The sequence below is a fragment of the Phaseolus vulgaris genome, chromosome 8, assembly GCF_000499845.2.
Source record: "Phaseolus vulgaris cultivar G19833 chromosome 8, P. vulgaris v2.0, whole genome shotgun sequence".
NCBI lineage: Eukaryota > Viridiplantae > Streptophyta > Magnoliopsida > Fabales > Fabaceae > Phaseolus > Phaseolus vulgaris.
In genome coordinates, this window is record NC_023752.2 from 33,167,327 (window position 1) to 33,233,138 (window position 65,812).

The 65,812-nt window shown below is 43.7% G+C and overlaps 2 protein-coding genes across 2 annotated transcripts; both read left to right on the plus strand.

The window, feature by feature from the left end:
• The first annotated feature begins 37,089 nt into the window (after positions 1-37,089).
• On the plus strand, positions 37,090-39,171 carry LOC137824973 (uncharacterized). The gene has a single exon (XM_068630647.1). The coding sequence runs from the start codon at positions 37,090-37,092 to the stop codon at positions 39,169-39,171; it is 2,082 nt and encodes a 693-aa protein (XP_068486748.1).
• Position 39,172: 1 nt separating this feature from the next.
• On the plus strand, positions 39,173-40,860 carry LOC137824974 (uncharacterized). Its single transcript, XM_068630648.1, has 2 exons — positions 39,173-39,634; positions 39,784-40,860. Exons 1-2 carry the CDS (start codon positions 39,173-39,175, stop codon positions 40,858-40,860), a joined length of 1,539 nt encoding a protein of 512 aa, XP_068486749.1.
• The last annotated feature ends 24,952 nt before the right edge of the window (positions 40,861-65,812 follow it).

Here is a 65,812-nt window from a genome sequence, read left to right on the forward strand (position 1 = left end):
CGAGATGCCTATCCACGGGGAAATTCACACCATTGCAAGAGGCTTCTCAGGTGGTGGATGCACCGCGTCGCAAAGGAAGAAGTACGCGCGGTCGGTGATGACAGTGGATATGTTTGAAGATCACTCGCCGGAGGTGGACATTACGTTCACCAAGCAGGATCTCCGGGACGTTGTGCCCCATGACAACGATCCCATAGTCATTTCGTTGATTACGGCGGGAAGGAAGGTTCACAGAGTTCTGGTGGACCAGGGAAGCTCGACAGACGTGATGTTCTGGCCGACTTTCACGCAGCTGGAGCTGCCCCTTGACCAGCTAAGGCCCTATGGAGGGTGCCTATATGGGTTCGCTGGTGACCAAGTGGAGGTCAGGGGGTACCTTGAGTTGAGAACCACGTTTACAGATGAGGCTGGTTCGAGGACGGAGAAAATCAAGTACCTCATTGTAAACGCTCCTTCGGCATACAACATCCTGTTGGGAAGGCCCACGCTTAACAGGATAGGCGCTATACCGTCGACTCGGCACATGAAGGTGAAGTTGCCGTCTATGGAGGGGGTGGTGATCACGATCAAGTCTGATCAGAAAGAAGCAAAAAAGTGCTATGAGAATAGCCTGAAAAACAAGAGATCAGTGAGTTATGTAACAACCACCCCACCTCCCGGTATGAAGCCCAGATCGACGGTAGCGGAAGAAACCGCCGGAAGGGACGTGGAGATGGTGGACGCTGAGCTGGGGGAGGGAAACGCTGGTCTGGAGGAGGAAGAGGCGCGGAATCGCCCTGAGGAAGCGAGAGAGCAGGGAATCGCCAGGGCGGTGATCGCCAGAGAATCCAGGCCAAAACCTGTCGAGCAGTGGCTCGAGAAAGAGATTGGGGGAAAAATCTTCAAGCTGGGAAGATCTCTGGAGGTCGAGCTCCAGGACCAGATCGCCAAGGTGATTGAGCGGCATCTGGACGCGTTTGCATGGTCCGCTTCGGACATGCCCGGGATTGATCCCGACTTCTTGTGCCATCATCTGGCGATGGACAACTTGGTGAGACCAGTGCGACAAAGAAGAAGAAAGTTCAACGAGGAGAGGAGGCAAGCGATTAGAGATGAAACACAGAAGCTCCTCGCTGCGGGCCACATCAGGGAGGTTCAGTACCCTGAATGGCTAGCAAATGTCGTGCTGGTGAAGAAGAGTAATGGGAAATGGCGCATGTGCGTCGATTTCACTGACCTGAACAAAGCTTGCCCAAAGGATTCGTATCCTTTACCAAGCATAGACGCCCTGGTGGATAGTGCTGCAGGGTGTAAGCTGTTGAGCTTCTTGGATGCCTTCTCGGGGTATAATCAGATTAAGATGCATCCCATGGATGAAGAGAAGACAGCCTTCATGACGGAGAGGTCGTGCTACTGCTACAAGGTGATGCCGTTTGGGCTGAAGAACGCGGGGGCGACGTACCAGAGGTTGATGGATCGAGTACTTGCACCAATGCTGGGAAGGAACGTGCAAGCGTATGTCGATGACATGGTCGTGACCTCGTCGGAAAAAAGCAAGCACGTTGCAGACTTGGAAGAATTGTTCACGAAAATCGCCAAGTTCAGGTTAAAGCTTAATCCAGAGAAATGCATTTTCGGCGTGGAGGCTGGAAAGTTTTTGGGTTTTCTCTTGACTGAAAGAGGCATAGAGGCCAACCCCGACAAGTGTGCCGCCATCTTGGCGATGAGGAGCCCAGCTACGGTGAAAGAGGTCCAGCAGCTAACAGGACGGATGACAGCCCTGTCTCGCTTCGTGTCAGCTAGCGGAGAGAAGGGCCATCCCTATTTTCAGTGCTTGAGGCGCAATAACAAGTTTGCCTGGACGAAGGAGTGCGAGGAAGCCTTCGTCAAGCTGAAGGAGTATCTGGCGAGCCCGCCGGTTTTGTGCAAACCGCTGGTGGGAACCCCTCTCAGGTTGTATTTTGCTGTAACTGAGAGGGCGATGAGTGCGGTGCTCGCCCAGGATCAAGATCAGGCTCAGAAGCCTATTTATTTTGTTAGTAAGGTGTTGCAGGGCCCCGAAACGAGATATCAGGCCCTGGAGAAGGCTGCGCTGGCTGTGGTGTTTTCGGCGAGGAGGTTGCGCCACTATTTCCATAGCTTCACCATACTGGTGATGACTGACCTGCCCATCCAGAAAGTTTTGAAGAAGCCCGACGTTGCTGGAAGGATGGTGAAATGGGTAGTGGAGCTGTCAGAATTTGACATCAAGTATGAGCCCCGAGGCCCGATCAAGGGGCAAATCTTTGCAGATTTCGTGGTCGAGCTCTCGTCTAAGGCGACACGAGTTGAAGGGAACGGTTTCCGTTGGGTACTCTCGGTGGATGGATCGTCGAACCAGCAGGGTAGCGGTGCTGGGGTCATTTTAGAAGGGCCCAATGGCGTGCTGATCGAGCAATCTTTGAGATTTGCCTTCAAAGCCAGTAACAATCAAGCATAGTATGAGGCGCTGATCGCCGGAATTTTGCTGGCCAAGGAGATGGGAGCTAGGGTGCTGATGGCTAAGAGTGACTCGCTGCTAGTCACAGGGCAAGTAACAGGCGAGTTCCAGGCTAAAGACCCACAAATGGCGGCCTATCTGGAATATGTGCAGGAGTTGAAGAGTTCCTTTGCCTCCTTTGAAGTAGTGCATGTGCCCATAGAGCAGAATGCCCGAGCTGACTTGCTAGCCAAGCTCGCCAGTTCAGGCAAGGGGGGTAGGCAGAGGACGGTGATTCAAGAAACTCTGAAGACGCCGAGAGCATTTGTGGCAGATCACCTGGTCCTTCAGATAAGCAAGTCGACGGAGAAAGCAGCGAGAAGCCATAAGTCCTTGACGCAAGAAACTCTGAGATCGCCGAGAATTAGAGCATGTCGGGGAGAGAAGGTAAACGTGATGCAGGTCTGCGCTACCCATGAGCCAGACACGTGGATAACCCAGTACAAGCGATGCCTGGCAGATGGCCTTCTCCCACTGGATACGACTGAGGCTAGGAAGGTAAAGAAGAATTCTAGCAAGTACACCCTGATTGATGGCTATCTGTACAGGTTTGGGTTCACTCACCCGCTCCTGGAATGTATACATGGCGAGAAGTGCACGAGAATCATGGCGGAGCTCCACGAAGGTATATGCGGAAGCCACGTCGGGGGTCGAGCTCTGGCCGCGAGGACTCTCCGTGCAGGCTACTACTGGCCAACGATGAGAGAAGACTGCAAGAAGTATGCGCAGTGTTGCAAACAGTGCCAACAGCACGCCGATTGGCACAAGGCGCCTCCCGAGGAGTTGAAGTCGATCTACAGCCCTTGGCCGTTTCATACTTGGGGAATCGACATCCTGGGACCTTTTCCGCTGGCGATCAGGCAGATGAAGTACTTGGTGGTGGCAATTGAGTATTTCACCAAGTGGATCGAAGCAGAACCAGTGGCCCAGATCACCGCACACAAGATCGAAGGTTTCGTGTGGAAGAACATCGTGTGCCGGTTTGGAGTGCCTAAGCGCTTGGTGTCGGACAATGGGACTCAGTTTGCAAGCCACCTGTTGAAGAAGCTTTGCGAAGGGGTGGGAATTCAACAAGTGTTTGCATCCGTCGAGCACCCTCAGACGAATGACCAGGTGGAGTCAGCCAATCGGGTGTTGCTGAGAGGATTAAAGAGGAGGCTCGAGAAAGCCAAGGGAAGTTGGGCTGAGGAGGTACCCCGTATAGTCTGGGCATACCACACCACCGAGCAGTCAGGAACCCACGAGACCCCGTTCAGTTTGGTCTATGGGTGTGATGCGATGATTCCAGTAGAGATCCAGGAGAGCTCGCCGAGATTCCAGAACTTTGTAGAGGAAGACTCGAATGAAGAGAGAAGACTGAACCTGGATCTACTGGACGAAGTCAGGGAAGAGGCAAGATTGAAGGCTGAGGCGGTGAAGAGAAGGATTGAACGAAGGTACAACTCGAAGGTGATGCCAAGGCAATTTAGAGAAGGCGACCTGGTGATGAGAAAAGCCCACCAGTACGAGATGGAGAATAAGCTGTCGCCTAAGTGGACGGGATCGTTCAGAATAACCGAGGCGCTCGGGAACGGCGCCTACCGCTTAGAGACGCTGGAAGGAGGGGCGATTCCTCGCACCTGGAACGCCACACACCTGAAGTTGTACTATAGTTAAGAGCTTTGTAAGTAAAGACAAACACAAAAGTTATATTACAATGTCTCTGATAAAACAGTTTGAAGGGGGCACTCTTTTTTCCCTAAGGAGGGTTTTTAATGAGGCCACCCAATAAAAGAAGAGTTTTCGAAGTATAAGGCGTTTTCAGATTGCATGCTTGCTGTTTTCAAAAAAGTTTTGAAGAAAGACCTTGTCACTTGTACGTGACTCAAGGCGAGTTAAAGATATATTGCATACGTTCTAAAAAGTTTTTAAGTCCTCATCGTTTTTCGGCGATTAGAGGCATCAGTTAAAGTTTTTAAGTCCTCATCGTTTTTCGGCGACTGGAGGCATCAGTTAAAGTTTTTAAGTCCTCATCGTTTTTCGGCGACTGGAGGCATCAGTTAAAGTTTTTAAGTCCTCATCGTCTTTCGGCGATCGGAGGCACCAGTTGAAAGACCTCAACGCCCTCGCGCGTCCTGAGGCAAGTTAAAGACCTCCTCGTCGCTGAGCGAGAGCAGGCAAGGAAGAGCGAAAAGTCCTCAGTGTTTCTGGGGGCGAGAAGATGTAACCCCTGGGGCAATGTAGAGGCAAGTAAAAGACCTCATCGCCGTCGAGCGAGTGTAGGCGAGAAAGAGTGAAAAGTCCTCAGTGTTTCTGGGGGCGAGAAGATGTAACCCCTGGGGCAATGTAGAGGCACGAGTTAAAGACCTTCTCGCCTATGAGCGAGTTCAGGCGAGTTAAAGACCTTCTCGCCTATGAGCGAGTTCAGGCGAGTTAAAGACCTTCTCGCCTATGAGCGAGTTCAGGCAAGATAAAATCCTTCTCGTCTCGAACGAGTTCAGGTATGGTGTAGAGGGTGGAAGAAGCTCTGAGGGTGGCTAAGGTAGGTTCGAAGAGAACGCCTAGCCACGCGGTCTCTTGCTCTGAAGCACAAGGAGGTAGAGAAGGATCCGAAAGGCGCCTCTACCCCCAGATGAAAGAGCAATGGCCAAGGTGTGAAGGCAGGAAGAAACTGGTGTCGCCAAGAGTATCTGGCGACCAGGAAACGTTCAAGCAATGGCGAGAAGTCAAAGACCCGTTTGATGAAGCAGATCGGGTGTAACGACGTCATAAAGCCAGGGGTTGAGTTAAAGTCCATTGCTTGGAGTATCATTTTACGCTAAGGTTCATTGCCTTAAGTTTGCGAGTTGATAAATGTGATTATTATTCGAAGTTGAGATGGTTCGAAACGGCTAAGTACAAGTTCGTGCCTACGAGATTACTAAGTTATTTCGTTGAAGTAAATCACGCAAGGAAAGTTAAAGGTAGACGAAGAGGTTACAAGAAGAAATGCGAAAGTAACTTCATTAAGTAAATTATCGGTTCAAAAATACATGTCTAAGAAAATGTGAGTTCATTACAGAATTATATACAAGGGAAAGGCGCGAAGGTAGCAGATGGAGAGAATCGATTAGTCTTCAGCGGGGACCACTTTTCCATCCACTACCTCGTTATCAAGAGACACCATGCTGAGGTCCAGGTCGGGGAACAAGCAGGCAAATTGTTCCCGCGCAGCTTCGAATCCAGCAGCCAGAATTTGAGAAGAATTCAGCTTGAGTTCTTCAATCTGTTTCTGAAGTTCCTCAATCCGTTTCTTGAGATCTTCAGTTTGCTCTTTCAGCTCCTTATTCTGCTGCTCCAGCTCTTCAACTTGTTTCTTGAGTTGTTCATTGGTTTCTTGAGCCTGGAGAAGGTCTTCAGCAACCTTCTTGGATTCTGCTTGCGCTTGTCCCAATTCGGCGGCAAGCTCCCCTTTTTTCTTGTTGGCTTCAGCGAGCTCAGCCATGGCGTCATCCCTCGCCTTTTCCACCTTTCAAAGGAGGGTCTCTCGGTCGGCTGACCTTTGCTCCAATTTCTTCACCTTGGCGGCGTCAGTTTTTATGAGAGCCTCCAGGTCAGCCACCCTGACGCGATAAGGCACAATCTTGCTCTCCAGTTCAATCTTTTCTTGAGCCAGTTGCTGCACCTTATGGCGGAGATCAGTGGCCTCCTTGCGCGCCAATCTGAGCTCAGTGCTCATTGCGTCTTCCACTCGGGAGTGTTCAATCTCCGCAAGCGTCAAGTTGAAGGACAACTTCTCCACCTCAACCTTCATGGTGCTGTTCTCTGTTTTGAGGTTGAAGAGGTCGTCCTGGAGCTTCCTGGTGGAGCTCTGCACCGCCCTGGTTATGATGGCGGGGATGTCTTCTGCTATTGTCTTCAACTTAGCAGATAGAGGCTCCCACATCCTCGTGACCTCGAGAGGGAGGTTTGCCGCTTGGAGAGGTGCTGGTGGGGCCTGTTGTTGGTTTCCGTCGCCACCCTCTTTAGTTGGTTCTTCAGTGGGTGCATCTGCTCGGGGTGGCGACGTCGGGGACTCGGTGATCAGAATCGGAGAGGTGTGGGCAACCTCATCCCCGATTGGAGCGGCATCTGCAGCTGAGGCGTTAGAGGGAGGACCCCCTCCAGCTGATACATGTGGCGTGGAGGCGCTTGGGGGGTCCTCCAAGAAATTGTCCTCGGCGGCCTCGACCGCAGGTGGCGCAGTTGCCAATGGAATGACTTGGACTGGGGAAGCGGGAGCTGGTGGAGATGACATTGTTGGAGGTGGAGCAGGTGTGGATGGCGGTGTTGAGATTGGAAGAGGGGGTGGGGCAGGTGGTGAAGAAGGTGCCACCCTCTTCCTCTTTGTAACGAGGCCATCTTCGGTGACCTCGTCGTCTTCTTCCTCATCCTCGTGGACTATCTGGGGAGCTTTCCTCTTAGGCCTCTTGAGGACAAGTTTCTTTCGCTGGGCGGCAGGTTGGACGTCAGAGGGAGCTGGGCCCTTAGGTGGCGATCGGCCCTGAGTGGCGACGATCTCCACCATGGAATTCGGTACAGTTTGAGAGCCCGTCGCCAGCCCGTGGGTTCGGGCGAGCGCCCTCAATTCAGCGAGCATACCTTTGCCCAACATGTTATCTGCAACGAAAATGCATGAGTTAACTCAGAGAGAAAATAAGTGCATAAGGCAGTATGCAGCAAAGCAGATAATCGGTGCAGAAAAACAAAACCAAAGTCTTGCGCATAACGCACAAGACGCCCAGAAACAGTTAAACAGAAGCAGTATTAAAACAACAGTTTGAAGGTTCTAACCTATTCGAATTTCGAGTTGGTCCTCGTAGAATTCGAAGCAGATCAGGGTGGTGGTAAGGAAGGTGATGTTGGCATCCGCCACCCTTTTCCAGAAAAGGCAGAGATCTCTGTCCATTGCTCCCATGCTATCAGGACTTCTGGGTCTCCTGAAGCAGCTCTTGGACTCTTTTTTCCCCTTGTCCACCCAGTACAAGGGGAAGCCGTCGAGTAGGGAGTCGTCTTTGTCGTTAGGGCGCACTTGGACGAACTTCCCTTTCCAGTCCTTATAGGATTGCTGAAAGATGGAGAAGATTGACCTCCCAGCAATCGCATTCAAGCTAACCCACAGGCGGTCTCCTGGGTGCTTGGCTTCAAAGAGAAACAAAAACACGTCTACGGATGCAGGCAACCCTAGATGGTCGCACATCACTTCGAACGCTCGCACGAACGCCCAGCTGTTGGGATGGAGCTGGGCGACGGCGATGTTGAGCTCGGTAAGGAGCTCCCTTTCGAAGCGGGTGAAAGGGAACTTAAGCTTCACCTTCTTGAATAAGGTTGTGTAGACGAAGCAGAAGGGCCCGTCAGCGCTCACCTTATCATCGGCACAAACGGGCAGATCGGGGGGGCAAGGTAGCACTATCATCTTTTCATCGTGCTCCTTATGAAATGATTGGTGAGGCTCATCCCCCCTAGTCAATCGCATGACTGCTCCAGCAGTGTTCACGGAAGACGTTTCCCTCAACAGGGTAGAGTTGGCCCAGGGGTAGAGTTTTTCGAAGTCTGGCAGGGGAACGGGGGCTCCTCCGGCGATAGGTGGAGTCGCCTAGGCCAGGTTGGGGCGGGAAGGTGCAGGCCTCTCAGCCTGGGAAGATGAAGCACCGCGTGCTCGCGGTGGGATGAGTGCTTGAGAAGAGGGGTGTCGCGATGAAGGAGGAGGATTCGGGGTGATCTTTGAGCGGGTCATTCTCGAAGCTGCAAAGGAAGAAGAAAAGGAAAAATGATCAGGGTTCGCAGAGGCTGACTCGATCGTGGAGAAGGGTGAAAAACGAACGAACGAAGGTTCGTTGCGACGATTGACAAAGCCCTAAGTTACGCAGAAGGAGAAATGGAAAAAGCAACCCACAACGTATGCACCAGACAGTTACAGGATGATGCGAAACGGTTAAAATGCAAGAAAAACCTGTGGAAGAAGGAAAGTAGGTACCTTTTGATGATCAGGAAGACGTCGAAGGATGATGGTGATTCAGAATGTTGGAGAGCGCTGAGAGTTTTTTGCAGGAGGAAGTTAGAGCGTTTGCGAATACGAAGAAAAGTGATGGAACAGTGTGGAGTGAAAATGGGTTTAAGAGTTTTTTCGAAATGGGTTTGGGAAGCGCAAACGGTAGCTGAAGGTAACCGTTGATGAAGCCACGTGTCGAACGATGGGTGAGGGGTTTGGTGGAGCGTCAGAGAAGCAGAAGGTACAACCGCTTGGAATTCTGCGTCAGTGCCATGTAGACCGGTGTTGACGTGACTCCTCTAGTCTTTTCGCTGGACAAGTCTTCGCTTAAGACTGGGGGGCTTGTGTACCGCCCTGGTAGTCGGAAGTGATGACGTGGCATCCAGCTACAGTATAGGCGTGTTGATAAGGCGCCAGGTTGGCAGAAGGGAAGGAAGTCGGGGGGCTCGTGAAGTCGCCAGTTATTAAGTTGGCGTGCTCCGATCTCCAGCATACCAGAACCGGCGATCACCGTGTTAAAGATGAAGTCGCCAGATGTAAGCTCAGGCGACCTAGTGATTGGAGATCGCCAGAGAAAGCACATCGCCAGAGATGAAGTTGGTGCAGATTATGAAGGCGGCCGGCGAGACCACAGGGAAGGTGTATGAAGGCACCTTAACTCGCCAGTTCCAGTAGAGATCGCGCTCCAAAGTTAGCTATGTACTGGGCAGTACCATGCATAGGTAACTTAGCAAAACGAGAGTAGAAGCAGCGCCCAAGTCAAGGAGGCTCCAGATGAAGGCACGTGTACGACTAGATGCGAGCCACGTGTCCAAGTCTGTAACTGCCAGGAGAGAGAAAGTAACCAGGTATATAAGAGTTCACAACGAACTTTCTGAGGTACGCACGTTCAGATTATACTCTTTACGCTTGCGAGTTCTAGAGCACACTGTGAGAGAGAATTTGCACGGTTCCTGTTCTCTTAGTATTTGGTGATTCGGTCACTGACTTGGGCGTTGGAGTGCGATCGGCCGCAGCGGCGCCGTTCTGTTCCTTTGCAGGTTCTTGATGTGGATCTCGAAGAGGAACGGAGGTTTGAAGCGGTGCGCACGTCGATCCTTTGACGAGGCAATTTCCAGCGTTCCGATCAACAGGCAGGATCAGAAACAGTTAACAAAATATAAACTACAATATTTTCCCAAAATCCTTGGAGCAGAAAAGCCTATAAAAGGACACACGCATTTTTAGTAATTCCTGATTGAGTTCTGAGGTTTTGTTCAATAAAAATTTCGATTTTTAGTTCTCTATAGTAGTTGTTTTAATAGTCTAATCTCCTGGAAAACTGTTTTTTGTTAGAGGTTGTACTTGAACGCATGATTGGGAGTCTTCCTTATCTTAAACTTTGGTTTCTTAGTTAGTTCACATTGTTCTAATTAATTTCTTGGTCGCATGATTCAAGAGAGAGGAGATAAGCATTCCCATGGAGTATACGCATGGAACAAAGTGGGTATTGATTAAACTAGTAGACGCATGCTTTACTGGTGAGTTTCAGTTGAATTAGATTGGCGCATGTTCAATCTGGAGGATTGAGAAAGGATTAATCATTAGAGAACCTGTGAAGAATTCAATGGTGGAATAACTTAGGGATCAACCGTTTTTTATTTTCTGTTTTAATCTCTTTCATGTTTTTTGCACAACTATCTCAAACCCCCTTTTTATCTTTATTGTTATTGCTAACTTTTATTGTTTGCACATAGATTCTAAACACCGATCAACTGATTTTATTATTGGATACATTGGGAGACGACTTGGGGTCATCTGACCACAATTATACTATCATCTCTCCAGTGTTAGACAAGTCTACGCTAGAATCATTTTAATTTGACAGCAAAACAACAACTATAAAATTTAGCGTCGTTGTCGGGGAATCCAATTTGATTTTGGTTATTAGGTTTTTCTTTTTATCTACATAATTTTTTTAATTTTATTTTCCTATTTTATTTTCTGAATATTCAACCTGTGTTCTCTTCCTATTAGTTTTTATTTATTTAGTATAGCAATGAAAAAATAAATAGAAAATTAAAAAAAAACTAATATTTATGATATCTCTTATCTTTATTTTATTTTGATTTGTTTTTATTTTCTTTCTTTATATTTTTTTTATCTTTATTTTGTTTTGTTTTGTTTTATTTTCTTTCTTTATATCTTTTATCTTTATTTCGTTTTGATTTTTTTATTCCTTTATATATTTTATCTTTGTTTTATTTTGTTTTGCCTTTATTTTATATCTTTTTTGTTTTTAGTTATTTTTTAAAATATTTTTTTGCCATTCTTTATTTATTTTTGTTTTTGTTTTATTTTTATTATTGATGTTTGTTCTCGCCGGTTAACTCAGCCGTCGTTGACTTCAAAGGCAGATGGTGACTCCTCCTATCTCCTAGTGGTTTTTGCTCTTTCTTTGGGTAGTTAAGAGTGGCTCCGTTGAAATAGAGGCCCTACCTGTTGATTGCACTCCGACGATCAAGTCAATACTGGGCTAATAAACAGTGAGTATGTAACGCAGTTTCAGTCTTAGAAAGAATGTACCTTTTCTAAGGTTCTTACAACCAATGTAGTCAAACTCGTAACTCGTAAGGAGATCGGAAAGGAGATAAAAAATCGTAACTCGAGGATCGTAACTCGACCCGTAAGAGTTACTAATAATATTATAATATATATTTATAGTGTTATAATATATATTTATAGAGTTATAAATATATATATTTATAGATAAATTAAAGAAAAGATTATAAATCTAATGTAAATTAAAATTATTGGGAACTTATAATATTTTAAATGTCTTAAGTAAGAGTCAAATAAATTTAGAATTTTAAATTAATAGTGATGCTCAGTTGCTTTTCCTACTACAAAATAAATTATTTAATTTAAATTAGGGTTGCAATAGAGTAGATATTAAAATTGGGCCAAAGCCCAAATATTTCATTTAGGTTTTAGGGTTTGTGTTCTGTCCGGTTGACCTGGGACGTCTTCGTGCGCAATCTCAACCGTCAGCTAGGGACTCCTTCCCACTGGTTACCTGTGGATTCCTGCAAAGAAGGACAAAAGGACGCCCTAGCGGACGTTTGCACTGGGCGATGCCTTAACTGGGCGATGCCTTAACTAGGCGTCGCCTTGACCTTGGCGACGCTTCCTCTTGGCGACGCTAGCACTTGGCGTTTCTTCACCTAGGCGACGCCTTATGTTGACTCTGACCCCCGACGTTGACTTTGACCTTGACTTTGTCAACGCCCGGATATGGGACGGTACAGTTTGTTTTGGGTAGCAGCAGCTGCAGCTCTTCACCTCCATGCGGTGGCAGAGACGTTCGCGAGCGGTGGCGATGGCGAACAGCGGAGAACGCGAGCACGATAGCGACACCAATGGAGTCCTACAGTTTGGGTCGCATTGGGCCACGCTAGGTTAAAAAATTTTAGGGCAAACAACATGTCGCGTTAGGCTACGAGGCAGCTCGACGACGACCTCCGATGCAGCGATCCACCGAGTGGCGCGGCGACGCGGTACGATCCGCGATGGCGCCGATCCGCCGTCCGAGTCACCTCGGTTTGGCCTCCAAACTCGCTGCATCGTACGATTTTGCGATTTTACTCGCGATTTTAACTACATTGCTTACAACCCTTTATATAGGTTGTATTAGGTCAACCTCCCTATCTCTCAAGGATCTTTCCTTAGCGAATGCTAAGACACACCTACAGTAAGCCTATGTCACAGTTAGCGAAGGGAGCATAAACACTAAAGAATATATAAAGGGTAACAACCAACAGGAGAAGGTACGCATTTCTAATGCAAGTAACACACAGAGAGGATACACACACAGAGCTCTCAGAGTTAAGAGTTTTAGTGTTTCTGTGCCCGGTGTTTGACTTGAGCGACGAAGTGCAAACGGCCGCGAGGGCGCCCATTATCTCTTTGTTTCAAGTGATTCCATCAGGGAAAAGGCACGTAGAGACAAAGGGATTCTTGGACGCGAGGTTATCAGAAGTGCACGAAGACGTTTAGGTCACCAGCGGGAACATTTGGCGCCCACCGTGGGGCACGATCTAAAACGATTGTCCCAACCGCAAGAACTGAGAAAGATTCATCAACAATCGATCAAGAATGAGGAATACAAGGCAAGGATTTGCTGCGCCAATCGGGGGCGAAGGTCTTCCCCTGCAACAAGTCATGGAGATGATGCAGGGCCTTCAAGAAGCGATGGCAGCGTCAAAGGCTGATCAAGAACGCATTCAGATTGATCTGGCTGCGTCGCAAGCAAGAAACGAAGAACTACACCAAACCAATGAAGAGTTGCGACGTGATTTGTGAAACCAGGCAGGGGATCGTGAAATAGAGGAACGAGAATGCGTTACTCCTCCTAGGGAGTTTCCCATGCCTTTCTCGGAAGTGATTATGGATGTTGTGATACCAGCTACGTACGTTCGTGGGCCCATCTTACAGCTTTCCACACGCAGATGATGCTGGTTGGTGGTTTTGATGCAGTAAGGTGTAAGTTGTTCATGAGCACGTTGGTAGGGACGACAATGGATTGGTTCATCAGCGTCCCTGATGGCCACGTGACGTCGTTCACACAGTTGTCGAAATTGTTCAGGGAGTAGTACATCGCGAATCGCGCTCCCCCACCCAAATCTTACGATCTCTTCGATGTAAGACATTACCAGGGTGAGTCGTTGAAGGAGTTTGTTAACCGTTTTGGGGCGCAGGTGGTGAGGCTTAACACTAAGGATGAAACGATAATGGTTCACACGTTCAGAAAGGGGATTTGTCCGGGGCTTTTCAGTGAATCACTCATCAGGAGTCGCCCCAGAACCTTCGTCGAGATAAGGCGTCAAGCGGTGGCTTACATCGCAGCAGAAGGGGAGATGAATGAGAAGCGCGCATGTGTTTTTCCCACGTGCCCACGAGCACCGGTGCGTGCGCAACCTGTGAGAGTGCATGAGGTTGCAACAGAGAAGAGAGCCCCCACTAGGAAGCAGCCCTACGAGCCTAGGAAGCCTCAGACTAGGGGGCGCGCGAGAGAGAATAAGCCTGTAAGGCATAATTTCGTGGTAGAGCTGAAGGATTTGATAGTTGTGCCCAACATAGTAGAGAGGTTGAGGATGCCACCCAAGACTGACAAGAAGTTGGGACCCCACAAGGAGGCTTGGTGTGAGTTTTACTAGGCGTTTGGTCATTCCATATGCAACTGCTTGGCGTTGGGACACCAATTGGATGAGCTGGTGAAGAGTGGGTTCCTAAACGACTACCTGGCGGAGCCGCAGAGGGCTGACACCTCAGCAACGTCAGGTGAGGACCAAGGGCACGAAATGCCCGTACATGGAGAGATCCACACCATCTCGGGGGGTTTCGCAGGTGGAGGGTACACTGCTTCTCAGCGCAAGAGGTATGCACGGTCGGTGATGTTAGTAGAGGCGCAAGTGGTGGATGACGTGCTCGACGTCGACCTTAAGTCTGGGTAGGGAAGTCTTACGCATTGCACGACCCTAAGTCTAGGCGTCAGTGTCGCTAAGACGCACCCACAGAACGCTTAAGTCACATATAAACAGGAAGGCAAGGACACCAAAGGTATATAAGGTTAACAACAAACATAGCTAAGGTACGTTTTTTACACAAGTTAACACATTTTACTAGAGACTAGGATTTTCAGTTACAATTCAGTTACGCATTTCTCTAAATATTGAGCTTACGGTGTTCTGCGACGGGAAGTGTTTCGGTGTTTCTTGCCCAATAGCTAACTTGACCGTCGGAGTGCAAACGGACGCGAAGGCGCCATTTTTCTCTCTGTTTCAGGTGTTCACGGCGGAGGAAGGAGAACATTGGAACAGGAGCAAAGGGGTTCTTGAAGCACAGTTCGTACAGACGCACAAAGGTGTTCGAGTCAATCGGCAGAAACATTTGGCGCCCACCGTGGGGCTTGATCTAAAACATCTGTCCCACCGCAAGAAGTTCAAGACCCAGTGAGAATTGTGAAGGTTCGTCAAGGTTTGTCAAGAATCCTCAAGATTCACTCAGATTCACTGAAGAAAGTTCAAGATTCGTCAAGAAAGTATAAAATTCACCGAAGAAAGTTCCAAGATTTGATAAAACAGTTCAAGATTCGCCAAGAAACGTCCAAGAATGAGGAATACTAGGCAGAGTTCTACGGCGCATGTGGAAGGTGAGAGCTTGACCTTGCACCAGGTCATGGAGATGATGCAGGGCCTCCAGGAGGCGATGGCAGCGTCGAAGGCGAAGCAGGAGCGTATCCAGCTAGACCTTGCGGCGTCGCAAGCGAGAAATGAGGAGTTGCACCGCACCAACGAAGAGTTGTGTCGCGGGTTACACAACCAGGCTGGGAGTCGCGAAACAGAGGAGCAAGAGTGCGCAATGCCTCCCAGGGAGTTTCCTATGCCTTTCTCACATGCAATTATGGATGCTGCGATCCATGCTACGTTCATGGGGCCGAAAGCCACGTTCACCGGGATGAAGGATCCAGAGGTGCACCTCACAGCATTCCATACTCAGATGATGCTAATTGGCGGTTCTGATGCCGTCAGATGTAAGCTGTTCATGAGCACGTTTGTGGAAACAACGATGGAGTGGTTCATCAGCCTTCCAAATGGCCACGTGACTTCGTTCGCGCAGCTGTCAACGCTATTCAGATAGCAGTACATAGCGAATCATGCTCCCCCGCCCAATTCCTACGATCTCTTCGACGTAAGGCAGTATCAGGGGGAAATGTTGAAAGAGTTTGTTAATCTTTTTAAGGCACAGATGGTGAGGGTCAACACCACGGATGATAGTCCATGCGTTTAGGAAGGGAATCTGCCCTGGACCTTTCAGTGAGTTGCTCATCAAATGTCGCCCCAAAACTTTCGTTGAGATTAGGCGTCGTGTGGTGGCACACATTGCAGCGGAAGGTGAGGTAAATGAGAAGCACGCGAGCGTTTTTCCCGCGCGTCCACGAGCACTGTCGTGCGCACAACCCATGAGGGTGAACAAGGTCGCGACGGGGAAGAGGGGTCAAGGAGGAAAGTGGCCCTACGAGCCAAGGAAGCCCCAGGCTAAGGGGCACTCATGGGAGAATAAGTCGGTGAAGCACAACTTCGTGGTGGAATTGAAAGACATGATCTTTGTGCCCAACATAGCTGACAGGTTGAAGATGCCGGTGAAGACTGATAAGGTGTTGGGATCGCACAAGGATGCATGGTGCGAGTTCCACCGAGCGTTTCCGATAAACAGCTGCTTGGCGTTGGGGCATCAACTGGATGAGCTTGTGAAGAGCGGTTTCCTGAATGATTACCTAGCGAGGCCATCAGGGATTGAGGCTTTGACAGCGTCAGCAGAGGTCCAAGCTCACGAGATGCCCATCCATGGAGAGATATCCACAACTTCTCAAGTGGATTCTCGAATGGAGGGTGCACTGCCTCTCAGCGCAAGAGGTATGTGTGTTCGGTAATGTTCGTAGCGGAGCAGGTGGTGGACGACTCACTCGACGTCGACCTCACGTTCACGAAGGCTGATCTTTGTGACGTCGTTCCCCATGATAACGACCCGGTGGTGATTTGGTTGTAACAACGGGGAGGAAAGTACACTGAGTGCTTGTAGACCAGGGTAGCTTGGCGGATGTGATGTTCTGGTCTACGTTTAATAAGTAGCAGTTGTCTCCTGACCAGCTTAGGCCATACACAGGGTGTTTGTATGGTTTTGCGGGAGATCAAGTGGAGGTGCGTGGTTATTCGGAGCTGAGGACGACCTTCACAGATGGCTCCGCCTCCCGCACAGAGAACATAAGATACCTAGTGGTAAACTCCCAATCAGCGTACAACATCTTGTTGGGAAGGTCGGCTCAGAATCGGTTTAGGGGGTGTCGTTTACACGCCATATTAAGATGAAGCTGCCCGATCTGAGTGGGAAGGTGATCGTGATCAAGTCCGATCAGCAAGAGGCCAAGAGGTGCTATGAGAATAGCCTCAAAACGAAGAGGGGTGTGTTCATGGTAGTGGAGCGCCCACCCATGGAGGAGGCACCCATGGAGGAGGACCGTGTAGGCGTAGCCCGCGCAGAGAACGCTCGGGAGAGGCGACCCGAGCCAGCTGAGAACGTTGTGGAAAGGCAGATTGGCGGTAAGACGTTCAAGCTTGGAAAGTCGTTGGACCAAGCAGAGCAAGATCTGGTAGCTGGAGTGATAGCGCAACACTTAGATGCCTTCGCATGTTCCTCCTCGGACATGCCAGGTATTGACCCCGATTTTCTATGCCACCGCCTCACCATGGACCCCAAAGTCTGACCTGTGCGTCAGAGAAGAAGAAAGTTTAACGAAGAGAGGCGGCTGGTCATACAGGAAGAGACGAGGAAGTTGTTGAACGCCGGCCACATCAGGGAGATTCAATATCCTGAGTGGTTGGCCAATGTGGTCTTGGTGAAGAAGGCCAATAGGAAGTGGAGGATGTGTGTAGACTTCACTGACCTCAACAAGGCGTGCCCAAAGGATTCGTACCCTTAGTCGAGCATCGACGCGTTGGTGGACAGCGCCTCGGGCTGCAAGATGCTCAGCTTTTTGGATACGTTTTTACAACCAGATCAAGATGCACCCCCGTGACGAGTGCAAAACGGCGTTCATGACCGAGACATCCTGCTACTGTTGCACAGTGATGTCGTTCGGCCTGAAGAACACAGGCGCCACCTATCAGAGGTTGATGGACAAGGTCCTTACACCCATGTTGGGAAGAAATGTGCAGGCCTAGGTGGATGACATGGTGGTGACCTTGCAAGAGAAGGTTCAATATGTGTCCGACCTGGAGGAGCTATTTGCTACAATAGCTAAGTATCGTTTGAAGCTGAACCCCGAAAAGTGCGTATTCGAGGTTGAGGCGGTCAAATTCTTGGGGTTCCTACTCACCGAGCGTGGGATAGAGGCGAATCCAGACAAGTGTGCGGCGATCCTCGTCGTGAAGAGCCCCGCCTCGGTGAAAGAAGTACAACAGTTGACAGGGCGGATGGCGGCCTTGTCCAGATTCGTATCCGCTGGAAGGGACAAGGGTCACCCCTACTTCAAGTGTTTAAGAAGAAACAGTCGGTTTGTGTCGATTGAGGAGTGTGAGGCGGCGTTCCTCAAGCTAAAAGAGTACCTGAACGCTCCCCCCGTGCTGTGCAAGCCACAGATGGGCGTGCCCCTCCGGTTGTATTTTACTATGACTGAGCGTGCGATCAACTCAGTCCACGTCCAGGAGCAGGACAAGAGAAAGGTGTTACAAGGGCCAGAGGTGAGGTATCAGGTCTTAGAGAAGGCAGCACTGGCCATGGTGTTCTCGGCCAGGAGGCTCCGTCATTACTTCCAGAGCTTCACAGTGGTAGTGATGACGAACCTCCCTATTCGGAAAGTGCTGCAGAAGCCAGACGTGGCAAGGAGGAGGGTACGCTGGGCGGTGGAGCTATTGGAGTTCGATGTCCAGTATGAGCCCCGAGGCCCCATAAAAGGCCAAGTTTATGCGGATTTCGTGGCGGAGCTCTCCCTAGGGAGTGCGCAGCAAGAAGAGGAGGTTAGTTTCAAGTGGGTACTCTCCGTTGATGGGTCCTGCAATCAGCAGGGAAGCGGAGCCGGTGTGACCTTGGAGGGGCCAAATGGGTTGTTGATAGAGCAGGCCCTGAGGTTCGCCTTCAAAGCCAGTAACAACCAGGCGGAGTATGAGGCCTTAATAGCTAGAATGCTCTTGGCCAAGGAGATGGACACACGGAGCTTTCTGGCAAAGAGCGATTCCCAGTTGGTTACAGGTCAAGTAACCGGGGAGTACCAAGCCAAAGATCCACAGATGGCTGCGTACTTGGGCTATGTTCAAGTTTTGAAGGGGGCGTTCGCGGTGTTTGAGTTGGTACACGTCCCAAGGGAGCAGAATGCTCGTGCTGACCTGCTCGCCAAGCTGGCCAGCTCGAGCAAGGGGGGAAGGCAGAGGAGGGTAATACATGAAACCCTCAAAACACCACAAATGTTTGTTGCAAATAACATGGTAAGCGTCCTTCAGATCAGTGCGTTCAAGGGAAGGGCGAGGAGTTATCGGTTGTTGACTCAGGACACGCTGAGGACGCCCAGCGTAAGTGTTTATCTGGTCTCACTAGGAGGGGAGGATCCTATGCAGGTATGCATGCTGGAGGAGGGGGACACGTGGATGATGCCCTATAGGCGCTACCTCGTCGACAGGATACTCCAATAGAGCCCGAGGAGGGCAAGAAGATAAAGAGAAACTCCGCAAGGTACACCCTTGTTGACGGAGCATTGTTCAGGCATGGGTTCACTCACCCGATCTTGACGTGTGTGAGCGGAGATCAGTGTACAAGGATAATGACTGAGCTCCACGAGGGGATTTGTGGGAGCCATGTTGGTGGTAGGTCCTTAGCGTCGAAGGTTGTACGTGCAGGGTATTACTGACCAACAATAAGAGAAGATTATGTGAGGTACGCCCAGCGGTGCAAGCAGTGTCAACAGCACGCCGATTGGCAAAAGGCACCACCAGAAGAGCTGAGGTCCATTTATAGCCCGTGGCCCTTCCATACATGGGGAATCAACATTTTGGGGCCCTTTCCGTTAGCAATAAGGAAGATGAAGTATTTGATAGTGGCCATTGAATACTTCACGAAGTGGATTGAAGCCGAGCCGGTAGCACAGATCACGGCCCACAAGGTACAACATTTTGTGTGGAGAAATATTGTGTGTCGCTTTGGCGTACCAAGGCGTCTTGTCTCCGACAACGGTACACAGTTCACAAGCCAACAATTGGGCAAGCTGTGTACAAAGGTCGGCATAAAGCAGGTGTTCGCGTCCGTCGAGCACACCCAGACGAACGGGCAGGTGGAGTCTGCTAACAGAGTCTTGCTTAGAGGATTGAAGAGAAGGCTTGAGAAAGCTAAGGGGACATGGGCGGAAGAGGTTCCCAGGATAGTGTGGGCTTACCACACCACGCCTCAATCCTCCACTAAGGAGACGCCCTTTAGCCTGATGTATGGATCAGATGCGATGATCCCGTTAGAGATCCACGAGAGCTCGCCGCGTTTTCAAAGTTTCGTGGCCGAGGAGTCTAACGAAGAGAGAAAGGTGAATCTGGATTTGTTGGACGAGGTCAGAGAGGAGGCGAGGATCAAAGCTGAAGTGGTGAAGAGAAAGGTGGAGCACCAATACAGTTCCAAGATAAAGCCTCGGCAGTTCCAAGTTGCTGACTTGATAATGCGGAAGGCTCATCCGTACGAACTAGAGAACAAGTTGTCCCCCAAGTGGACTGGTCCCTTTAGGGTAATCGAGGTCCTGGGAAACGGGGCGTACAGGCTTGAGACCCTGTAGGGAGGCGCCATCCCTCGCACTTGGAACACAGCAAATCTCAAGTTTTATTTTAGTTAAAAACTCTGCATTGTATACAGTTTAAGGGGACACTCTTTTTCCTTTTCAAGGGTTTTTTAATGAGGTCACCCAATAAAGTTGCATTTCGAGCATATGAACCCTCAAGTTTTCTTTACAATGCAGGGATGAGCACTCTCACTTTGGTGTTTAGACACCTCGGGCAGGGGTGGTAGCTTCCTTTAAGACGCCTCCCCGAGTGTGGGCACCAAGCGAGGATAGCACGGTTCAATGAGAGACGAACCCGTGGCCTTGATGTTTAGACACTTCGAAAGGAAGTGGCGGGGGGCGCCTCCTTCGAGCGTGGGCACCAAGTGCGCTGATCGTCTTGATGTTTAGACACACCGAGGACAAGCGGCGCTGCTCTTGGCACACCTCTCCTCGGGCGTGGGCACCAAGCCTATCGATTGACCTGGTGTTTAGACACCTCGAGAAGAGCGGCGGGGGGCGCCTCCTCGAGTGTGGGCTCCAAGCATGAACAGTAGGCTTCAACCAGATAAGTCCTCCTTCGCCTTTGAGTGATGATGAGGCCAGTAACGCTCTTTGAGACTGGACGCCTTGAGACACGAAGTACGAGTAATTGCCAAGTGAAGGAGCCCCCAGGCTCGAGTTAGAGAGAAAGGTAAGGACAATCGAAGGTCCGCGCACGCTTGTCTCATTACAGATTGTTTTGACAACAAAGTTTAAAGATGAAAAGGCGTGCTACCTATAGTTCGAGAAAACAAAGTTACCCAGAATAACGAATGAAGTTAGTATCAGAAGCGTTGTTAGTAAAGGAGGCAAGTAAAAACGCAAGCAGAAGTGAGTAAAGTAGTTAAGTTAAAAGTGCAAGATACATTCACAGTACGAAAGGCTCTTAAGAATACAACTTTCAAGTATAGAGGCTAAGTAGCATTATGTGGAAAGCTCCTTGGCACAACTTGTCCTTTGACGACGTGGTTCAAACCGGCGGCATAGGCAGCATCGTTGAGGAGTTCTGTCTCGACCTTCTTGAAGCCCTCAGCTTGGGCAACCATCTCCTTCTCAGTTTTTGCAAGGGCTTCAGTTTTCTCTGCAAGCTCCCCTTTGCTCTTCTCAAGGATTTTGGCCTGCTCAGCAAGTTCCAACTTGATCTTCTCAAGGGCTTCGGTCTTTTCAGCAAGTTCAGCTTCAACCTTACCCAGTTGTACCTCCCGGGTAACAGAGCACTCTTCGAGGCTGGCCATTTTGGTTTTGGTGGCCTCAGCAGCTTCTTTGAGTTCCTCCACCTCAATGCGTAGTGGCACCACCTTGGTCAGAAGGGTGCTATACTTCTGGCCTTCGTCGTGGAGCTTCTTGTTCGCCTCCAACTCAGTCTTTCGTAGAACACCCAGTTCCTAGGTCAGTGCGGTTCCTGGATAAAGAAGCGTCGAGCCTGGTTGGCCATTTGCTCTTTCACTTGAGCCAGCTCATGAGCCAAAGCTTGTTGCTCCTTGCCTTTCGCCTCAGCTTGGCGGGCAGCGCGGGCCAAGAACCCTCCAAAGCCGAGGGCCATGCTCTCTTGCACCGCTTCATCAGCAGAAACCCCCATGGCCTCTTGTTGATAGTATCTCAGTATCTGCTGAAGGACCTAGGGAAGCTCTGGGAAGGTGCAGGAGCAGGCTCAGGAACAGTTTCGGCTCCCTCTTCAAGAGCAAAAAAGTTTGAAGGAGAGGAGGCGCTTAGAGGGTCGTCCCTGAAAGAGGCAGGACGTTTGGCAGAGGATGAGTGGGAGGTTGCTACCATGGTAGTTTTCCTCCTCTTGAAAGCAGGGCCCTCCACAGAGTCCTCATCATCATCAGAGTTGATGAGCACCACCCCCTTGTTTTTCTCTAGGGGGCTGGAGGAGGAGAAGCCCTTATTGTGAACAAAGGAACAACCGCAATTGGAGCTGGAGAAGTGGGGTCAGGTACAGTATGTGGAGAAGCGAGAGCAGGTGTGGCATGTAGAGAAGCAGGGTTTGGAGTTGCTTGTGACGAAACAGGTGTTGGAGTGGCCTGAGTAGAGGGTGCAAGAGGAGCAGTAGGAGAGGCAGGCGAGGCAGGATGTGCAGAGGTACCCGCCTTGCCAGTTGTGGCATTGTCGCGAACAGATAAGACTTCAACTAGTCTTGCCTGTTTCTCAGTGTTCAGCACCATGCCTGCACCAAAGAGGAATAGTTTAGAATGAAGTAAACATGAGAAATCAGAGAATTAGTACAAGTATGAGTTAGCAGATAAAAGCATGACGATGTACGAAACAGATTGAGAGCAGGTTCTTGTACCAATATAACCATCTAGCTCATCTGGGTTATATTCCTTTTTTATGAGCTCTACGGTGTCAAAGACGACTCCCAAGCTGGCCAGCAGCTGGCATACGTTCTGATCGGCAAAGGAGAGCTCATCCAAGCTCTTAACTTTTTTTGACTTCACTTCGCTCACCAGTAGAGGGGAAAGCATCTACGGTTGTGCGATCATGGTCAGAGCAGCACACCTTGAAGAATTTGCCCTTGAATCCTTTGTAGGATTATTGGAACTAGGTGAAGATGACCCTCCCCTTCACCCCGCTTCCCAGGGCTTTTGGCCTCGAAGAAGTGCAAAAAGATGTCTACAGAGGGGGGGTGGCCAAAGTAGCCGCAAAGGACGGAGAAGGCCCTGATGAAGGCCCATCTGTTGGGATGCAGCTGGGCAGGGGCAACGTTGAGTTCAGTAAGTAACTCCCTATCGAAGCGAGTGAAAGGGAGGTGCTGCCTAATGCGCTTGAAGACCGTTTAATAAAAGAAGAAAAAGGGTTCGCCGTTGTTGGCTCGGTTGTCTACGAACACGGGTTTGCCAGCAACACAGGGGCGAACTGATATGTACGCGTCGTGGACCCTACCAAACGCCCTACCCACAAAGTTGGGCTCACTGTCCAAATGAGCCCTCCAATCGGCGATGGCTGTAATAGAAGAGGTCTTTGCGAGAAGCCTATCGGAGGCCCAAGGGTACGATGTTTTGTAATTGACGCTAGGAGGAGGGTTGGCTGTGATTTTCGTTCTCGCCATGGTCAAAGAAGTTGGGAAAGAAAAGCAAAGGTTCAACAAATGGAGGCTATGGCGCGAAGCTAAGGAAAACCCAAAAAACCCTACCGACGCGGAAAAACTCAAAAAACAGGGGAACGAGGAAAATGCTGAGAAAAGCGTAAATGCGAGAATCTAAACAGTCCCAGGAAGTCTATCAGTACATAAGATCAAGAGTAAAGATCAATCAATGCGTAAAAATCATACCTTTGATTGTTGATGAGCGAAAGTTTCAGTCTTTGTAAGAAGGAATCAAAGAAAGCTCGAGGAAGAAGATGAAGAGTGTAAGAACAAATGCAAGTGATGGAACAGTGCATGGAGCGCGAGTTTTGAAAGACTTAACATAAACTTGAGAAGCGTAAGCGCCGTTAAGTCCCAACCGCACGATTAAGCCACATGTGCGTTGATCACAACATGAACAGGAAGGCGTCACTTCAGTGCACTATGCCTGTCCTATCACCAGAGGCCACGTAGGACGGTAGGGCGAGGCCAAGTCTCTTCGCTGAACAAGTTAATAGCTTGAGACTGGGGGGCTTGTGTACCGTACGGTCCTCGGGCGTTGACCAGCCTCTGGCGTTGACCGGGTTCGGGCGTTGACCAAAGTCAACATAATGGGACCCCTGGAAAGCATAGCAGGTCAAAGAAGTGTCTCCTTATGCCACGGGTAGGGGTGACCGTGGAGGAGGCGGCACAGGAGCAGGGCGTGGAGGCCTCGACACCTCAAACAATAATGATAGATAAAGAAAGGTGGTTTTCAAGCCACACCCCCAGTTACCAGTAGGGAGAGACCCAACTCACGAGGGACCCGTGCATGAGGTGTGGGGACGCAGCAGTACGTACCACCGTTGGAAAGCCACTGGGACAGACACGACCCATGGGAGGGTCACGTCCCAGAGGGTGATCCACATGCATGGCACATGAGGAAGGCAGGGAACTCCCAGGGCGTTTAACTCAGAGAATGGGTGCATGAGTTGACACCCATGCAGTCACCCCCGCGCCAGTCGCACTACGGCAGGGAAGTCTTACACACTGCACGACCCTAAGTCTGGGCGTCAGTGTCGCTAAGACGCCCCCACAGAACGCTTAAGTCACAGATACACAGGAAGGCAAGGACACCAAAGGTATATAAGGTTAACAACAAACATAGCTAAGGTACGTCTTTTACACAAGTTAACACATTTTACCAGAGGCTAGGATTTTCAGTTACAATTTTCAGTTACGCATTTCTCTGAACATTCAGCTTACGGTGTTCTGCGACGGGAAGTGTTTCGATGTTTCTTGCCCAATAGCTGACTTGACCATCGGAGTTCAAACGGCCGCGAGGGCGCCATTTGTCTATTGTTTCAGGTGTTCACGGTGGAGGAAGGAGAACGTTGGAACAGGAGCAAAGGGGTTCTTGAAGCACAGTTCGTAGAGACGCACGAAGGTGTTCGAGTCAACCGAGGAACGCCGCAAGGTACACCCTGGTAGACGGGATATTGTTCAGGCATGGGTTTACGCACCCTATCTTGACATGTGTAAGCAGTGATGAGTGCACCAAGATAATGGCTGAGCTCCACGAAGGTATTTGTGGGAGCCACGTGGGAGGAAGATCCTTGGCATCCAAAGTAATACGTGAGGGTTTTTCTGGCCAACAGTAAGGGAGGATTGCGTGCGATACGCTCAGCATTGCAAGCAGTGTCAGATGCACGCTGATTGGCACAAGGCGCCGCCAGAGGAACTGAGATCCATATACAGCCCATGGCCTTTCCATACTTGGGGGATTGACATCCTAGGCCCATTCCCATTGGCGATAAGGCAGATGAAGTACTTGATCGTTGCCATCGAGTACTTCACCAAGTGGATAAAAGCCGAACCAGTGGCACAGATCACCGCGCACAAGGTACAACACTTTGTTTGGAAGAACATTGTGTGTCGTTTCGGGGTACCAAGGCGTCTCATTTCAGACAATGGCACCCAGTTCGCGAGCCAACAGTTGGGGAAGCTATGTGCAGAAGTAGGAATCAAGCAGGTGTTTGCATCGGTCGAACACCCCCAGACAAATGGGCAGGTCGAGTCAGCAAACAGAGTTTTGTTGAGGGGTTTGAAACGCAGATTAGAGAAGGCTAAAGGGGCGTGGGCAGATGAAGTACCAAGGATTGTATGGGCTTACCACACCACGCCTCAATCCTCCACCATGGAGACACCTTTCAGCTTAGTGTATGGATCGGACGCCATGATCCCAGTGGAGATCCACGAGAGCTCGCCCCGTTTCCTGGGTTTTGTGGCGGAAGAATCCAACGAAGAAAGAAGGGTGAACCTGGACCTGATAGATGAAGCTAGAGAAGAAGCGAAAATTAAGGCTGAGGCCGTGAAGAGAAGAGTGGAGCGTTAGTACAGCTCCAAGGTGAAGCTGCGACAGTTCTAGGTTGGTGATCTGGTCATGAGGAAGGCCCACCCCTACGAATTAGAAAACAAGTTGTCTCCCAAGTGAACTGGACCGTTCAGAATAACCAAGGCCAAAGGGAATGGTTCGTATAAGCTAGAGACTTTAGAAGGGGGACCATCCCACGTAGCTGGAATGCGGCGAATTTAAAGTTTTATTTCAGTTGATGTTATTCCAGTTGAAGTTTGTAAAAGGGACACTCTTTTTCCCTCCCGGGGGTTTTTTAATGAGGTCACCCAAATAAAGAAAAGAGAAGTTTAAGATATTTTTGCTCTAGTTTTTCTCTCATTCGAACGTAAGATCAAAGGTTAAGGAAACAAAGACGGAAACTTGAGGCGCCGCCAAGATAAGGCGTCGCCGGGATGAGTCGTCGCCAAGATAAGGCGTCGCCAAGAGGAGGCGTCGCCAAGATAGCGATGCCAAGATAAGGTGTTACTAGAACAGGGCGTCGCCAACACAAGGCGTCACCACCAGATACTCAAGCAGAAGTCAAGTTCAGAGCAAGATAACAGGTATGTCTAGTATAAGTTAAAATCCGGGAGCCTAGTCCTTGATCAGGGGTAAAGGGATTCCTTCGGGACGCCCCCTCCTCAAGTATGAACAACTAGCCCCGGTGCCAGATATTAGTATAAGTTAAAATCCGGGAGCCTAGTCCTTGATCAGGGGTAAAGGAATTCCTTCGGGACGCCCCCTCCTCAAGTATGAACAACTAGCCCCAGTGCCAAATATCAGTATAAGTTAAAGACCCAGGCGCTTAGTCCTTGATCAGGGGTTAAGGGATTCCTTCGAACGCCCCCTCCTCAGGAATGAACAGCTGGCCCCGGTGTCAGATGCTAGACATAAGAAACAATGAAGAACAACAAAGTAGAAAATGAACCGAAGCAAAACACAAATGACTGAAAAATGCCGAACTGAAAAACAAAGGAAGCAAGCTAAGACATGAACATAAAAAGAGAAGGAAGGAAGGAGAAGAGAAAGCTCATGAAGATTGATCACGCCACTTAGAGGATGGTGACTCCAAGATGAGTGTGCAAGCCACCACTTGAGGTAACCATAGAACTCTCAAGATAAGACTAAGTGAGGAAGGCACAAAGCTCTCCAATTGCTCTCTCAAAAATTGAGTATAGTTTCTCTAATCAAAATTCAAATCTGCCAAAATACAAAGGCAGCACCTTAATTTATAGCCTAGAGGTGCTGAAATGCAAAGCTAAATAAATTCAAATTTCCCCCCAAATACAAATGAAAGTGGCGCCAATCTAAGTCATGAGGAAGGTGTGACCTCCTCTCTCACTTTGGCACCTCCCTATTACTCCTACACCTATCTACTAACGCACACCCCCTAAGACTCCTAACTAAAGACCTAAAGATGCTTTAACAAAAGAGGTTTCTAATGTTTCCCTCTAAGCACCTTCAAACAAAGAAATTACAAAAAGAGAAAATAAACGTCCATTAGCTCCTAAAGCTTTGAACATGCTCCTTGTAAGCCTTTGAGGTGGGCTTTGACCTCCATGAGCGTCCTCTATTTGAGTCTCAACCTCTTCTTGCTCTTGATGATTGGCCTCCATATCCACTTGAGCTTGATCTCCATCATACTCCCCGAGTTGGAGAGAATTCGACCACGAATTCTGGAGACCAATGAAAGGTCTAAGAACATGATGCATGAGGCGCATGAAGGTACTTGATGCATTAGTTAAACCAAAGTGCATAACTAACCACTCATATAAACCAAAGTTGGTCTTAAAAGCCGTCTTCCATTCATCACCCGGTTTGATACAGATTTGATTGTAGCCTCTTTTAAGATCAATCTTTAAAAAGATTTTTGAACCATGCAATTCATCCAACAAATCATCTAGTCTAGGTATGGGATGCCTATACTTAATGGTAATGTTATTGATGGCCCTACAATCCGAACACATTCGCCATGTGCCATCCTTTTTAGGCACTAAGATGATAGGCATAGCACAAGGACTCATGCTATCTTGAACCCACCCTTTCTCAATCAAAGCCTTAACTTGTTGGCGAATTTCCTTGGTTTCACTTGGATTGGTCCTATATGCTGGACGGTTTGGTAAAGAAGAGCCCGGTATCAAATCAATTTGGTGCTCAATCCCTCTCAAAGGTGGAAGTCCTTTTGGAGGATCTTGAAACACATCTTGAAACTCTTCTACCAAATTTTCCAAACAATGAGGACTATCAACAAGTGGTTCTATCTTAAGAGTTCTAGGGATGGCTAAGAAAAGAGGATGATGAGCCACTATTTCCCTTTGAATCTCATGCCTAGACACAAGGAGTGTAGGCTTAGAACTCTTATCTTTTTTTATCTTTTTCACTCTCCCTCTTTTTTTTCATGATGATTTGGTTCTCATGGACTTCTCTAGGAGAGAGAGATTTTAAAGTAACCTTGTGACCATGGAAATCAAAAGAAAGTTTGTTGGTAAAGCCATCATGAAAAACTTTTCTATCAAATTGCCAATGCCTTCCCAAAAGAACATGAGTAGCTTCCATGGGCACAACATCACATAATACCTCATCTTTGTATTTTCTAATAGAGAAATGGATGAGGACTTGTTTATTTACAACAATTTCTCCTACTTCACTAAGCCATTGCAATTTGTAGGGCTTTGTATGAGAGATAGTAGGCAATCCAAGCTTATCTACTACTCTTGTACTAGCCACATTAGCACAACTACCCCCATCCACTATCAAAGAGCAAATGTTGTTTTGAATAAGACATCTTGTATGAAAAATATTTTCCCTTTGACTTTCATCAAAAGGTTGTGAAACTTGGCCAAGAAGTCTTCTCACAACTAACAAATCCCCTTCAAGTGGACACTCACTCTCATCCTCACTAGACGCCCTAGATGGTGAAGAATGCCTAGGTGAATTTGAATCATGCTCACTCATAACAATGCCATTATGCACAAACATATTCCTTTTAGAAGGACAATTAGCCGCAATGTGACCATAACCCATACACTTAAAGCATTTCTTACTAGACTATCTAGTTGGTGATTTAGGCCTAGAAGTAGATGGCTTAGGTTCCTTGGGTTTGAAAGAAGAATCTTTAGAAGGAAATTTTGAAAAAGACTTTTTGTTCCTCCAAGAATTGTTGTAGTAACCATCATTGGGAGCATTTTTTAAAGAATTTTTCTTAGCAAGTTGGGCTTCCACCTTCATTGCAAGATGAACTAAAGAACCCAATGATGAATACTCTTGTAACTCAACAACATCTTGAATATCCTTCCTTAGACCACTCACAAACCTAGCAATCATAGCTTCCTCACTTTCCTCTAATTCAATTTTAAGCACAAGCGTTTCTAACTCTTTGTAATATTCATCCACATTTAGCGTGCCTTGTTGAAATCATTGGAGTCTCAACATGAGGTCTTTCCTAAAATGTGGGGGCACAAACCTAGCGCGCATTTGATCCTTTAAAGAGTTCCAAGAGTCCACGGGAGGACCCTTGTGATAGATAATGTCCTTTACAACACCATGCCACCATTTCAAGGCATAATCACTAAACTCTAAGGTGGCTAACTTAAGCTTGTGTTCATCTTGGATCACAAATATTTGTTCACACTTAGCTTCCCAATCTAAATACACATTGGGATCACTAGAGCCATTAAAACAAGGAAGCTTGACCGAAGGTAGCCTAGCCTTTGCATCTTGGTAGTAGCCATTTCCATGGTGATGTCTCTCCCCTTGGTTGTGATGTCTATGTCCATGGTATTGGGGTGGAGTTCGCCTTCTCCTATGGTCCTCTTCACGGCCTACATCATTTGAAGAACCTCTTGAAGAAGGTCTATGTGAATGATGCCCATCATGGATAGAGTGAGATGGCCTAGCTTGTTGCACCTCCATCTTTTGCAATTTCTCTTCCAAACGCCTAATGGTGCGTTGAGCTTCATGCAATTCACCAAGGACCGAAGCTTTGGAAGGAGAGTGCTGCTTGTAAGATGCATCACTTGAATAGCCAGCCATTTGCAAATAAAAACAGCAAACACACAAAAACAGCAAACAAGTCAAAAACACAAAGTTAGCAAAACAAATGAATTTGGCAACCAAATTGCCGAAGTGAATTTGGCCAGAAAAAGAAGTCACTCTCAAAGAAATAATGTCCCTACACCAAGCTGATCTTGAGGTCTTGGAATCCTCAAATGAAAGATGTCAAAGAAAGGCACACCAATCTCAAAGCCAACCACAACAAAACCAAAGAAGCAATAAAGACAAACAAGAAAAAGTATAAGCAATGAAAGGCTAGAACAAAAGGAATACTAGATGTTTGACAAACTCAAAGATTAATGAACAAAATACAAGCAACAAAAATAAGGAACTCAATGAGAAAGTAGGCACACAAAAGAATACTTAAAGAAAAGCACTAGAGTAGATGAAGAAAACAAAAAACAAGCTACTGGAAAATATTTTTATGCAAACTGTGCTTGATGTTCACTGATTTAACTGGAATGATATAAAGCGAACTGGATTATGAAATTTTAACCACAGAAACTTCAAGATCTTAGCTCAAAAATGGCACTGGAATCACGCAAAAACAGTAAGCCAATTAATTGAGATAAATTTTTCAAAATTGCTGCCAGATTACCGTATTTTTTTCGGCAGAATTGTACACTTTTTGTATTTTATTTATCATTTTTTGTGTACTTTTAATTTTTGAGTACTTCTTTTTTCTATTCTTTTCTAACACTTTGAAGATCACAAATCCAGAATTTCAGAATTTTCCAGTAAGGAAATCAATTGCAATAAGGAAAAACAGTAAGCACGTTTTCAGAAAACAGAGGAATCCTAATAGGAATGAAAAACAGAATTATGAACTAGCAAAGACATAATGGAAAATGATGTATATGAACTTGTATAGGTCTAAAATACAAGCATGAACTCAATTCTAAAACAGAAAATGCACAAAGGATAAAATATCAAACTCAGAAAATTATATGACACCAAAGCAAGAAACAACAAAATCAATAAAAGTACTACAAGAAGTGATGACAATTATGGAAAAACAAGACTAAGACAAAACTTGTATGGATTCAAAAAGGAAAATACTCAAACATATGATAGGCAACATAAAGAAAACAGCAATAAAACTCAAATAAGCCTAAAACAGAAACGTAAATTGCAAGAAATTAAAGAGCTCTTGAAATTAAAGTGCAACACAACTCAAAAATTAAACAAGAACACACCTAAACTCATGATACCACATGATATGATTCCAATAGCACAATATGAATGATTCTTGACATTCTTAGGAATCTTCTTGAGTTGGATATGAGATAGGCACTTTAAGATAGAATTGGATCAAGGTTCTATGATCAAGAACTCACCAAGACTAGTACCAAAACCCAAACTCATATGGAAGTTCAATGTATTGTCAAATTGAACCGAACAAAATGGAAGAAAAGGCAAAGGCACCGAACAAAAAGGCTAGAAATGAAGAAGAAACAATGAATAACAACAAAGTAGAAAATGAACCGAAGCAAAATACAAATGACTGAAAAATGTCGAATTGAAAAACAAAGGAAGCAAGCTAAGACATGAATATAAAAAGAGAAGGAAGGAAGGAGAAGAGAAAGCTCATGAAGATGGAGGAATGGTTGGATGATCACGCCACTTAGAGGATGGTGACTCCAAGATGAGTGTGCAAGCCGCCACTTGAGGTAACCATAGAACTCTCAAGATAAGACTAAGTGAGGAAGGCACAAAGCTCTCCAATTGCTCTCTCAAAAATTGAGTATAGTTTCTCTAATCAAAATTCAAATCTGCCAAAATACAAAGGCATCACCTTAATTTATAGCCTAGAGGTGCTGAAATGCAAAGCTAAATAAATTCAAAATTCCCCCCAAATACAAATGAAAGTGGCGCCAATCTAAGTCATGAGGAAGGTGTGACCTCCTCTCTCACTTTGGCACCTCCCTATTACTCCTACACCTATCTACTAACGCACCCCCCCTAAGACTCCTAACTAAAGACCTAAAGATGTTTTAACAAAAGAGGTTTCTAATGTTTCCCTCTAAGCACCTTCAAACAAAGAAATTACAAAAAGAGAAAATAAACGTCCATTAGCTCCTAAAGCTTTGAACATGCTCCTTGTAAGCCTTTGAGGTGGGCTTTGACCTCCATGAGTGTCCTCTATTTGAGCCTCAACTTCTTCTTGCTCTTGATGATTGGCCTCCATATCCACTTGAGCTTGATCTCCATCACGTATGGTCTCCATCATTTGTTATAAGGTAACGTTCTTCCCTCCTTCGGCCACGACTGATCCTTGGCTCGTACTCCTCATATTGTTGGTAAGCTCTTAACACGGTTGTGAGTGGGACCTAATTTTATCGGGCCCCACGGTGGGTGTCAAATGTTCTCGCCGGTTGACTCGAACGGCAGTCTCTGGCCCGCCTGTCTCCACCTAGGAATCGAACTTCCTTGGGTTGAAGAACTTCTCACCTTCAAAGACAAAGGGGCGCCTTGGTGGCCGTTTGCACTCTGATGTTAAGTCAGTACTAGGGCAAAGAAACAGTAAGTGAATAAAGTAGTTTCAGTCTTAGAAACAGTGTACCTTGTTAGGGTTCTTACCACCCTTTATATAGGTTGTAACTAGGGTTACTTATGTTTCGTTACCCATATTTAGGGTTCCTGGGAGAACGTCCTTGCACCGCTATTACACAATCTTAGCGTAATCTGGCACATAAGACTTCCCTTTACTGGAGTGCAACGACTAACAGTATGGCCACCAAGGTACCAACTCCTGCACCAATGTTGCGGGGCCATTTGTTTTGTGGGTGTCCTAAGTATTCATTTGTGATGCATGCAGTCTTCCCTTGGAAACCCTAACCCTAACGGGCCTTAGCGCCTCCAAGGAACACTTGCTTGTGTCGTACCTGAATGTACCATACACACCACATGCATGATCCTCTTGTGACTTAGGTCTTTCTTATATCTGGGTGTTTAACTGGTATCTGATATGATTTATGGGACCCACCTTACGTGGCCCACCATTACTCTTAGACACCGATGACCGATGACTGGTTGGTACAGATATGAACTACGGAAACGATAATCCGAAAAAAATGGAACTATGGATCCGAAAACAAAAAAAAATTACTTGCCAACTCGTCGAGACACCACCAACAGAAACACCTTCTTGTGCTAAGAGATGGAGCGACGTCGTCGCTATTCAGAGAGAAATGGAGTTCGTGTGTGCAGTTTGTGGGCAAAAGAAGAAGAGTAGTGTTGATCTTATGTGCATTTTGGGTTTTTTAAAAAATAATAGAAATATTTTTGTCTTTGCATTACATTGTAGGAGTGCAAGAAGAAAAACGTAGGTGTGCAGGAAAAACTGCATTTTTCAAATAGAAAATGTTGGTTGCACCATGTCCCATGGTGTCAGCCCTTTTATTTTGAATTTATATTTCTTCAATCTATATTTAAATGATTTACTATATAAATATATAATATTTTTTATTTTTTATAATTTAAATATTATACTTTTATTTTATTTTTAAATTGAAAACAAAAAATTATACTTTTTTATATTTTAAATCTATTTTTAAACGTTTTGGTTAGATTAATATTTAAAAAAGATTTTTTGTAAACATAAAATTTACTTTGTATTTTTTAAAATTTTAAACCCTAGACTTTTACTTAAACCAATTTTGCTGTAAGTTGCAATCTTTCTTTGCCAATTTACCTCCTAAATCCATGTGCAAGCTAGTACAAGTGGGGCCCTATTTTATGTCAACCATACGTGGGGCCACTCATTGTTTTTCATATTGGTTTTATTTTTACACCATGGGTTTGTTCCAAATACTTGTTTTTTTACAAAAATCTGGGTCTATTCACTTGGTTCAGCATTTGTGCTAGTCATCACTCGTTGTTTATACTCTCACCCTCAGTCTCTTAAAAAATTGGATCCACTCGGCTTGCGCAGAATATTCACTATTGGCACTCCTTTTCTATATCCGCACCATCCTTTCCAAAAAAGAGTGGGCCCACTCCGCTGGCCTAGCAGCATTGCTATTTACAACCCATGTATATATCTTTTCAAAAAGACTGGGTCTATTCTGCTGTCCCAGCAGCATTCTATTTGCAGCCCATGCTCTAATATTTGTACGACATTTTCTAGGCAAATTCTTCCTACACCCAACATTTTTGAACCTGCACCCAACATATTTTTAAAATTCTGAAAATACCCTTTATTCTAGATATGAAAATCTAGAATTGAAAATAATACATTCCGGAAAAGTAGATGTGGAAGACCTTTTTGTGTTCCAGACATAAAAATCTGGAAACAAAAATCAAAAGCCCATTCTGAATAAGAAAATCCGCAATAAAAAAAATAATACCTTAAGGGCATTTTCATCTTTTCATTTGGAATTGGGTGCACTAATATGGTGCAGGAAGCAATTGCTCATTTTCTAAAACACTTGGCCCATTTGGCCGGCCCAGAAGTTTTTCTATTTGTTACTCACGATTTTCAATCGGGGCTTTTCTTCCTGCACCATCAAAGTTATTCATGGACCCCATCAAATAGGTGAAATGACCAATGCACCATCTAATTCGCTCTCATTCCGAAAAGTTCTTTCTGAAATGCACTCCAAAAAAGTTATTCTAAAAAATATATTCCGAAACATTAATTAGTCCTTGAAAGTTTATTCCAGAAATTCCAGAAAACATGTTGCAGAATACATTTCATGAATTATGGAAAGTATCTTCCAAAGAAGATAATCTAGAAGTTATTAGAAAAAGGTAAAACAATTTTTTTTAAAATTTGATTAGTGTATAAGAATTTTGATAAGGTGTAAAAAATTGGGCCCATTCCATGATCCAACAATTTGTGTTTTGGGTGGTTCTTCCTGCACCCCATTAAAAACTCTTCCTACTCCTCCATCAACTAGGTTAAATGACTAAATGTACCATCTAATTCGTCTTTATTCTGGACAGTTTTTATTGGAACACTCTCCGAAAAAGTTATTCCAGAAATACATTCCAGAACATCTGGAAAGTTTATTTTGAAAATTGTACCGCTCGGCCCCGGACGACCGAGGCTATACATTAAATAATGTAATATAGTAAATACGTGGCAAGGAAACGGTTACAACTAGCGTTGAATAAGTCAGAGACACTTCGAGAAGCATTCCCTTAATATCAGGAAACCACTACAAATGACCTAAGGACCACTACGCATGTCTTTGACAGCCAGTTACCTGGCCCACACGAACCAAAGCCCAAGTCAACCTATTAAAAGGACTTCTGAAAGGGGGAAAAGGTACGTTTTTATGATATCCTGAGAGACTAGACTAAAGACTAGCACTGACTTGAGCGTCGGAGTACAATCGCAGGTACCCCCGCCGATCGGACGAGCGCACGCGTGAAGGAGAAAGAACTTGAAGAATTAGCTAACTGCTAGCATGACAACAATTGTGTATCAAGGTGGATCAATATTACTCTGGCCACACAGGTACAATTGGCGCCCACCGTGGGGCCAGGTAATCTCTTTTCCCAGACATAAGGATTTCAACAAGCAAAGATGGTTTCAGCAATGAACAACACCAACAATGATAACACAACAGAAGAGCATATGATGATGCTCCAAACCCTCCAAACTCAGATGCAGGAGTTGCTTCAAAAAGGAGTTACAAATCAATTGCGTCATGAGGAGGACCGACGTAAACAGGAAGAAGAGCGACAACAACAAGCAGAGGAAATGGCTCATCTAAAGGAGTAGAATAAAAGGTTATTCGAACGACTTGAGCAATCTGAACGAGAGGGACACTCTCGCGCACCAACACCACCTCCACATCAATCTGGAACGAAGGTACCAACCCAAGTGGTGCCTCACACGCCACTCACCCATCATACCCACCAAAGCGTTAAACACGTTGCTCTGGGCACAATAGCAAACCCGAGAGGTCATCCCTTCACAAATGACATCATCGCTACGCCCCTTCTTAGTAAGTGGAGGGGCCTAACCATGAACCTTTACTATTGTTCCACCGATCCGGACGAACACTTAAACATCTTCAGAGCACAGATGACCCTATACACTGTGGACCAAACGGTGTCGTGCAAGGTTTTTCCCACGTCACTAAGAGAAGGACCTCTTGGATGGTTTACTGACCTCCCACCAAACTTGATGGCATTGAGCTCTTCTCTTTTACGGTTTTTGGGTGGTTTGCGGAAGCTTTAATGGGTTGTACGTGGATCAAGGCTCTCCTAGGAGTTGTGGTAGCCTTGGAGGTGCATGAAGAGTAGGGAGATAGGAGAGGTTCGGCCAGCTCCCTTTGGTTGGTGAAAGGGTTGAAGATTAAAGCCCTAAATCTAGAGAGATTTAGGCAAGGGAGTATGAATGACACAAATTTGACAGCATTTCAATACTCAAAATAATCTTCCTATTACATGAGGTAGGCTCCTCCTTAAATAGCCTTGGAGGATCGTAAATGTATGTACCGTCCCGTCCCCGGACGTTGACCAAAGGTCAGAGTCAACACATGTCCCCAGGGGAAGAAAGTCAATATCGACCACTCGAGTCATCGCCAAGCTGAGGCATCGCCCAAGAAAGGCGTCGCCCAAGAAAGGGCGTCCCAAGGAGGCTTCGGGCCTCGACAATTCAGAACAGTAACAAAGAAAGGTGGCTTCAAGGCCATAAGTTCTAGTGCCCATAGGGGGAAAAACTTGACTCGTGAAGTACCCACGTCACCGCTGGGAAACCCTGGTATAGATACGACCCATGAGAGGGCCACGACCAGGGGAGAACCACGTGTGTGGTACGAGAGAAAGGTAGATACACCCCAGGGCAAGTAATCAGTGATTAGGGTGCGAGGGTTGGCACCCAAAAAGTCAACTCACGTAACAGAAGCACTTCGCAAAAAAGAGGGCTCACATGATGAAGTAACCCTAAGTTGGGTAGCGGCGTTGTGGGACCCTCTGCACAGAATAAACGATCAAGTCAAAAGGGCACGTGGCAATACCCACGTGCTCATTAAAAGTTTCAGGGAAAGTTTGCCAAGGTACGCGTTAATTCAGTTAAGATTCGAATGTTCCAAGGAATGTTTTTATACGCCTTCAATGCGCTTTAACGCGCTTTTAAGATTAGAGGTGTATAAAAAGGGACTTTGGGGCATTTGAAAGGGGACCGAGTTTTTAACCTAAATTCACACAGATACACAGAGCAGAAAACCCTAGTTGTCTTCGCGGCGCACTCACAGTGAGCACAAGACAATTAGGGCAACACATTCCAGTTACACAGTTTCAGTCATTCAGTACTGTCTTTTGATGTTTCTCGCTAGCTGACTTGATCGTCGGAGTGCAAACGGCCGTGAGGGCGCCCCTTTGTTCACTTCTTTTCAGGTACTCACGAACGGAGCAAAACAGAGGTGCCCTAGATCGCAAAGACAACCCACGCGCAAAGACGATCCCGGTCAATCGACGGGAACATTTGGCGCCCACCGTGGGGCCGATATAAAACATCAGTCCCGCTGCACAAGTTTTTCAGTTCCAGTTCTCAAAACCCAGTTAAGTCAGCAAGGTTCCCAGAAAAGCCATGAACACGAGGCCTGCACATTCTAGGAGTGAGGAGATGACCATGCAACAGCTGGTGGGCATGGTGCAGGGGCTGCAGGAAGCAATGGCAGCATCGAAAGCGGAGCAGGAGCGCATGTAGGTGGATCTCGCAGCTTCTTAGGCGAGAAACGATGAGCTCCACCGTACCAACAAGGAACTATGCCGTGGTTGGCGTGATATGGACGAGCCTGAGACTGCCACCCCACCTAGAGAATTCACAACACCATTCTCACAGGCAATCTTAGAGACAGTAATCCCCAAAACGTTCACAGGGCCCAAGGTAGCCTTCACAGGGATGGAGGATCCTGAGGCGCACCTCACTGCGTTCCACACACAAATGATGCTAGTTGGCGGTTCTGACGCCGTGAGATGCAAGCTCTTTATGAGCACTTTGACTGGGATGGCCATGGATTGGTTCATCAGCCTCCCAGAGGGTCACATTACGTCCTTCGCACAGCTCTCACGACTATTCAGAGAACAGTATTTAGCCTACAGGGCCCCAGCCCCAGTGTCGTATGGCCTTTTCGACGTAAAGCAATACCAAGGGGAAACACTGAAGGAGTACATAAGCCGCTTCGGGGCACAGGTTGTGAAGGTGGGTACCACCGACGAGCCCATGATCGTGTATCCTGGATCTTTTAGCAAATCGCTCAACCGCAGTCGCCCCAAAACTTTTGCTGAAGTGAGGCGTCGGGCGGTAGAGCACATTGCTTCAGAGGGCGACGCATACGTGAAGTGCACGACTGCTGCACCCGTGCGACCAAGGGTGCAGATACGCACACAACCTGCTAGGGTCCATGAAGCTGTCACAGAGAGAAGAAACCCAGATAGGAAGCGCAGCCACGAGACAAGGAGGGCCCAGCCAAGGGGTCGAGCCGAAGGAAGGAGAGAGGGAAATAAACCACTAAGGCACAACTTTGTGGTAGAACTCAAAGATCTCATCGTTGTGCCCAACATAGCTGACAGTTTGAGGCCACCAATGAAGTCTGACAAGATACTGGGGCCTCACAAGGAAGCATGGTGCGAATTTCACGAGGCGTTTGGGCACCATATTAACAACTGCTTGGCGCTGGGCTATCAGTTGGATGAGCTTGTGAAGAATGGTTTCTTGAAAGACTACCTCGCTGGATCCACCACGACCACCGTCCCGGCGACGCCAGAAGAAGGTCAAGCGCATGAAGTCCCAACTCATGGAGAAGTACACACCATCTCTGGTGGCTTTTCTGGAGGAGGGCCCACCGCCTCTCAACGGAAGAAGTATGTGAGGTCAGTGAGTACGGTTGTAGAGGAATTTCCAGACGACCCATGGGATTCAGATCTTGTTTTCACAAGGGCTGACCTGCGAGATGTTGTCCCGCACGACAATGACCCAGTGGTCATTTCAATAGTCACGGCAGGAAGGAAGGTGCATAGGGTCCTCGTCGACCAGGGCAGTTCCGCAGACGTCATGTTTTGGTCAACCTTCAACAAGCTACAGTTATCCCCCGATCTTTTGAGACCCTATACTGGATACTTGTATGGGTTTGCAGATAATCCAGTAGAGGTACGAGGCTACTTGGAGCTGAGGACAACGTTCACTGATGGAGCAGCATCACGCACCGAGAACATTCGGTACTTGGTGGTTAACGCCAACTCAGCCTACAACATTTTGTTAGGCAGACCTGCTTTGAACAGATTGAGGGCAGTGTCCTCCACGCGCCACATGAAGATGAAGCTACCAGATCTTAGCGGCAAAGTGATTGTGATCAAGTCAGATCAAGAAGAGGCCCGTAAGTGCTATGAGAATAGCCTAAAAACAAAGAGAGGCGTGGTCATGGTGATTGAGCGACCATTCGTTTCGAATTCACAAATGGAGGTAGAACCGTTGGGAGAGGCGACGCCCGTGAAGTCCACGCCGGTCGAAGCCACCTTGGAGGCGACGCCTACGGAAGCAAGAAACGGCGATGCCTCGCCGAAGGAAGGAACACATGAAGAGGCCTTGCCCGCAGAAAGTGAGCCAGAGGAGGTGATGCCCGATGCATCCGTTGGGGTGACGCCTATGAAAGAGGACTCCACAAACGCGCCTCTTGCAGAGAATGTACAGAATGGACGACCCCGACCAGAAGATAAAATAGTAGAAAGACAAATAGGGGGTAAGGTGTTCAAATTAGGACGCTTACTGAGCCAGGGAGAACAAGAAGAGGTAGCTGCGGTAATCTCGCGCCACCTAGACGCTTTCGGAGGAAGTTCAACGAAGAAACGTACAGGCCTACGTAGATGACATGGTGGTAACTTCACATGAGAGAGGACAACACGCAGCTGATCTTGAAGAACTATTTGCCACGATATCGAGGTATCACCTCAAGCTGAACCCAGAAAAGTGCGTCTTTGGTGTGGAGGCAGGAAAATTCTTAGGATTCATGCTCACAGAGAGGGGGATAGAAGCAAATCCTGACAAATGTGCGGCCATCATCGCCATGAAGAGCCCAACCTCAGTAAAAGAAGTTCAACAACTGACGGGACGAATGGCAGCATTATCAAGATTCGTATCTGCGGGAGGAGAGAAGGGCCACCCTTACTTCCAATGCCTCAAAAGGAATAGCCGTTTTGCATGGACAGACAAGTGTGAAGCAGCGTTTCTCAAGTTGAAGGAGTACTTGGCGACGCCACCTGTGCTTTGTAAGCCACAAGTGGACGTCCCCCTCCGCTTGTACTTTGCGGTGACTGAGTGGGCCATCAGTTCTGTACTTGTCTAGGAACAAGACCAGGTGCAGAAGCCCATCTATTTCGTAAGCAAGGCCTTACAAGGCCCAGAATTGAGGTACCAGTCACTAGAGAAAGCGGCGCTAGCAGTGGTATTCTCAACACGGAGGCTCCGCCACTATTTCCACAGCTTCACAGTGGTGGTAATGACAAACCTCCCTATCCAAAAGGTACTGCAAAAGCCAGATGTAGCAGGGCGGTCGAGTTGTCAGAGTTCGATATCCAATATGAACCCAGGGGGTCCATTAAAGGGCAAGTCTATGCTGACTTCGTGGCAGAACTTTCACCAGGAGGGGACTCAGAAGAGATGGAGTTAGGGGCACAGTGGATGCTCTCAGTGGATGGTTCCTCCAACCAGCAAGAGAGCGGTGCTGGAATTATCTTGGAGGGGCCTAATGGAGTATTGATCGAGCAGGCTTTACGCTTCGCCTTCAAGGCAAGCAACAACCAGGCGGAGTACGAGGCGTTGATTGCTGGCATGCTTTTGGCTAAAGAAATGGGTGCTCGGAGCCTCTTGGCAAAGAGTGACTCACAATTAGTCACAGGGCAAGTAACGGGGGAATATCAAGCAAAGGATCCACAGATGGCTGCATGCTTGAGGTACGTCGAGGTATTGAAAAGAGCCTTCACTGCTTTTGAGCTGGTGCATGTCCCCAAGGAACAAAATGCCAGAGCTGATCTGCTTGCCAAACTGGCCAGCTCAGGCAAGGGGGGAAGGCAGAGGACCGTGATACAGGAGACACTCAAGACGCCGCGGAAGTTCGTTGCAGACAACAGGGTGGACGTCCTTCATATTAGTATAATGAAAGGAAAATCAAGGAGTCATCGCTCCCTGAGTCAAGACACGGCGAGGGCACCCTGCATCAGTACTTACGCAGCCTCGCCAGATGAAGAAAGGAGAGTACATGTGTATGCTGTGGAGGAAGGCGACACGTGGATGACCCCTTATAGGCGATACCTAGCGGATGAAATCCTCCCAGCGGAGCCAGAAGAGGGCAAAAAGGTTAAGAGGAACGCCACCAGGTACACCCTGGTAGACGGGATATTGTTCAGGCATGGGTTTACGCACCCTATCTTGACCTGCGTAAGCAGCGACGAGTGCACCAGGATAATGGCCGAACTTCACGAAGGTATTTGTGGGAGCCACGTGGGAGGAAGATCCTTGGCGTCCAAGGTAATACGTGCAGGTTCTTCTGGCCGACAGTAAGAGAAGATTGTGTACGATAGGCCCAGCGTTGCAAGCAGTGCCAGAGGCATGCCGATTGGCACAAGACGCCGCCAGAGGAGTTAAGATCCATATACAGCCCATGGCCTTTCCACACCAAGCAACAGGCAGACTTGGTAGTTTTTGGCTAAGGCAAGACTTGGTATTTAAGCAGTCCATTGTGACTCACCTCTCTTACCTGGAAAACTACCTTCTTTAACTTCCCTCATTTTTCTCAAAGTAAAACATTTCTAGACACAAAGCTCTAGTCATGTCTTCTCATTCTTCAAAGTGTATGGAAAGTGATATGAAATCCATCAAATCCCTTTTGAAACAACTTTCCAAGGATATTCAATCAATTTCATCTAAACAATTGGAGAATGAGGCCAAAACTAATAAATTGACTAAAGGAAAGGATGAGAAGTCTCAAATTTCAAAAAAATTACATTCTCATGCATAGAACTCTCAAGTTTATGAATCTTTTGGGGAAAAAAGTCTTGGGATAAATGAATATCATCAACCACCCCCTAGGAGAGCTAGAAAAGAGAGACAAGAAAACCTAAAGGAGGTTAAGGTAGAGCTACCTCATTTTTATGGAAAAGAAGATGTAGAAACATATCTATATTGGGAGATGAGGGTAGAGCAATTGTTTGCTTACAACCATGTGAGTGAAGAAAAGAAAGTATCCTTAGCTACCTTAAGTTTTCAATGTGATGCTATGTATTGGTGGAATGCCCTAAAAAGAGAGAGACATCTCCACAAGGACCCTCCCATTATATCTTGGAATGACCTTAGGGGAGCCTTGAGATGTCGCCATATTCCCTCACATTACAATAGGAAGTTGATGGACAAGCTCCAAGGATTTCATCAAAAAGATATGAATGTAGAAGAATATTGGCAAAAGATGATATCATATATTGAGAGGGCAAGGATTAACGAAGACAACAATATCACCATAGCTAGGTTTCTAAGTGGTCTCAAACTTGAGATAAGAAACAAAGTTGAACTTTTACCTTATAGAGATTTAAATGACTTGATTCAACTTAGCATTAAAGTTGAAAAACAAATTTTTAGAAAAAAATCAAGTCAAAAACAAAGTTCATACTATGTATCTTATGACAAGGATGAGTTCCATAGAGGGGAAGGACATATACAAGAAACATCTCTAGGACTTTCCCAAAACCTAACCAAGCATACCTCTCACACTCAAGCTAGAGAAATTCCATGTTTAGAATACCTTGGCAATGATCAATTAGCATCTCAATGTTTCAATGAAAGATCTATGATCTTAAGGGACAAAGATGAGAATAGTTTATGAGAATCAAGTAAAGAAGGCTTTTATTGATGAAGGAAGAGGTCATTCGCCTTCACATCTAAAGTTCTTCCTTCTAGTCTTCTAAAATTAAAAGAAGACATAAAATAAAGATGAGGCCCAAGCCCAAAGCCCAAGCCCAAGCCCAAGAAGGCCAAAGCCCAAAGAGCCCAAGTCCATCCCATGAAGGGCAAGGCCAAGTTTTAAATAATAAAGAATATTGTTTAGAAAGGTGCTTAGAGGGAAACATAAGACACCTCTTTTGTAAAAGCATCTTTAGGTCTTTAGTTTAGGGAAATAATAGGAAGCTTAGGGGGTGTGAGCTTAGTAGAGTGGTGTAGACATAATAGGGAGGTGCCAAAGTAAGAGAGGAAGTCACACCTTCCTCATGACTATAGTTGGCGCCACTTTCATTTAAATTTGAGGGGAATTTTGAATTCATTTAGCTTTGCATTTCAGCACCTCTAGGTTATAAATTAAGGTGCTGCCCTTGTATTTTTCAGATTTGGAATTTGTAGTATCAAAACTCTCCCAAATTGGTGATTGAGTGTAGTGAGAACTTGTCTTCTCCTCTTCCTAGTCTCATCTTGAGTGCCTTGGTTCTCTCAAGTGGCGGCATTGCACACTTATCTTGGAGCATTCACACTTCAAGTGGCGTGTTCATCAACCAAGAACTACAACCACATAAGTCCTCTTTCTTCTCCATCTTCTCATTCCATTTCTGTGCCTATTTGAATTCCTAAACATGTCTTAGGTTCCTTTCTTGCTTTCTATTCGGTGTTCTTGCTTATTTTCATGTTTCAATCGGTTCATCTTCTTTCTCCTTGGATTTGTTCGGTGCATTTCAGTTTTGAAGCATTTTAATCGGTTCATTTCATTTGTTATGCAATTTAATCGGTTCATTTGCCTTTTCTTCCAATTTAATCGCTTCAATTTGACAATACATGGAACTTCCTGTAAGAAATTATGTAAATTAATTTCTATAAAGTGACTCACATGACTTAGAGTTTGGGCTTTGGGCCCAAATATGATTTAATAATAATAATAGAATAAAGGCCCATTGGTTAATGTGAGAAATATATATCTGATGATATACCTAATGGAAAACCTACATCTGATGGAGATTGGGTACTAAAGGCTATAGGGTTCTGTCTTGCAAATAATAGTTGTCTCACTATTAACCATCACGAAAGTGTGTGACAAGAACGGAATTGCAAGAGATTGATTGGGATAAAGGAGATAAAGTAACTGCTCAATTAGGATCACTCATGGATCAAGGTAAGTGCCTATTCCTTCTTGATTATATGATTGTGTGAGAATCATGATATGATAAGATTCATTTGTGAACATAAATTGTATGTGTTCAATTTACGTTTATTCATGTTTTGACTTACATGTGGTATCAGAGCCTTGTTGCTCATGTTGTGATTCTCCATTAATGCTTTTCCAAAATAAAAGAACCCTAATTTTAAAATATTTTCAATTTAAGAACTCTAATTTTAAAATTAGGATTTATAGATTAAGGTTTTCATTCCTCTATAATAGATCCCTAATTGTCCTAAACCATCAAAATTAAAGAACCCTAATTTTAATTAATCCCAAATTAAAGAACCCTAATTTTAATTAATCCCAATTGAAGAACCCTAATTTTTAAAATTAGGGTTTATGGATCAACGCCATTAACGACGTAAAACCTTTTGAACCCAAACGCAAGAAAGTGGCTGCTGCTGCTGCAGCACGGTGACTCATTGTGAGAGGGGTGGTTAACGGCATCCCTGCAGCTTAAGAAATTTTGCTTCATGAAAAAGAAGCAAATTTGATTTAGTGTGCCTTAGGTTATCAATTTTATTAATATTAGTGAACCTATGTATGAATTATTCTCTGTCATCATGAAATGCATGAATTATTTGTTGCACCCCATATTAAAGTTTAATCAATTATTACTTTTCTGTAATTTAGGTTATGTTATAATGTAATTAAATTTACATTTAAATTAAACTTTAATTAATTAATTAAAAGTGAGTAACGAAAAATTATTTTCTGTTTTATGTATCATGTTTTAATGTAATTTTATTTGCATTAAATTAAAGTTTAATTAAAGTTTTAATGAAATTTTATTATGTTTTAATGTAATTTTATTTGCATTAAATTAAAGTTTAATTAAATTTTTAATGAAATTTTATTATGTTCATTAAATTAAAGTTTAATTAATTGATTGAAAGTGAGGAATGGAAAATTATTTTTCCGCTTTATGTATTTAATTTTAAATTGAAATTTTGGAATTATTTGTATGATGGATTTGTAATCACCAAAGTGATCAAATCTTTAAGTTTTATTTAATTCCAAATTATGCATGATGAAATTTTATTTCAATTAATGATATTGTTTATGGAATTATTTGTATGATAGATTTGTAATCACCAAAGTGATCAAATCTTTATGTTTTATTTAATTCCAAATTATGGATGATGAAATTTTATTTCAATTAATGATATTATTTATGGAATTATTTGTATGATAGATTTGTAATCACCAAAGTGATCAAATCTTTATGTTTTATTTAATTCCAAATTATGGATGATGAAATTTTATTTCAATTAATGATATTATTTATGGAATTATTTGTATGATAGATTTGTAATCACCAAAGTGATCAAATCTTTATGTTTTATTTAATTCCAAATTATGGATGATGAAATTTTATTTCAATTAATGATATTATTTATGGAATTATTTGTATGATAGATTTGTAATCACCAAAGTGATCAAATCTTTAAGTTTTATTTAATTCCATATTACTGATAAATTTTATTCCAATTACCTATAGAATGGATGCTAAATTATTTATATATATGGGTAAATGGAAAATCATTATTATAGGGCATTATGGATCACCCAAAGGTTGATTAGTTGTCCTTATAATTAATGGATATGATTGTTGGTAGTGAGTATGTGTTATTAGTTTTGCTTGTATATCCAAAGATAACAAGTGTTTCTAGTTAATGCATACATCTTGCCAAATAAAGTTAATACTATTAGCATCATTATGTTTTGTGTATTAATGAATCTCCCAAAGGAGAACATTAGTATACATAGAATGTTTTCTGAATCTGTATAGTATGTTTAGTTTATGACTCAAAGTATTAATGTTAAGCATGTGTGATCAAGTATTGTTCCTGTATCTTTATGCGAATGAGCATAGCAAGTAATATTAAGTCTGATCTTCCCAAAACTGATGGTGCAAAAGAATTTATGAAATTTTTGGAAGAGCGCTCCCAAACTACTGATAAGTCTCTTGTTGGGACATTAATGAGTATATTAACCACCATGGAATTTGATGGTTCTCGTACTATGCACGAACATGTCATTGAAATGACTAATATTGCGGCAAGACTTAAGTCTATTGGATCTGGTACTCTTTATGATGGATTATATAGATTGAATCTCGATAAACTATATGCTGAAACTCTTGTGACCTCGCATCATAATGTTGGCACTAAACGAAGTTTGGTGAATGAATGTTCTGCTTTCTTATGGCACAAACGTTTGGGACATATTTCTAAAGAAAGGATGGAGAGATTGGTAAAGAATGAAATACTTCCAAGTTTGGATTTTACTGATCTAAATGTATGTGTGGATTGTATTAAAGGCAAACAAACAAAACACACAAGGAAGGGAGCCACAAGAAGTACTCAGCTTCTTGAAATTATACACACTGATATATGTTGACCTTTTGATGCAAGTTCTTTCAATAAAGAAAGGTATTTTATCACCTTCATTGATGATTTTTCACGTTATGGTTATGTCTATTTACTGCATGAAAAATCGCAAGCGGTGAATGCCTTGGAAGTTTATATAAATGAAGTGGAAAGGCAATTAGACAGAAAGGTGAAAATTGTCAGGTCAGATAGAGGTGGTGAATATTATGGAAAATATGATGAAAGTGGACAACACCCTGGTCCGTTTGCTAAGTTCCTTGAAAGACGTGGTATTTGTGCTCAATACACAATGCCAGGTACACCACAACAAAATGGTGTTTCAGAAAGGCGTAATCGAACCTTAATGGATATGGTTAGGAGCATGTTAAGTAAGTCAACTGTACCTGTTTCATTGTGGATGTATGCTTTAAAAACTGCCATGTATCTGTTGAACAGGGTTCCTAGTCAGGAAGTTCAAAAGACACCTTTTGAATTATGGACAGGAAGGAAACCCAGTTTGAGACACCTGCATGTTTGGGGATGTCAGGCAGAAGTCAGAATATACAATCCGCAAGAGAAGAAATTGGATGCAAGAACAATCAGTGGATATTTCATTGGTTATCCAGCAAAGTCAAAAGGGTATATGTTTTACTGTCCTACCCATAACACAAGAATTGTTGAATTTGGAAATGCACGGTTCATTGAAAATGGTGAAACCAGTGGGAGTAATACTTCACAAAATGTGGAGATTAAGGAAGTTAGAGTACAAGTTCCTTTAACTAGTACCTTTACTTCAAGTATTGTTGTTCCTAATGTAGTTGAGTCATGCAACGATGAAGAAGAACAACAAATTAAGGATCATGAAGAAAACAATGAACCTGTAGTAGAACAACCACAAGAAATAGTATAAAGAAGATCTACTATTTCGAATGATTATGTGGTTTATCTACAAGAGTCAGAAAATGACTTAAGTATTGATAATGATCCTGTTTCATTTTCAGACGCCATCAATGATGATAATTCTGATAATGGTTAGATGCTATGAAAGATGAGCTTAAATCAATGGCATAGAATGATGTATGGGGCCTTATAGAATTGCCAGAAGGATGCAAGAGAGTCGGGTGTAAATGGGTCTTTAAGACTATATGTGACTCTCATGGCAACTAATGATCTTGGTCTATTAAGTGAGACTAAGAAGTTTCTCTCTAATAACTTTGAGATGAAATATATGGGTGAGGCATACTATGTGATAGGAATTGAAATATTCCGTGACAGATCACAAGGACTGTTAGGTTTGTCTCAAAAAGCATATATTAATAAAGTTTTAGAGAGATTCAGAATGGATAAATGTTCGACATCTCCTGTTCCAATACAGAAAGGAGACAAATTTAGTCTCATGCAATGTCCAAAGAATGACTTGGAACGGAAACAGATGGAGAATATACCTTATGCATCTATTGTTGGGAGTTTAATGTATGCTCAAACTTGTACACGACCAGATATTAGTTTTTGCAGTTGGTATGCTTGGTAGATACCAGAGTAATCCAGGATTGGATCATTGGAAAGCTGCAAAGAAAGTTTTAAGATACTTGCAAGGAACGAAGGATCACATGCTTACTTATAAAAGATCTGATCATCTCGAGGTGATTGGATATACAGATTCAGATTTTGCTGGCTGTGTGGATACACGAAAGTCTACATTTGGTTATGTGTATCTTTTAGCCGGAGGAGCGATTTCATGGAAAAGTGCGAAGCAGTCAGTCATCGCTGCGTCCACTATGGAGGCTGAATTTGTGGCATGCTTTGAGGCCACAGTTCAGGCTAATTGGTTGCGGAATTTTATTTCAGGACTTGGAATTGTTGACAGTATTGCCAAGCCGCTGAAAATTTATTGTGATAACTCCGCAGCAGTCTTCTTTTCTAAAAACGACAAGTATTCCAAAGGTGCTAAACATATGGAATTGGAATACTTTGCCGTTAAAGAAGAAGTTCAGAAACATAAAGTGTCAATAGAACATATTAGCACTGATCTTATGATTGTTGACCCTTTAACAAAAGGGTTACCGCCCAAAACATTTACTAGTCATGTTGTAAATATGGGCATTATGTTTACTAGTGAATTATGAATGTTGTTAATGCTTATTTGACACTCTGAGCTCATTGATAAATAAAGTTTCTGAAATTTATGTTGTTTTCTACTTTATGTATATGCATGCAAATTATGTTATTATGGTGTGGAAAACAAATTATGTTGTTATTGATGACAATGACATTATGTTTGAACCTATTATGGATTTCTCACTATAAAGTCATATTAAGGAGAAAGAATGATATAGTAGTACATGGAAGGAAATGTGTTGATTCAAATGACATGTAACCGCTATGACTCTTATTATTTCTGTATTCTTGATTATGAATAATGATAGAACCAATTTATGTAAGGCCTTTTAAATGCGCATTTATGTCATTATTAAATCATGAAAGTATTATAATTCATATGAGTCAAGTGGGAGAATGTAAGAAATTATGTAAATTAATTTCTATAAAGTGACTCACATGACTTAGAGTTTGGGCTTTGGGCCCAAATATGATTTAATAATAATAATAGAATAAAGGCCCATTGGTTAATGTGAGAAATATATATCTGATGATATACCTAATGGAAAACCTACATCTGATGGAGATTGGGTACTAAAGGCTATAGGGTTCTGTCTCTGCAAATAATAGTTGTCTCACTATTAACCATCACGAAAGTGTGTGACAAGAACGGAATTGCAAGAGATAGATTGGGATAAAGGAGATAAAGTAACTGCTCAATTAGGATCACTCATGGATCAAGGTAAGTGCCTATTCCTTCTTGATTATATGATTGTGTGAGAATCATGATATGATAAGATCTATTTGTGAACATAAATTGTATGTGTTCAATTTACGTTTATTCATGTTTTGACTTACACTTCCATGTGAGTTTGGGTTTTGGTACTAGTTTTGGTGAGTTCTTGATTATAGAACATTGATCCAATTCTATCTTAAAGTGCCTATCTCATATCCAACTCAAGATGATTCCTAAGAATGTCAAGAATCATTCTCTTCCTTGCTATTGGAATCACATCAATAGTAGCAAAGAAAAAGAAGCTACTTTGAGTGATGAAAATGTAAAAATAGAAAAGCAAGAGAAAACCCTTGGGAAACAATAGGCGTGGGAGAAGAGTGTTCCTTCCCACAAGGTCATTCAACAAGACAAGCAAATTAAAAATACCTTTGAAAATATGCTTCTTGTTGAACAACCTAGCCTTACCTGATGTGATTCCAATAGCACAATATGAATGATTCTTAACATTCTTAGGAATCATCTTGAGTTGGATATGAGATAGGCACTTTAAGATAGAATTGGATCAAGGTTCTATAATCAAGAACTCACCAAAACTAGTACCAAAACCCAAACTCATATGGAAGTTCCATGTATTGTCAAATTGAACCGAACAAATGGAGTGAAAAAGCAAAGGCACCGAATAAAAAAGCTAGAAAATGAAGAAGAAGCAAAGATGAACGGTAGAAACAAAATGACCGAAGCAAAACAGCAAGGAATTGAAAAGTGCCGAACAAAAAAAGCTAAGAAGCAAGCTAAGACATGAATATAACAAGAGAAGGAAGGAAGGAGAAGAGAAAACTCATGAAGATGGAGGAATGGTTGGATGACCACGCCACTTAGAGGAATGGTTCTATGATGAGAATCAAATAAAGGAGGCTTTTATTAATGGAGGAAGAGGACATCCACCCTCACATTTGAAGTTCTTCCTTCTAGTCTTCTCAAAATTAAAAGAAGAAATAAAATAAAGATGAGGCCCAAGCCCAAAGCCCAAGCCCAAGCCCAAGAAGGCCAAAGCCCAAAGAGCCCAAGTCCATCCCATGAGGGGCAAGGCCAAGCTTTGAAATACTCTTGTATAGTTTTAGGAGGTTTGGTTATTAAATAAAGGTGTGTGAAAATGTAAAATAAAGTCACATTGTCCATGTGACTTAGGAGAGTGGTGTAGGTGTAGTTTTTGGGAGGTGTCATAGTAGAAAAAGGTCACACCTCCCATGTGACTTGTTTTTGGTGGGAATTTCAAATGAGTTTATTTGAAATTTCCCACCTATTTTTCAGCACCTTAGGCTATAAATAGAGGTGCTTCCTTTGTAAAATTGAGATTGGAATTAATCTAAGAAAACTCTACTCAAATTTTGAGTGACCTTTGGAGAGCTTTTGGAGCCTTCTTCTCTAGTCTTATCTTGATGGATCAATGGAGTCCTCAAGTGGCGACATCACTCTTATCTAGGAGCATTCCACACTTCTAGTGGCGAGATCATCCAACATCCTTCCATCTTCATGAGCACTCTCTTCTCCTTCCTTTCTTCTCTTTCAATTGTTCATGTTGTCTTGTGTTCTTGAGTTTTTTTGGTTCGGTTTTTCTGTTTTTCCAGCACCTATGTTCTGTTCTTGCCTTTTAATTTCAATTCTGTTTGGTTCCTTTTAGTTTCTCTTCTTTTTTGGTTCAATTTGACTAAAATTGGTTCATCCAAATGAGTTTGGGATTTGGTACTAGTTTTTGGTGAGTTCTTGTCTTAGAACAAATGATCCAACTCTAAGAAAAGTGCCTCTATAATGTCCAACTCAAGGTGATTCCTAAGAAGGTCAAGAACCTTTCTCTATGTGGCTAGTGGAATCACATCATGTGGTATCATGAGTCTTAGGTTCTTCTTGTTTAATTGTTGAGTTGTGTGCACTTTATTTTCAAGAGCTCTTTTAATTTCTTGCAATTTAAGTTTCTGTTTTAGAATTTTAATTGAGTTTTCTTGCTGTTTTTCTTTTGCTCCAAGTGTTTGTGGAAAGGTTTACGGCACTCATAATTCTTATGAGTATGGTTGCTCTTTTGGAATGGCATTATCCTTCCTAGAGTATACCTTAAGCTTCCTTTCACTTGTTACAATTTGTGTTGTGTCTTTTAATTTTTGAATCATGTCAAGTTTTGTCTTAGTCATGTTATTCCATATATGTCATTACTTCTAGTAGTACTTTTATTGTTTTGATTGTTTCTTGCTTTGGTGTCATATAATTTTCTGAATTGATGTTGATCCTTTGTGCATTTTCTTTTTAGAATTGAGTTCATACTTGTATTCTAGACCTATACAAGTTCCACTACATCATTTTCTATTATGTCTTTGCTAGTTCATCATTCTGTTTTTTATTCCTATTAGGATTCCTCTGTTTCTGAAAAGAGTGCTTACTGTTTTTCCTTATTGCAACTGATTTACGTACTGTAAAATTCTGAAATTCTGGATTTGAGATATTCAAAGTGTTAGAAAAGAATAGAAAAAAGAATCATTCAAAAATATGAAGTACACAAAAAATGATAAATAAAATAAAAAAAGTGTACATTCCTGCCGAAAAAAATACGGTAATCTGGCAGTGATTTTAAAAAATTTATTTCTCTCAATTGGCTTACTGTTTTTAATTGATTCCAGTGCCATTATTGAGTTAACATCTTGAAGTTTCTGTGGTATAAATTTCATAATCCAGTTCGCTCTACAACGTTCCAGTTAAATCAGTCAATATCAAACACAGTTTGCATAAAAAAAAAAATTTCCAGTAGCTAAATTTTTTGTTTTCTTCATCTCCTCTAGTGCTTTTCCTTAGGTTTTCTTTTGTGTGCCTACTTTTCTCATTGAGTTCTTTATTTTCTTGATTGTCTTTCATTCTTACTCTTTGAGTTTGTCTCACATATAGTTTTCCTTTTGCAATTACCTTTCTTTGCTTATACCTTTTCTTGTTTGTCTTTATTGTTTCATTGGTTTTGTGGTGGTTGCTTTTGAGATTGGTGTGCTTGCTTTGATATCTTTCATTTGAGGATTCCAAGGCCTCAAGATCAGATTGGTGCAAGAACATTATTTCTTTGAGAGTGATCTCTTTTTTCAGCCTCATTTCACTTCGGCAGTTTCATTGCCAAGCTCACTGTTTTTGCTAATTTTGTTTCTTAACTTGTTTGCTTTTTTTGTGTGTTTGCTGTTTTTTATTTGCAAAATGGCTGGCTATTCAAGTGGTGCATATTACAAGCAGCATTCTCCTTGCAAAGTTTCAGTCCTTGGTGAAGAAGAACATAGAAGAAGGTGGCATCACCATCATTCTCATGAAGAGAGCTATAACCGTGACCAAAGATATCACCAAGTGTTCAACATTGCTTGTAAAAAAGTCCCTAGTTTTAATGGTGATAGTGATCCTAATGTGTATTTAGAATGGGAGACTAAGGTTGACCATTATTTTCATGTGTATAAGGTCCAAGATGACCAAAAACTTAGATTAGTTTCTTTATCCTTTTTGGGCTATGCCAAAGAATGGTGGCATAAAATTGTAATGGACATTATGTATCGCAAGAAACCTCCCGTGGTTTCTTGGAATGCTTTGAAAGAGTGTATGCGCGCGAGGTTTGTTCCTCCTTCTAGGAAGGAACACTTGTTGAAGTTCCAAAGGCTTCCTCAAGGACATAGGATGGTAGAAGAATACTTTAAAGATTTTGAAACAACTTTGACTAAAATGAATATGCATGCTAATGAAGAGTCAAAGATTAAATGGTTTGTACGTGGTTTGAAAAGAGATATTAGAGATTTTGTAGAATTAAAAGAATATTCTTCTTTAAAGAGCGTGTTTCGCAAAGCCATCAAGGTAGAATCATATCTTTTGAACAAAACTTTCAAAAATACTCATGATGATGATTTCTACAACTCTTCTAGGAAGGATGCAAACAAAATTTCTCCTTCCAATTTTTCCAAACAAACCATGTTTCCAAACAAAGTTTCTACTACAAATCTTTCTACTCCTAAGTCACCTACCAAAACTTCAAATATCAAATGTTTTAAATGTTTAGGTTTTGGGCACATAGCTCTTCATTGTCCACAAAAGCAAATCTTAAAGATCAACAAGGTAAAACAAGACCTAACTCATCCACCTACCACAAGTAAACAAGAAAAAGACAAAGAAGGCCAAGTTGACATGGGTCTTATCCTTTCACCTCCAAGGTGTTTTCCTTCCTTATCTTTTTCATTACCCAAGGTTCCTATTTCACCACCATCTTGGTTAAAAAATGTTAGGGATGATTTGTTCATACCTCCTAATGGTTGTCACCATTTAAGAGGTCTTTTTCCAAAACATCACATCATTCCCAAACAAATTTTTCCAACTTGGTCGATTTATAGAACCTCCTTTTCTGAAATCCCATTATTTACAAATGCTAAGTCATGTTTACATTTTTCTTCCACTTTTAATTGTAAAACTAAACTGACTTTGTTATATGCAGGGATTCAGAATTCGTGGACGAATTCTCTCCAACTCGAGGAGTATGATGAGAATCAAATAAAGGAGGCTTTTATTAATGGAGGAAGAGGACATCCACCCTCACATTTGAAGTTCTTCCTTCTAGTCTTCTCAAAATTAAAAGAAGAAATAAAATAAAGATGAGGCCCAAGCCCAAAGCCCAAGCCCAAGCCCAAGAAGGCCAAAGCCCAAAGAGCCCAAGTCCATCCCATGAGGGGCAAGGCCAAGCTTTGAAATACTCTTGTATAGTTTTAGGAGGTTTGGTTATTAAATAAAGGTGTGTGAAAATGTAAAATAAAGTCACATTGTCCATGTGACTTAGGAGAGTGGTGTAGGTGTAGTTTTTGGGAGGTGTCATAGTAGAAAAAGGTCACACCTCCCATGTGACTTGTTTTTGGTGGGAATTTCAAATGAGTTTATTTGAAATTTCCCACCTATTTTTCAGCACCTTAGGCTATAAATAGAGGTGCTTCCTTTGTAAAATTGAGATTGGAATTAATCTAAGAAAACTCTACTCAAATTTTGAGTGACCTTTGGAGAGCTTTTGGAGCCTTCTTCTCTAGTCTTATCTTGATGGATCAATGGAGTCCTCAAGTGGCGACATCACTCTTATCTAGGAGCATTCCACACTTCTAGTGGCGAGATCATCCAACATCCTTCCATCTTCATGAGCACTCTCTTCTCCTTCCTTTCTTCTCTTTCAATTGTTCATGTTGTCTTGTGTTCTTGAGTTTTTTTGGTTCGGTTTTTCTGTTTTTCCAGCACCTATGTTCTGTTCTTGCCTTTTAATTTCAATTCTGTTTGGTTCCTTTTAGTTTCTCTTCTTTTTTGGTTCAATTTGACTAAAATTGGTTCATCCAAATGAGTTTGGGATTTGGTACTAGTTTTTGGTGAGTTCTTGTCTTAGAACAAATGATCCAACTCTAAGAAAAGTGCCTCTATAATGTCCAACTCAAGGTGATTCCTAAGAAGGTCAAGAACCTTTCTCTATGTGGCTAGTGGAATCACATCATGTGGTATCATGAGTCTTAGGTTCTTCTTGTTTAATTGTTGAGTTGTGTGCACTTTATTTTCAAGAGCTCTTTTAATTTCTTGCAATTTAAGTTTCTGTTTTAGAATTTTAATTGAGTTTTCTTGCTGTTTTTCTTTTGCTCCAAGTGTTTGTGGAAAGGTTTACGGCACTCATAATTCTTATGAGTATGGTTGCTCTTTTGGAATGGCATTATCCTTCCTAGAGTATACCTTAAGCTTCCTTTCACTTGTTACAATTTGTGTTGTGTCTTTTAATTTTTGAATCATGTCAAGTTTTGTCTTAGTCATGTTATTCCATATATGTCATTACTTCTAGTAGTACTTTTATTGTTTTGATTGTTTCTTGCTTTGGTGTCATATAATTTTCTGAATTGATGTTGATCCTTTGTGCATTTTCTTTTTAGAATTGAGTTCATACTTGTATTCTAGACCTATACAAGTTCCACTACATCATTTTCTATTATGTCTTTGCTAGTTCATCATTCTGTTTTTTATTCCTATTAGGATTCCTCTGTTTCTGAAAAGAGTGCTTACTGTTTTTCCTTATTGCAACTGATTTACGTACTGTAAAATTCTGAAATTCTGGATTTGAGATATTCAAAGTGTTAGAAAAGAATAGAAAAAAGAATCATTCAAAAATATGAAGTACACAAAAAATGATAAATAAAATAAAAAAAGTGTACATTCCTGCCGAAAAAAATACGGTAATCTGGCAGTGATTTTAAAAAATTTATTTCTCTCAATTGGCTTACTGTTTTTAATTGATTCCAGTGCCATTATTGAGTTAACATCTTGAAGTTTCTGTGGTATAAATTTCATAATCCAGTTCGCTCTACAACGTTCCAGTTAAATCAGTCAATATCAAACACAGTTTGCATAAAAAAAAAAATTTTCCAGTAGCTAAATTTTTTGTTTTCTTCATCTCCTCTAGTGCTTTTCCTTAGGTTTTCTTTTGTGTGCCTACTTTTCTCATTGAGTTCTTTATTTTCTTGATTGTCTTTCATTCTTACTCTTTGAGTTTGTCTCACATATAGTTTTCCTTTTGCAATTACCTTTCTTTGCTTATACCTTTTCTTGTTTGTCTTTATTGTTTCATTGGTTTTGTGGTGGTTGCTTTTGAGATTGGTGTGCTTGCTTTGATATCTTTCATTTGAGGATTCCAAGGCCTCAAGATCAGATTGGTGCAAGAACATTATTTCTTTGAGAGTGATCTCTTTTTTCAGCCTCATTTCACTTCGGCAGTTTCATTGCCAAGCTCACTGTTTTTGCTAATTTTGTTTCTTAACTTGTTTGCTTTTTTTGTGTGTTTGCTGTTTTTTATTTGCAAAATGGCTGGCTATTCAAGTGGTGCATATTACAAGCAGCATTCTCCTTGCAAAGTTTCAGTCCTTGGTGAAGAAGAACATAGAAGAAGGTGGCATCACCATCATTCTCATGAAGAGAGCTATAACCGTGACCAAAGATATCACCAAGTGTTCAACATTGCTTGTAAAAAAGTCCCTAGTTTTAATGGTGATAGTGATCCTAATGTGTATTTAGAATGGGAGACTAAGGTTGACCATTATTTTCATGTGTATAAGGTCCAAGATGACCAAAAACTTAGATTAGTTTCTTTATCCTTTTTGGGCTATGCCAAAGAATGGTGGCATAAAATTGTAATGGACATTATGTATCGCAAGAAACCTCCCGTGGTTTCTTGGAATGCTTTGAAAGAGTGTATGCGCGCGAGGTTTGTTCCTCCTTCTAGGAAGGAACACTTGTTGAAGTTCCAAAGGCTTCCTCAAGGACATAGGATGGTAGAAGAATACTTTAAAGATTTTGAAACAACTTTGACTAAAATGAATATGCATGCTAATGAAGAGTCAAAGATTAAATGGTTTGTACGTGGTTTGAAAAGAGATATTAGAGATTTTGTAGAATTAAAAGAATATTCTTCTTTAAAGAGCGTGTTTCGCAAAGCCATCAAGGTAGAATCATATCTTTTGAACAAAACTTTCAAAAATACTCATGATGATGATTTCTACAACTCTTCTAGGAAGGATGCAAACAAAATTTCTCCTTCCAATTTTTCCAAACAAACCATGTTTCCAAACAAAGTTTCTACTACAAATCTTTCTACTCCTAAGTCACCTACCAAAACTTCAAATATCAAATGTTTTAAATGTTTAGGTTTTGGGCACATAGCTCTTCATTGTCCACAAAAGCAAATCTTAAAGATCAACAAGGTAAAACAAGACCTAACTCATCCACCTACCACAAGTAAACAAGAAAAAGACAAAGAAGGCCAAGTTGACATGGGTCTTATCCTTTCACCTCCAAGGTGTTTTCCTTCCTTATCTTTTTCATTACCCAAGGTTCCTATTTCACCACCATCTTGGTTAAAAAATGTTAGGGATGATTTGTTCATACCTCCTAATGGTTGTCACCATTTAAGAGGTCTTTTTCCAAAACATCACATCATTCCCAAACAAATTTTTCCAACTTGGTCGATTTATAGAACCTCCTTTTCTGAAATCCCATTATTTACAAATGCTAAGTCATGTTTACATTTTTCTTCCACTTTTAATTGTAAAACTAAACTGACTTTGTTATATGCAGGGATTCAGAATTCGTGGACGAATTCTCTCCAACTCGAGGAGTATGATGAGAATCAAATAAAGGAGGCTTTTATTAATGGAGGAAGAGGACATCCACCCTCACATTTGAAGTTCTTCCTTCTAGTCTTCTCAAAATTAAAAGAAGAAATAAAATAAAGATGAGGCCCAAGCCCAAAGCCCAAGCCCAAGCCCAAGAAGGCCAAAGCCCAAAGAGCCCAAGTCCATCCCATGAGGGGCAAGGCCAAGCTTTGAAATACTCTTGTATAGTTTTAGGAGGTTTGGTTATTAAATAAAGGTGTGTGAAAATGTAAAATAAAGTCACATTGTCCATGTGACTTAGGAGAGTGGTGTAGGTGTAGTTTTTGGGAGGTGTCATAGTAGAAAAAGGTCACACCTCCCATGTGACTTGTTTTTGGTGGGAATTTCAAATGAGTTTATTTGAAATTTCCCACCTATTTTTCAGCACCTTAGGCTATAAATAGAGGTGCTTCCTTTGTAAAATTGAGATTGGAATTAATCTAAGAAAACTCTACTCAAATTTTGAGTGACCTTTGGAGAGCTTTTGGAGCCTTCTTCTCTAGTCTTATCTTGATGGATCAATGGAGTCCTCAAGTGGCGACATCACTCTTATCTAGGAGCATTCCACACTTCTAGTGGCGAGATCATCCAACATCCTTCCATCTTCATGAGCACTCTCTTCTCCTTCCTTTCTTCTCTTTCAATTGTTCATGTTGTCTTGTGTTCTTGAGTTTTTTTGGTTCGGTTTTTCTGTTTTTCCAGCACCTATGTTCTGTTCTTGCCTTTTAATTTCAATTCTGTTTGGTTCCTTTTAGTTTCTCTTCTTTTTTGGTTCAATTTGACTAAAATTGGTTCATCCAAATGAGTTTGGGATTTGGTACTAGTTTTTGGTGAGTTCTTGTCTTAGAACAAATGATCCAACTCTAAGAAAAGTGCCTCTATAATGTCCAACTCAAGGTGATTCCTAAGAAGGTCAAGAACCTTTCTCTATGTGGCTAGTGGAATCACATCATGGTGACTCCAAGATGAGTGTGCAAGCCGCCACTTGAGGTAACCATGGGACTCTCAAGATAAGACTAGTGAGGAAGGCACAAAGCTCTCCAATGCTCTCTCAAAAATTGAGTATAGTTTCTCTAATCAAAATTCAAATCTGAATTGTACAAGCTAAGCACCTTCATTTATAGCCTAGAGGTGCTGAAAAATAGGTGGGAAAATTCAAATAAACTCATTTGAAATTCCCACCAAAAACAAGTCACATGGGAGGTGTGACCTTTTTCTACTATGACACCTCCTAAAAACTACACCTACACCTACTCTCCTAAGTCACATGGATAATGTGACTTTACTTTACATTTTCACACTTCCTTATTTAATATCCACACCTCCTACAAGAGTAAATAAAATGATGTTCTTTTATTTAATGTTTGGCCTTGCCCCTCATGGGATGGACTTGGGATTTTTGGGCTTTGGCCTTCTTGGGCTTGGGCTTGGGCCTCATCTTTATTTTATGTCTTCTTTTAATTTTGAGAAGACTAGAAGGAAGAACTTTAAATGTGAAGGCGAATGTCCTCTTCCTTCATTAATAAAAGCCTCCTTTATTTGATTCTCATCATTACCTCTTGTAAAGGAACACTTGCAAGCATAATAAAAAAAGAAGAGTCTTTAAAAGAAGCTTGCATAGATGAAGTGGACTATTTCTCATATGTGCTAGGATATCACCAAGTGAATGTCAAGTTATCTATAAGCATCTACAAAAACAAATTTTTATGTGAGGTAGTGCCTAAAGAAGCTTGTCATGTCTTATTGAGGCAACCATTGCCAAGTGTACAAATTTTCATAAACAATGGTTGTAACAACGAGACTATCTTTACACATAAGAGAAAAATTCTTCATGAAGGAGAACTCATGGGCCAAATTGGAGTTAATAAAACTCTAAATCTTTTAAAAGGAAAACTTTTGTCACCCATGAGAAAAGAGGTTCAAAGACATTACCTTAGGTACAATTCTTGTTTTCAAACTACACCTAAGGCAATGTCTCAAGAACTCTATACTCCTTCCCCTTTTGCAAATGATCCTTGGGAAGACACAAATTTCATATTAGAGCTTCCTAGGATAACAAAAGGTTTTAATTCAATATTCATGGATATGGATAAACTCTTCTCTAGAGAAGTGCTACATCTTCATGGTTTATCCTCAAGCATAGTGTTGGATAGAGCTCCAAATTTCGCCAACCATGATTTGAGGATTCTCTTTGGAAAACTTGCAACTAGGTTGTACACTTTAAATTCTTATCATCCTCAAAGGCATGGTCAAAATACAATTGAAAATCTAGCTCTTTCTACTATGCCTAGAATAATCATAAAGGACAAACACAACTCTAGAGATGAGCATACATACCATAAAGTAGTTCACAAAACTACTTGTATTTCTACTTTTGAGGTTATATGTGGGCTAAATCATCTTTCTCCTTTTAAGTTGTTACCATCTCCTATAGGATTTATGCCTAAAAAGAAAGTAACCACAAATGCACATTTCAAAATGCATAAGATGATTAGAGAACACATACAACAATCAAAATAGAAACATTGTCCAAAGTTGCCAAAACCAAAAGAAAAACAAAAATGGCAGCATAGTAAAATTGATTTTCAAACTAACACCTATGCTTTATTTGATGATTTCTATAGGTGGACATTTGATCCAGGAGGACAAGCTTTGGCGAAGCAAGAGGCTGCTATCCGAGATCAAGTCTGTAGATCTGAGGATAGATCTTCTCAAGAAGGAGGAGATGATGGACACCATCCAGCCACACTCATCCCCCTAGTTGAAGAAAAAGCTTTGGATTTGAGGACAAATCCTTTTCAAGAGGGAGGAGATGATGGAAGAGGGCCAAGCACAACCTCATAAGAAAGACAAAAGCCAAGACATGAGCATCCAAAGCCAAACCAAGAGCGTCTAGGGCTAAGGGAGGAGCGTCTAGGCCAAAGGGGAGGAGCGTCTAGCTCAAGGTGGAGAGCGTCTAGGCCAATGAAAGGAGCGTCTAGGACCAAATTGCTAAGCCCATGGCCAAGCGAATCCATGCAGATTTGATTATGCTACATGAAGGCCCATTAGGGGTAGCTTAGTATTAGTGTAGTGTGAATAGCATAAACTTGTTTCCATGTGATTTACCCTAGATTTGCTCACGTTCTAGAATGTTTCTCCACATGGCTGGCCATGTGCTCCATGTGATGTAATTTGCATTTCATTATGATTAGCATTAGGGTTGCATTATGGTCCTCCTTAGCCTATAAAAGGAGGAGCCTACACCTTATATTTTCAAGATTGAATAGAGTATTGTTATGCTGCCAATTTAGTGCCATACATTACTCCTTGCCTAGCTTCTAGGTTTTAATCTTCATTTCACCACCTTCAAAGGGGCTGGTCGAACCTCCCCATTTCCACACTCTTCATGCACCTTCAAGGTCACCACACCTTCTAGGAGGACCTTGTCCATCTCCTCCATTAAGCTTCCGCACCATCATCAACAAAAATCCAAGAAGAGCTCATAGGAAATGCCATCACAAGGGGGGCTCACCCATGGAGAAGATAGCGGAGGAGGCTTCGCCTGAAGAAGCCGGTGAGGTGACGACTATGAGTAAAGGTAGCGAGCCGGTAGACAATGTGTTAGAAAGATAGATTGGCGGCAGGATGTTCAAGCTAGGGCGTTTGTTGAGCCAGGAGGAGCAGGATGAAGTGGCAGATGTGATTGTATGCCACCTAGATGCGTTCGCATGGTCCGCCTCAGACATGCCAGGCATCGACCCAGACTTTTTGTGCCACCATGTCACCATGGACGCCAAGGTTCGCCCCTACGACAGAGGAGGAGGAAGTTCAACGAGGAAAGGCGCCTCGTAGTAAAGGAAGAAACATAGAAGTTGTTAAGCGTTGGGCACATCAGGGAGATACAATACCCTGAGTGGCTGGCTAACGTCGTCCTGGTGAAGAAAGCGAATGGGAAGTGGAGAATGTGCGTCGACTTCACAGATTTGAACAAGGCGTGCCCCAAAGATTCATACCCACTGCCCAGCATCGACGCATTGGTGGACAGTGCCTCAAGCTGCAAGATGCTGAGTTTCTTGGATGCATTCTCAGGTTACAATCAGATCAAGATGCATCGCAATGATGAAAGCAAAACGGCGTTCATGACAGAGACATGCAGTTACTGTTACAGGGTGATGCCATTTGGGCTAAAGAACGCGGGCGCCACCTACCAGCGGCTAATGGACAAGGTCCTTGCACCCATGTTGGGGAGGAACGTGCAGGCCTACGTAGATGACATGGTGGTGACCTCGCGAGAGAGAGGGCAGCACGCAGCGGATCTGGAAGAGTTGTTTGCCACCATATCGAAGTATCGCCTCAAGCTGAACCCCGAGAAATGCGTCTTCGGGGTCGAGGCGGGTAAGTTCTTAGGTTTTATGCTAACAGAGAGAGGGATAGAGGCGAACCTTGATAAGTGTGCAGCTATTATTGCCATGAGAAGCCCAACCTCAGTGAAGGAAGTACAACAGCTGACTGGGCGGATGGCAGCCTTGTCAAAATTCGTATCTGCTGGAGGTGAGAAGGGTCACCCCTACTTTCAGTGCCTCAAGAGGAACAGCCGGTTTGCATGGACAGATGAGTGTGAGGCAACGTTACTCAAGCTAAAGGAGTACTTGGCGACGCCACCAGTGCTCTGCAAGCCACGGGTAGGCGTCCCCCTTCGTTTGTACTTCGTCGTGACTGAGTGGGCTATCAGTTCTGTGCTGGTCCAGGAGCAGGACCAAGTGCAGAGGCCCATCTACTTTGTCAGTAAGGCTCTGCAGGGCCCAGAGTCGAGGTACCAGTCGTTGGAGAAGGCGACGTTGGCGGTGGTGTTCTCCGCCAGGAGGCTACGCCACTATTTTCACAGTGGTGGTGATGACGAACCTCCCCATTCAGAAAGTACTTCAGAAGCCAGATGTAGCTGGGAGGATGGTTCGTTGGGCAGTGGAGTTGTCAGGATTTGATATTCAATACGAACCCAGGGGATCCATCAAAGGACAAGTCTATGCAGATTTCGTCGCAGAACTCTCACCCGGAGGCGCCCCCGAGTTGGAGTTAGGATCACAGTTAGGATCACAGTGGTTGCTCTCAGTGGATGGGTCCTCCAACCAACAGGGGAGTGGCACGGGAATAGTTTTGGAGGGGCCTAACGGGGTGCTGATCGAGCAGGCCCTACGCTTCGCCTTCAAAGCAAGCAATAACCAAGCTGAATACGAGGCGCTGATAGCTGGAATGCTTTTGGCCAAAGAGATGGGCACACAGAGTCTCGTGGTAAAGAGCGATTCACAGTTGGTCATAGGGCAGGTGATTGGGGGGTACCAGGCAAAGGACCCGCAGATGACGGCCTATCTGAAGTATGTTCAGGTGTTGAAAGGAGTGTTCGTCGCTTTTGAGCTGGTGCATGTCCCAAGAGAACAGAATGCCAGAGTTGACCTGCTTGCCAAGCTGGCCAGCTCAGGCAAGGGGGGAAGGCAGAGGACAGTCATCCAGGAAACGCTCAAAGCGCCACGAAGGTTCGTGGAAGATAATTGGGTAGATGTTCTTCATATTAGCACAGCGAGAGGAAAGCTAAGGACCCATCGCTCTTTGACCCAAGACACGGCAAGGACACCCCGCATTAGCACATATGCGGCCTCGCCCGAAGAAGAAAAGCAGGCGCAGGTATGTGTTTTCGAAGAGGGAGACACGTGGATGACGCCTTATAAGCGGTATATTGCAAATGGGATCCTCCCAGCAGAGCCTGGAGAGGGAAAGAGGATAAAAAAGAATTTTGTAAGGTACACTTTTGTGGATGGAGTGCTATTTAGGCATGGGTTCACGCACCCAATTCTGACATGTGTGAGTGGTGACGAGTGTACGAGGATCATGTCGGAACTCCATGAGGGAATTTGTGGAAGTCATGTGGGAGGAAGGTCATTAGCTTCGAAGGTGATTCGCGCAAGATTTTATTGGCCCTCGATGAGGGAAGACTATGTAAGATACGCCCAGCGATGCAAGCAGTGCCAGATGCATGCCGACTGGCATAAGGCGCCTCCAGAGGGATTGAGATCGATTCACAGCCCATGGCCCTTCCACACATGGGGAATCGACATTCTGGGACCATTCCCCCTGGCGATAAGGCAGATGAAGTACTTGATAGTAGCCATTGAGTACTTCACGAAGTGGATAGAAGCAGAACCGGTGGCCCAGATCACAGCACATAAGGTACAACACTTCGTGTGGAAGAACATTGTGTGTTGTTTCGGGGTGCCAAGGCGTCTCGTTTCAGATAATGGCACTCAGTTTGTGAGCCAACAGTTGGGGAAGCTGTGTGCAGAGGTAGGAATCAAACAAGTGTTTGCTTCAGTCGAACACCCCCAGACGAATGGGCAGGTAGAATCATCAAATAGAGTTTTGCTGAGGGGGTTGAAGAGGAGATTAGAGAAAGCCAAAGGAGCATGGGCAGAAGAAGTGCCAAGAATTGTGTGGGCTTACCGCACCACGCCTCAATCTTCCACCATGGAGACACCTGACAGCCTAGTATACGGGTCAGACGCTATGATCCCAGTAGAGATCCACGAGAGTTCTCCGCGTTTCCTAGGGTTTGTGGCAAAAGAATCCAATGAAGAAAGAAAGGTGAACCTAGACCTGTTAGACGAGGTCAGAGAAGAGGCGAGAATAAAGGCTGAGGCCGTGAAGAGGAGAGTGGAGCATCAATACAGCTCTAAGGTGAAGCGGCGACTGATAGCTGTCGTTTTGCTGTCAAATTAATATGATTCTAGCGTAGACTTGTCTAACACTAGAGAGATGATAGTATAATCGTGGACAAATGTCCCCAAGTCGTCTCCCAACGAATCCAATAGTAAAATCAGTTGATCAGGGTTTAAAATCTATCTGCAAGCAATAAAAGTTAGCAATAACAATAAAGATGAAAAGGGGGTTTGAGATAGTTGTGCAAAAAATATAAAAGATATTAAAATAGCAAATAAAAAGCGGTTGATCCCAAGTTCTTCCACCATTGAATTCTTCACAGGTTCTCTAAAGATTAATCTTTTCTCAATCCTCCAACAGAGCTAAACCAGATTGAACATGCGCCGATCTAATTCAACTGAAACTCACCAGTAAAGCATGCGTCTACTAGTTTAATCAATACCCACTTTGTTCCATGCGTATACTCCATGGGAATGCTTACCTCCTCTCTCTTGAATCATGCGCCCAAGAAATTAATTAGAACGATGCGAACTAACTAAGAAACCAAAGTTTAAGATAAGGAAGACTCTCAATCATGCGTTCAAGTACAACCTCTCACAAAAACTAGTTTTCCAGGAGATTAGACAATAAAAACAACTGCTATAGAGAATTAAAAATAGAAACTTTTATTGAACGAAACCTCAGAGCTCAATGGGAAATTACAGAGGAATCAACCAAAATGGTTTAGCCTTCCATGCGGAGGCAAAACAAAAGAATTACAAAGAAGAAAATAAACTAAGAAAACCCTATGAAGCTCTCTCTTTTCTCCTTGATGCTTGTGTCCTTTTATAGGCTTTTCTGCTCCAAAGATCTTGTGAAAATATTGCAGTTTAGATTTTCTAAACAGTTTTACTTTCCATAATTCTTTTTATTTTGCAGAAGATTTGCTTCCAATTCTGTTTCTGGAATCTTGTAGCTTTTATTTTCTCTTTCTTCTCCTCAGAATATTTTTTCTGTTTTGGTTCAAGAAGCAACTTGGACTTTTGCATATTTGGCCCATTCACAAAGGTAGATGCTTCCTCTAGATAATTTACTCTAAAAAGACAAAATTAACAATAATAATAGTTAAGGCCCAAATAAACCCAATTATAAGAATATTAATTAAAACAATGGATTTATTTATTATTATAGTCCAATAATCTATGAATAAGGTTAGTGAGTGTGAATAAATATATGCTCATCAGCGACATTTCCAAGTTGGTGACCTGGTCATGAGGAAGGCCCATCCGTATGAATTGGAGAATAAGTTGTCTCCCAAGTGGACCGGGCCCTTCAGAGTGACCGAAGCCAAGGGAAATGGTTCGTACAATCTAGAGACTCTAGAAGGAAGCACCATCCTACGCAGTTGGAATGCAGCAAATTTAAAGTTTTATTTCAGTTGAGTTGTAAAGGGGACACTCTTTTTTCCCTCCGGGGGGATTTTAATGAGGTCACCCAAAAATAAAGGAAAGAGGTTCAAGAAAACTATGTCTCAGCTTTTCCCTTTCACACAATGTAAGATCAAAGATTAAAGAAACTAAAGATAAAGGATCAAGGCGTCGCCAGGCGTGGGCGTCGCCTAGATAAGGCGCCACCAAGATGATGCGTCGCCAAGAAGAGACGTCGCCAAGATGAGGCGTCACCAAACTGAGGAATCGCCCAGTGTAAGCGTCGCCAGATAAGGAAGCAAACGTCAAATTCAGAGCAAGTAGCTGGAGCACATGCTCATACCCATAGATCAAGACGACAGGTATGTTCAGTATAAGTTAAAAATCGGGTGCCTAGTCCTTGAGCAGGGGTTAAGGGATTCCTTCGGGACGCCCCCTCCTAAGGTATGAATAGCTAGCCCTAGTAACAGATGTTAGCCATAAGTTAAAAACCGGGCGCTTAGTCCTTGAGCAGGGGTTAAGGGATTCCTTCGGGACGCCCCCTCCTCAGGTATGAATAACTAGATCCGGTGTCAGATGTTAGACATAAGTTAAAATCCGGGCGCCTAGTCCTCGAGCAGGGATTAAGGGATTCCTTCGGGACGCCCCCTCCTCGGGTATGAATAGCTAGCCCCGGTGTCTGATGCTTAGACACCTCGCAAGGAAGTGGCAGGGGCGTTTCCTTCGAGCGTGGGCATCAGACAGTAAGAAGTTTCGGAGCAGTGGAGAACCAGGTCGCCTCGGTGTTTTCAGACACC

Coding starts and splice junctions, on each gene's coding strand:
- LOC137824973 (XM_068630647.1), top strand. CDS start 37,090: ATGGACGAGCCTGAGACTGCCACCCCACCTAGAGAATTCACAACACCA.
- LOC137824974 (XM_068630648.1), top strand. CDS start 39,173: ATGGTGGTAACTTCACATGAGAGAGGACAACACGCAGCTGATCTTGAA. Junction 39,635..39,783: donor CTGAGTGGGCCATCAGTTCT/GTACTTGTCTAG, acceptor CTATTTCCACAG/CTTCACAGTGGTGGTAATGA.